General features: G+C 44.7%; 1 protein-coding gene and 1 long non-coding RNA gene across 4 annotated transcripts; one reads left to right on the top strand and one right to left on the bottom strand.

The window, feature by feature from the left end:
• Nucleotides 1-5,012: 5,012 nt before the first annotated feature.
• Nucleotides 5,013-52,888, top strand: tnrc18 (trinucleotide repeat containing 18). Of its 3 annotated transcripts, none has more exons than XM_019265086.2 (30): nt 5,013-5,286; nt 7,027-7,370; nt 21,860-22,000; nt 24,594-24,698; nt 24,972-26,858; nt 30,543-30,630; nt 31,373-31,587; nt 32,335-32,481; nt 32,921-33,105; nt 33,195-33,609; nt 33,694-34,680; nt 34,768-34,913; nt 35,009-35,142; nt 35,296-35,409; nt 35,492-35,678; nt 35,772-36,090; nt 37,275-37,487; nt 40,364-40,549; nt 40,954-41,429; nt 42,987-43,121; nt 43,660-43,801; nt 43,902-44,019; nt 44,923-44,998; nt 45,150-45,258; nt 45,602-45,718; nt 46,277-46,429; nt 47,635-49,451; nt 49,552-49,788; nt 49,903-49,977; nt 50,605-52,888. In XM_019265086.2, the coding sequence occupies exons 2-30, from the start codon at nt 7,163-7,165 to the stop codon at nt 50,809-50,811; spliced, it is 9,339 nt and encodes a 3,112-aa protein (XP_019120631.2). In that variant the 5' UTR covers nt 5,013-5,286; nt 7,027-7,162; the 3' UTR covers nt 50,812-52,888. The 3 variants fall into 3 exon arrangements, with proteins under 3 accessions (XP_019120631.2, XP_027141178.1, XP_019120632.2); XM_027285377.1 differs by having other exon boundaries at nt 7,111-7,370; XM_019265087.2 differs by lacking the exon at nt 42,987-43,121.
• LOC113747095 (uncharacterized) lies at nt 52,664-55,391 on the bottom strand. Its single transcript, XR_003463335.1, has 2 exons — nt 54,364-55,391; nt 52,664-54,236 (listed from the first exon to the last, which is right to left on the bottom strand). It is a non-coding gene; the product is annotated as an uncharacterized LOC113747095 (long non-coding RNA).
• Nucleotides 55,392-61,900: the final 6,509 nt, after the last annotated feature.

Here is a 61,900-nt window from a genome sequence, read left to right on the forward strand (position 1 = left end):
CACTGTACATTTACTCAGCAGGAGATGCGTCTGTTGCATCAATGTTTCCTTACGGGCTGTGGCGAGGCTTGGGTTTTTCTCTTTCTCGAGAAAAAGCCCACGAATTCTCAGAGCACTAACCGCTTGACTCAGGGACAGGCACCAAAAATACACACTCAGTGCATTGCAGGCTTGCTCAAGCACCCTGCATGCACAGTTGACAACCCCCCCCCCCCTCCTCCTGCCACACACACACACACACAAACCAACCATCCCCCATCTTGGTTTGAAGCGGTGGCAGATGGGAATCACTTTGCTTTGACTTCCATGCGTGTCCTTGCCTTGGTAGCATTTCCCCAGAATTAAACATTAGTTTATTTTGATTTGATTAGCGTAAAATTCAATCTGGAGACGTTTGGCTGTGTTCTAATGCTTTGTTTGACGATGACAACACACTTGAAGGCGGTAGAATTTAAACTACAGGTCTTGAACTTGGTTAGATGTTTTATAAATGTGGGTCAAAAATGAGTCCTGCTACTGAAGAAACTGTGGACAACCTATAAAATATATGGGAAAGCCTAATATATCTATAAAATTTTTTTTTTTTTTATATATATATATATGACCATTTATATACATACGTCTGTATTTTCACACACTTTAACATCCAGTCATCCAAACACAACTCCGTTTATGAATCTACCACCAACCAACGCCGCCATCTGACTACAAAAATCCTAAAAACTGCAAATATTTCTGGTGAAACATGACCAGTATCTGGTCGTATGAGCGCTACTGCTACAGTTGTATGACCGTCAGGGTGGAGTGCATGTGGCCGGCTGTTTGTCCTCCTCCTCCTCCTCCTTCCCCCCAACCCTCCAGTGGTCCACCATAAAAACCCTGCCAGGCACTGTCTGATGATTGGCAGGTACCCCATGAGAGCTGTATGTGCATGTGCTTCAAGTAGACAGAGAGGGAACAGGGGGGTGGGGGGGTTGGTTTAGTGTGTGTGGTGATGTCAGTCACCTCTAGTGGCATGTTTTATTGCACATGTATGTTTGTCTCTGTATGCATGTTTGTTTCATTCCATTAAGAAACATGACACTGCAATTAGTCTTCTTCACCGGCGTGTTTTGTGGATTTGTCTTGCTGCACTGCAGCAGCAGTAGCAGCAATAACAATACAGTAAGATGTGCAGAGACATGAGACAAGGTATGATGAATGATTTAGCCCTTTGGGCATGCAGGCGCTCTGTGTAAGCACGTGAGAGCAGATTGGGATTGGGAGGGGTCGCATAAAATATCCATACTGTTATTTATTATCCTGCTTGTCCATTTGTAGAAAAGGATGTTTAGTTGGGGGACATTGGGTCGGCTTTATTAGCTTTATTAGAAGTACTGTTGTTGAAGGGTTGAGTGCTTATGCACGAGGACATCTTCCTGTATTTATTTATTTATGTATTTATTTTCCAGAGAGGACTGAACCCTAACCCCAGCTGAATTAATCAATGCTGTGCTCAGTCTCTCCGTCCCCCTGTGGGGTTAAAGCAGCCACACGCCCGGGGAAAAATCAGATAAGTCTGGACGCCAAATCAAATCATTTACCTGATGCTTGAGCTGATAGGACAGATTTAACCCAAACCCCCACCATCTCTCAAACACTGATGATATTTGGAATTGAGTTTGATGCAAACCAAAAAAAAAGGGAGGTAGAAAGAAGCCTAAAACAAGAGTCTGGGATAACAGATGTTCTCATTCTGTAATCTTTGGTCTGCAGAATAAAAACAGTGTTACTGGAATGAAAAATTGGCTGTGGTATTATATTGACTCAGCAGTGCTTTGGGCCATAAATCATGGGTTGTTTTTTTTTTCAGTACTTTTCCACTGCGGCCCCAAATAGAGGACAGGCTTGGAGCTTTAAGTTGGAAGATTCTCAAAAGAACCCAGTTGGTGTATATAGGCTATAAAAAAACATCATCTACCAAATGGTCCCATCTGCTCCTGCAGTAAGGCATCATTGGGATGAGGCTAACCTAGAAATAAACACATTTAGATGTGTGTGTTATTACCATCAAATGAAGGCACACACATTAGCTGGTTGCTGGTTTGTAGGTGGAGAGTGCAATAAAGATTTTTTTGATGTGCTCTTTATTGGGGAAAAAGATGACAGACTGTACTAATTTACAGTCACACTGTCATGAATGACTTCAAAATGCATGTTTAATTAAACCCGTGCGTAAAACATGCGTAAATTTATGGATAGGAAATATAATGTGTGCCTTTTATTGTCTGAATGAATCATGACTAAACTATTATGTATGTCATAAAAGTGCACCACGAAGCCCCACGCAGCCGCCAAACCCACCTCAAAGTGGGGATAACCCCCCTCTCCAGCACCGCCGGCATTTGACAAGAAAAACAACAAGCAGAAGTTGAAACCTGCCTCCTGCTCGCAGGGGGGAAAGAAGGCAACAATGGGGCCCTAATCTAGAGGCATTGTCTGAATTCCCAGTCGGAGCGATTTGGAGAACAAAGAGCGGCTTGGTCCCCTTGGACGAGCCGGGACGGGACATCACTCTGATCTCCGCCTGGTAATTCCCTCCCCGGGTCCCATCAGGGGTGACAGGCGCTGTGAGCAGACGGGTTAGCGGGGTGAGGAGTGTCGCTGCAGCGGTCTCTTCTGTGCTTAGCCTCGGTGTTGTGGTTGTTGTCCGAATGGGCGAATAAAACACCACCAACACCACCACGGAGAGTATCGCGACCTCACCGGAAAGCACACAGCGGGTTTATTTCTCGTTATCTCGCACGGAGCTCCGCCGTCCTGCCTCCTCTCCGTGGAGCGGGTTTGCTCTCCGCCGTTTTACGCCTTTTACTTTCTCCGGACTGGAGGGGGTCGCCTTGAAACCGGCGCCGACGAGGAGGAGGAGGTGGTGTCGAAGGGGGCGGGGCTGGAGGGGGGGTTAGAGATTGGGGAGCTTGAAACCGTCTCAGATTTTTTTAATCAACATTTTTGCAGTGACGTAACGGGTATCGTTAAAAACCCGCGAGAGTCCTGTGCGCGAGGGCTTTTAGAACCCGGGTTCACGCCAACGGTCGAACACCCGCCGCCCCCCGCCATGTTTGAACGTTAGCATAATAAACACAAACTAAACGCCACTTTTACTCCCTCTTCTAATGCTAATCTGTTTGTCCCCGCCAAAGGCAGATTATTCCCAGCGTTGCTTCACCTATACAGCCTGGTTTTGTCCGTTTGCATACCGACAGAAGGGCATTATCCCTCAAATAAAAAAACAAAAATGTAGCGGTCAACAATGATAAGTCTTAGTGCTTCTCTAGTGGAATGTACCCGCATACCCACATAGCTGATATGGGCCTGTTTATACCCATACCTAATGGAGTACTATGCCTGTTCGTGCTTAATTGTAGACTATATCTGAATCAGAATCACTTTTATTGGCCAGTGTACACACACAAGGAATGTGACTCTGGTTTCACTTTGCACAGATAGAGACATTAATATAACTAAAACAAGGCCTGATAGGTAAACATTAACATTAAACTATGCACGGATCAAATATATATTTGTAATAACATTTGTAGATAGAATAAGATAATCAAATATATATTTGTAATAACATTTGTAGATAGAATAAGATAATACTGCGATGTCCAATATTGTTTGTGGACATTATAGTTGCACATGAAGTGCTAAAAAAAAAAAAAAAAGATTATTATACCATTTTTTCCCCCCCTCAGCTTTTATATTTGACTTGGGGCCATTTGTCAGGCCTAAACTTTGTGCTAATCTATGTTTTTGCCCTCGCTTTCTTCTTTCCTGTAACTGTATATCTGTAACGATTGGCCTATTGAGTTTGCCATTGGGGTAAACAATGCACACACTGTGGTTGCCCTAAATAAAATAATTCAATTAGAATTCACTTTGAAAAAGTCTTCATCCCTGAATGTAGACTATATCTGAATCAGAATCACTTTTATTGGCCAGTGTACAAAGAATGAGACTTAACTTTGTGTTCAGTCTACACAGGTACAGACATAAATACAGATTAAAACAATGACAACAAGCCTGACAGATAAAAAAAAAACTACTATGTACAAATAAATATATATATAATCACAGAACATTTGTAGGCAGAATAAGACAATAGTGTAATGTGCAATATTATATGTATGCATTATAAGTGCACATGATAATAAAACAACAACATCATTGTTATTATGTTTGACTTGGGGGCAGTTGTCAGGTCTAACTTTGTGCTAATCTATATTTTTGCACTAACTTGTCTTTTTTCTGTAACTATATATCGATAACACCTATTGTGGCCTATTGTGATTTATATTTGTGTGATACAAATTGAGTTTGCCCATGGGGAAAACAATGCCCACATTGTGATTGCCTTAGATAAAATAATTCAATTAAAATGAATTGTTATTTATTGATTACTATCTCAGTTTCTCACGATTTTATTCACTTTAGAAGAGGTTTAATGAAAAAGTAATTTACTGCTTACTGCTTTTTCCTAATGAGAAAAAAAAAACTAAGCTTGTCCACACTACATTTAAAAAACGAGTGCATTATTTTTGAGGATAACAACGCCCTCTTACTTTCCACTTCCCAGTGTTTGAGCTGCTCCCATTATGACCGGAGTGGAAATGGATGGAGGTGGTGCTGCTGGTGGTGGTAGGGTTGCCTTGAAACTGGCAACCCCACCTCCACCCCCATCGTCCCTACTAAAAAAAAAAAAAACAGAAACCCACTGCTTGTTTTGATCACTCAGTCTTGAAGGGGTGGGGGGGGAGAAGAGGGGACCTTGAAACGGCTCAACCTCCTTGCTCCATAATTGGTTTTATAGTGTTGGCGAGCGGCCAGAGAGCTCCTCTGTTTTTTATATATGTATATACAGAGAGAGAGAGAGAGAGAGAGAGCGAGAGAGAGAGGGAGGAGGGCTTGATTGACACGTCTTGTAGCCAATCAGGTGACAGCTGCGTGCTACGTAAAGGGCTGGGCTGGGGTTGGGTGGTAGCGATGGAGGTGGGCGGGGCTTGAAAAACAATGCTGTGTTTCATTGCTGAGGAGTTTACGGACGCGTCGGACAGGGGGCCGTCTCTCCCTCTCTTTCGCTCCCCCCTCTTTCTCTCTCTCGCTCGCTCTCTCGCTCTCTCACCCCCCTCCAGTCATCCCCCAGTTTAGCTTCGGACGAGCCTGTAATGGACTACTCCAGTTCTCCCAGCAACCTGGACGGATTTTGAGAAATGTTAGCATTTTTAGCTCCTTCCTCTCCACATTCAAGTAAGCGGTTGGCATGTTTTTTTTTTCTCCTCCTCCACCACCTCCTCCTCTCGGTCTCCTTCTTTTTTTTCGTCCTCCACCACCTCCTCCTCTCGGTCTCCTTCTTTTTTTTCGGTTTTTCCACCTCTAGTGTCAGAGTTTTTAAAAAAACATTTGTAAATGTGAGTTGTTGTTTTTTTTAAAAAAAGGGCGCGGATGTTACTGTCTATACGGCATTTGGCGTTTTTTTAAACCGTTGTTTGTGTCTTTTTAAAAAAAAAACAAAAAACAGCCGTTGGAGACGTTAGAAAGTTTGCTCCGCGAGCCGTTAATGGAACCGTGAAAAAGTTTGAAACGTGGCTGAAATGCCGAGCTGCTCCTCCGCCGTGCAGGCATGGATCACAACGGGGGGGGTGGGGTGGAAAGCGACCCCTTAAACTCACATTTAAAAGCGTTTAAAAGCAACATTTGTACCTTAAATGTGCTTTAAAATGGCTTTAAAAAAGGAGGTTTATTGTGATTTGTGAAGCTTTCTTCAGATCCCGCCCGCCTCGATATCACGAGTCACTGCTGTGATGTGTTCGCTTGCAGCCGTTTGAAGGTTAACTCGACTTTCGTGGTTGTTTTTAACTTAAATTCAGTGTTTTGTTTTAGTATATTTTAAGGTAATATATTTTTTTAAAACACTCGCTTTCTTATAAGGTCGCAACTGCTTGTTGTTATTCTCCGTTTAAAGTAACTTTTATCGTATTTTGTGCTTTTTAACATCACAAAAATGACTAAAATCGACCCGTTTTAGCAGATTTAAACGCGCCCCTACTCGAGGTCGACACCGATTTAACTGAATACAACCGTCCGTTTATCGAGGTCGACACCGATTTAACTGAATACAACCGTCCGTTTATGAGATAAAACATTAAAAAATATACTTGAACGCGACTTCTCACTTGGCTAAAATGTGTATTAAAATGCTGTTTTGGTGTTTAAACACCGGGCTCAGAGTGTTTACGGGTCCGGGTTTTGATTTCTCTCCCTGGGCAGGCAGGCAGGGCAGCACCCATGTCCAATTGCAAAGTAACCCGGGACTAAATTCGCATCAGCGGGGCAACAAAACACCGCTAACCCCGCTGATAAATCATGCAGGCTTTTGCAACCTTATTTATTTTTAACCCCGTTTGAAATTTATATTTGATGCGCCTCCAGTATTTATGGTGTATTGGTTTACATGGGCCTACATTGCTGGTTTACGGTTTAAGGAAAACAGCTGGGTAATCGGAAAATAAGGTGGTTATTATTAAAAATTTTGATCGTCATAGCGAGGACCGACGCGGGGTGTTTTCATAGCCGGGGCAGGAGCAGCTTAGCCCGGCCGCCCTCGCTCTCACCTCACTCCCCTCTCTCCGGTGTTGTGCTTCCCAGGGAAGCGGAGCTCCGGAGCGGCTTCGCTGTGCAGAGGAGCGGGGTGGTTGTGGTGGTGCTGGAGGAAGCAAGGAAGGGAGAGCTGCTAGTCTCCAGCATACCTTCATAATATTGTAGATTTAAGTTAAACCAGCGTTTTAAAAGCTGCAGGAGTAACTCGTGTGAGGTTTCTGTCGGGCAGATAATATTGAAGGTTTAGTTTTTGAAGTGGTTTTCCAAACTGCGTCATTGCACGTATGGACCGCTTGTTCGCTTGGAAAGAAGAGAAATCCGAAAACTACCACTTCCTAAACAGTTTTTTATGTTGTATTTGAAGCATTTGTTTCTCGTTGTATGTTATAGGTCAGCAGGATGGCTGAAAAGGAGCCTGGGAAACTAAAGACACTATTATAGCCACAATTGGCTTTTTTTTTTCTCGGAATAAAGGGGGCCTATCCGGACGGACCATTTCTTTTCACAACTTTCCCCTGTGTGGATAATGGATGGCAGAGATTTTGGACCTCCCCGATCCGTCCACGTACCACCTCCGTTGTTGGCGGGGCTCGCAATGGAGTCTCACCGACTCGGAGCAGCCGCTGCAGCCGGGAGGATCCCTCCCTCGCCCGGTCACTTGGGCGCGAGTCATCCGCCGCCTCTCCACTCCGGGAAATTCTTACCATCGGCCATTAACCTACATCCACACCACAGTAAGTACATGACGTTAGACTGTTTAAACACTGCATGTGACTGCGCCTCCACCTCCTGAAGCTAAATCAAATATTACCTTAATATGACGCTGCGCAAAAATGCGCACAGTTTTGTGGCATCACTTTGGATGATCGCTGTGTTGTATTTGGGGAGGTGAAAATGAACCCAGATGTAGATTTCATAAGGAGCAGGAGCAGCAGCAGGAGGAGGAGGAGTGGCTGACTCACTGTTATAAAGCTGTGGCAAGTTTGAGATATGAAAGTATGGGATCGTGTTAAGGATTCCCAGCCCTTTGCAATGGGCAACGCGTTAGCGGAAAATTACTTGGCAGTTTGCACACACACACACACATAGAGAGAGAGAGAGAGAGCGAGGGGTGAGTGTTGTTGCAGCAGTATGCAGGTCAGGGTGTAATGATCTTGGGTTGCATGTGCACCATTACACCAGTGCAGGTTATGTTTGACCTTAAAGGGATGCCAAAACATTTGGCTGATGCTGCTGGACATCCCCGCTGCTGCCCGGGGAATCAGTGTGAGGCATGCTGGGTGGTTTTGAAGGGGTTTTAAAGCAAAACCTCCCCTTCCTTATCGTGTTTGTTTACATCACATAGTGTTGCACTGTATCATCCACTCCGTAGATCATCTGCAGTATATGTTATTCCCTGCACAGTGACGTCTGCTTCTGCTGTTAGTAATGAAAGGCTTTAAATAACAATGTGCAACATGTTTGCATACAGACGGTGTCTTTTTTGGAAAATGGAAAGTCTGACAAACCCTCTCATCGAGTTACTTACATCCCCCCTGAAGTCATGTAGCTGCACACACAGATACGATTACAGTTCCTCTGGTTTCTTTTCCAGAGGTAAACCCCGGAGATGATGACAATATTCCAGTTTAGCCGTGTGTTTATCGGCCCAGGCGTGTGTTCAATGCAGCTCTTGTCATTTTGGAGGTCTCGTAAAGTGAGGCAGGGCTGTGTGATGATGATGATGATGAAGCGTTAATTTGACACACCGGCAGAGCCCACACACACACACACACACACATTTCATGCACATGAAAAGCTGTCAGAGATGAAATCAACTCGCAGCAGGGGAGTGTGAGGATGATTGATGGATGTATCGTGGAGAAGAGACGTGCCAGGGTGCAGTTTATTGCAGCTAGTTGAACTGATTTTTTGTAGGTGAAATGATCACACACACACAAACGTGTGTGTGGATACTATAAGCCGCTCGGATATCATAATTTCTGGGTAAAGTGTGTCTTTGTAGCAGCAGCAGCGCTCGTGTATTTCAGTTGGGATGGTGTCCCCTCCTGTGGTTCGGAAACGAGCTGAAAACTGCTTGCGGTGGAGCAACTCGATGTGTAGCCAGGAGGGTGGAGGGTTTCTGAACTGGCAGTTTAAACGCCCCCCCTCCCTTTTTTTTTTTTTAAACACGGGATGCATTTTATTCTGCCCACACACTGACCCTCCTCTCACTCGTTGACTCTTCGTCTCTCAGCCTCCACCCACTTAAAAGACACACCGCTGTGCTCTGCAGGTCGTTTTAGCTTTACGACACTCCTCTATCAAATCCCAACACGTCGCCCTTTTTAACCCGACCGGCATCTCAGCCCCGTGCTTGGAATAACACTGGTTACACGATAATTACCCGGTAATTACGAACGCTCATGATGATCCACTTTAATTGCAATAAACGACGTGAATCCGGCGCTGGAGGAGCCATCAGAGGAGCCCGAGGTCACTGTTTTAGTTTCCACGTGTTTCGTGGAATTTCTTTTGTTGTTTTTGGCCGACCTCGTGATATCAGTGTTGACTGTTTATAGCCACCAACGCGCCCTTATTTCCCAGGAGTTTCCCTGGTTTTTTATTCCAGCTTTAAAAGGGTTTCCACCTGACCTAATGGAGCACAGTTATGTCCACAACTCAACATTTGTTTTATTTGTGAAGCTCCGAATAGTTTGTTGATTTATTTATTTATTTTTTTTTGAGCTGCTTGTTTCCCATCTGCAAACCTGTTCCCATTCATTCGCACAGGTCACGTCTAAACACGATAAAGGGTCTTATAGATGCTGTTTATAGATGTAAAATGGCTGTAAATGGTCCTCTGTCTACTGGAGGTCTGCCGGAGCCTCCATCACCAGATTGAAGCCATCTGTCCTCTTCCCTCCCTCCTCGCAGGCAGGCAGGCAGAGGTACGACCTGCTGGAGTGTGACTGCACCGAGGAGACAATGCCGGACACAGAGACTCACCCTTTACTGTTAAAGGTTGACATGGCTGCAGATGGTTTTATTTTGAAGGGCGTGCATCGAGAACTAACTGTTTATTTTGGGTAATATGTTAAAAAAACATATGAAATCAGTGTTGCCTTCTTATGAAGGTGCAACTGCTTGTTGTTGTTCTTCTTAAAGTAACTTTTATTCTATTTTTCTGTCTAAAAATTACCTTTTTAACAGCCGATTCATGATTTAATATATTTAAACATGGCTCCAGGTTTAAGTGTTTAAAGACCGGACTCAAAGCACGTACAGGTTTTGATTTCTCAACTGTACTCAGCAGATCATCTGCAGTATGTTATTCCCCCAGTGAGCAGCACGGTGATGTCTGCTCCTGCTATTAGTAATGAAAGCCTTAAATAACGTTGTGCAACATGTTTGCACACAGATCCGAATCAAAATTATGCACATTTGTGCAGAAATCAAACAGTTCAGTACTTGTTTTTTTCTTGCTGCAGCCGTGTGAACCAGAGTCAGAAAGTGTAGACATGAATAAACTGGGCGTATGTTGGATCTTTGTTGTGTTTATATGAATTGTCCATTACTACGGATGATTGCTTTAACTGTATGGAATGACTTACAGGAGTCATTTGGAACAAATTCATGTCTTATATCGTTCAGGGCAGTGTCCCTCGTCTGAACCAGCAACTTCTTCTTGCTCTTGTCTTTTTCTTTTTTTTTTTTGTATTCAGCGTTCGCCGGGGAGTAAGCAGCAGATAGGAGTGAGACAGAGAGGTAAATGTAGATGTTGTAGCCGGGCGCAGAGAAGGGAAGTCGATAGACAGAGATGAAAACAGCTCAAGACAAATGGAAACGGAGAGCTAAATGGGCACAATCCCTAAAGGTGGAAAGCTTTAGTGTTTTCAAGGGATAAGAGCTGAGGTTGTTGTTTTGTTTTGTCGGTGTAGATGAGAGGATCGAGGTCTCGTGTATGGGAATGGGAGCATGTGATTGTGCTTAGTGCCGTTAGAGCCGGGGTTTCCCCCTGGGACTCTCTCTCTACAGAGAGAGAGAAAGGAAGAGATTTATCCAGACCACAAACACTCAAACACGGTTAGATAAATGTGGTAGCCCTTCAAATGTTCTCTCTCTTTCAGTCTCACATACACTGTAAGTATAATTCATGCAGCGTGCGGGGCAGGCTGGGGTCGTCTCAGCCGATACCAATTTGTCTTCCACGCCACTTGCTTAGTGTGTCTGTTTACGTTAAAATTAATGTGGTGAGTGTGTGTTTATATGTATTCAAGACACAGACCCCTGTGTGTGTGTGTGTGTGTGTGTGTGTGTGTGTGTGTGTGTGTGTGTGTGTGTGTGTGTGTGTGCGCGCGCGCGCACTCACTCGGACACATCCCCTCTCAGATTAATTGAATCCTTCAGGAGAGAAAACAGGCTTCTTAAGAGAAAGCACAAGGCACTGCTGCCCTGCTACAATAAACCTGTCAGAGGCAGACAAACGACATTAACACACACACACACACAGCTGTCAAACATGGGAGTGATAGGCCAGTGTGTGTGTGTGCATGTGTGAGAAAATGAGCGTGCCGTGGCATGTCGGAATACCCGAAGCATTAGCTAAGTCGCTTCTCTCTGCCAGAAACGCTCCCTTTAAGTCAAACAGCACACAAAAGGTCACACACTGTGTTGTGTCTGTCTGTTTGGCTGCACGTCGAGTCTCTACGTGTCCCGCGTTACATAAGGTCTTATAACATTCCTCCCGGCACATATTAGTTCAAATTTTAAAATGTGTAGTGACACGAAAGAGAGACGCGCGGAGCAGGTTTGACATGTGAGAAGTCAAATGTGACTGATTCTTAACGCCGTGCCGCACATTTAACCTGTGTGACCCGACGTTTTATTTTGAAAGCACACTAAAATTTGATTGCACCTCTGTCGCCTTACCTGATACATATTTATGGTTTAATATGATAAAACAGTGAAGGTGAAATGTATATTGTGCGTATACTTCAAGGGTGGAGAAGGCTGCTCCGCCTCGTCGTTAGCCACAACAACGTGATTGAGATTTAAATGTTGCAAAAAGTTATGCTAATGGCTGCTCTGTCCTCTCGTGGGGTCAGGCCAAAATATATCCCCAGGGATGCGCACACCTTCATAAATGTGTGTAAATATGTTTATTTATGTAAATTTGTCTTTCTTAACTACACACGCTGCACATTTAACCTGTTTGACCTGACGTTTTATTTTGAAAGCACCCTAAAATTTGGTTATGTAACACCAGAGCTAAAATGTAAATCTAACATATATTTGCACTTAAGGTTAAACAAGCACATGTGATATGTTAAAGAAACATTTATTGACTTATTGTGTGCATATCATTCACGTAGTGTATATTGCAAGGGTGGAGTTGCACAGCAGGGGCTGGTTTGCATACACAAACACACACAAACTTAATGTGTCGCTGAATATTGAAATTGAAAAGTTAAAGCTAATTAAACTAAGTATAAAATGCTACACTTACTGCTGCTCTGTCGCATCAAAAAAAGATTTCCTTTATACAAAGTTTCTTCTTAGTTATTCTTAGTTTCATGGCTAATTACACTAAATCATTAATGTGTTCGTAGATATTTACATAAATAATAATAAACTATAAATATTCACAAAAATGTCCAAATAAAATATAAACACCTGTTTACAAACTCGTATAATCTTAATAAACAACCAAAAATAAATGTATCATCTTATTAATAAACTGTGTTCACGTGTGCTGATTTACCTCTGTATGACAATATATGTTTGTTAAGAGTGTTCAATTAGATAATTTACTGTTCATATCAGTCCATAGAGAGATATAAGGTAACGGCGAGCTTGTCGCTACGATGGTATAATCTAATAAGTCATGTGACTCGGGAAATGTGGATATAAGGAAGGCAGGAACTAAGTGTTGGAGATTATTGGAGTTATTGGCTGGTTGGATTAGGACTGCGAGTGAATTATTAATATAGTAAGTGTTTGGATTTTATATATTCATAATAAACGCTCAGGCCAACGCTACCTTGGAAAATGTTTCTCCTCGATTTGCCTTCCCGGCACTCAGGCAAACGAACAAATCGATCCATCGTTAGCATCTAATATTTCATCATCATCAGGAGCAGTCTTCATTTAATCTGTTTCTGAGAAATGTCTCTTTTATAACTTCCACCATGTGTTTTATTTTTAAAGACCACATAATTTCCTGTCAGTCAGCACTTCTGTGTTTAAATTTAAAATAAATATTACACCAAGAGTCCGACCCGCCCTGTGCAGCAGGCGTAGATGTAGCTGTCACTTGTTTTTATTGCATCTGTGCTACCATGCAACTGTGCATGCCAGTCGGTCTGTGTGTGACACTGCGTGTGTGTGTGTGTGTGTGAGCCTGTTGCGAGTGCGTGTTTCCATTTGCTGGTATGGAGGAGTGTGTCAAAATAACACCTGCCATCTTCACAGGAGATTTGAGTGCACCGGCATGGCACAGCAAGGCTCAAACAAACACACACACATATATGAAGTGTGTTTCCACCCAACCACCTTGTTTTGCATGAAGTTTCCAAGAGTTGCACGAGGGGGAAAAATACACAAATCTTGTGGTTTTTCTGTCGTGTAATTGAGGTGAATAAATTGGCTTGGTGCGGTGCGTCGCTCTCATAACGTTCTGTAAGTCTTGAACACAGCGGAGCCGTCGTTAATGTTATTAGTAACACTTGTGCTTTTTCCTGCTGGCCTGTTATAGTTTCAGTTCAAGCTTTGAGTCAGTGCAGTGGGAGTTTTTTTTACTACAGTACACTTTCTAAGGCCACATTCTGCAGTCGGCTTTCTTAGTTTTGACTGAATGTTCAACAAGCAAGCAGGGAATTTTTTTCAGTCGTCTCCAGCATTTACTGTTAAATATAACACACACACAAACAGGCTTGTTTTGACTCTGTATCTTAAAAGCACCAGGTTGTTCTTAAGTTTCAACCATGTTCACTAAATTCACCTGTCATTAATAATAAGAATATAAATGCCTGAGTCCAGCTTTTAATATTATATGAAAAAATACATTCACTTCAATAACTAAAGAGCAGACATGACAGACTGATATGAAATCTATGCAAATGTCCTCAGTAGCAAACGTTGAGAAAAGTCAGGTTATGGTAACTAAGCTGTTGTTGGATAATTTGTTTTTTTGGCTGAATTTTATGTTTATTCTAAGAAGCTAATAAAGAAACATGGATTTCTGCACGTCATTACAGCCCTGATGTGTAGCTCATTTGTGGGAGGCAATATATATTTGATTTCCACTTAAGTCTTTATTGCAACAATGCAATCACGTTGATGTTTGCAAATTTCTTTTGATGTACTGAGTCTAGTATAATCTTTTTTTTTTGTTCCTTCAGTTCTTCTTGTGCTTCGTCAGTTTTTGCATTGATAAGATTTCTTCAACACATTGGTCCTGTGTTAGTGGTGACACCTTCCACAATTCTTTGTAAAAGCTTTTTAATTTCCTTTTATAATATTATCATTAACTAAATATTTCTTCCTTTTTATAGTACATTTGTTTAGAGCGTTTATAAACACTAGGATAAAATTAATTAATATGAGTGACTTACATCAACATACGTAACATCTTGTAACTCACAAACAAACAGATTTGAGGTATTCCTTTCTCGTTTGAAAGGGTGCATGTGTAGTATTTTGGAGCTCGGCACAGGAAGCAGTTTGTAATATACTTTTTTTTAGCAGATTTGATTTCATCTCCACGTCTCGTTATCAACAAACTATGTAAAGTTGTTGCAAACTGTTCTGTCAAGTTAGGCTGAGATGAAGAGCAATTAAATACAGGCCGAACATCTGTCTTCCAGAGATTTATTCAGTTCATGTTGCAAGGAAGAGCCTCCACGTTTGTCCTGTTTGTCAGTAACTTTGCAGCGTCTGCTTGAATCGCTCTTTGTCACACACAGGTGCATGTTTATCCACAAGGTCAGGACACATGATTCACTACAGCACAACCGGGTACCCGAGTCTCTCCGGGGTGCCGTTTTTCATAACACTCTCTGTGCTTAACTTCTCCGCCTCTCCTCTCTCCCGCCTTTACATGCTCGCAGTCCTTACCTGGCAACAGTTGTCATGCAGTTGATATACAAACTGGATACCTTCACACAGACACAGAGGGAGGCGTTTAATTTTCACACAAACACAGAAATGCAGAGAGAAAGGTGTGTTCAGACAAAACGAGCAGTAAATTATCGCCTCGGGTTACTCGCATGAATACGGCCACTGGAGAGTATTTTGCAATCCGCAATTATTCGCCCATAGCAGCCAATAGGAGTACTACAAACCCAGTTAGCTGAAATCAAGTAACAGTAACATATTTTCAAAACTTACCATGTGGTACTACAGTTATTTCCAAACCCTCTAATTTTTCATTCTGTCTCTGTACAGAGAAGATTTTTCATACCAAGACCGTACTTAGGGAGGAAAAAAAATTGTGGACTGTTGTTGATATGAGGCTGTTTTCTTAAAGAAATAAAAGCATATTAAATGTGAATATTCTTTAACATTGTTAAATAATTTTACACCTACATTGTAGATCAATTCTAGTTGACACAGCTGCTTCTTCTCTCTCACTCTGTGCTGCTTGCCACAGTATATTTCGTGGCAGTTCACGCTGTTTGATGAACTTTGCAGTGACACCAATAGATTACCACATTTTTTCCCCTTCATTATATACAAGGTGCAGGAGCCACTATCCATTCTAAAAAAGTAGCCTCTTGCTATGACTGGTTCAAAACCAAAAAACACCTTTTCTGAAATAATTTTTATCATTTATTTATAAGTAAGATATTGTATAAATATCAGCCTCATATGTAGTCACATTCATGTAGGCAGTGCACATTCATCCATGATTAGTTACAAGCTAAAATGAAATGCATATTTTTGGAAGAGAAGTATGGATCAGGAGTACGCCTTAACAAGCCAGCAACTTCCGTAACAGCTGACACACATCAGATATTAACACGTTGCATCACGGTTTCGACGTGTCGTAACTCGTTGCCAACATTTTTAAGTGAAGTTGAGAAACTGTGTTTGTGTTCGGCTTTGAAACACACAAACAAAACAGTTTCCTCTAAACACACCAACAACAGGAAAACCAGACACATACATGTTGAAATCATTACCCAGCACACACTTTAAAACCACATGCTCGCACTTTGCACAAACACTCGCACAAGAAAAGAGATGCGTGTTGCCAGACACGTATGCAAATCCTCGCTCATCCCATCGCTTGCTTTCCAGTCAGGATTAATGGTTACCAGTGTCAGCGCGCCAGTTAGCTGTGGCAGAGACGGATAACGCTGCAGTTTTTTGTTTTTCTTGCAGAGAATAAAAACCAGAGATCAATAGAGATCCCCTGCCTCCCCCCTTCTTCAGCTAACCCTGCTCTGAGTAACACTGATGGATAACAGATGGGTTCACAAAGTGAAGGAGATTTTTTTGTCGTTGTATTTCTGTGCTTTTGTACATGTTCCACTATCATTGTTTTTGGTCCATCTTAGATCGATTTGCAATATCAAGACCCCTCGAGTTTGATTTCAATGATTTCTTTTTTTTGTCACCATGTGGGCGTATGTGTGTGTGTCAGATTTGCAGCGGCGCCTCTATCAAAATTGATCTCCAGCCGGCCTCCTCCCTTCTGATATGAAGATACGCTTCTATGAGGATCTGAAAATGGAGGCTCACAACGCGTTGAGGGAGTCAGGGAGCATGTTTCTTGGCAACTTGCTTATCCCAATATGGCAAACTAACAGTCTTGTGAAGTGGGAGCCAAAGTGTTTATGTGTTTGGGGTGGGAAAGCGAGATGGAGAGAGCGGAAGGAAGGAAAGGGCTGAGAGAGAGACAAGAGAGAGAGGTAATGAAAGAGTAATTCCAAAACATTTAAAGAAACATTTCCCTCTCAGCTACCATTTGGATGTTGTTTCTGGAACAAGGAGCACAAATGTTTTCCCTCGTTCTGCCCCTCCTCCGTCTTCCTCTGCTCACACTGTTCAGGGAAGGGGAAAAGGGAATTTGTATTATTTTTTTCCCCCCTGATCGCTGGCACGAAGCGTAACTGTGGACTGTGCACACATGGATAAAGGGCCTGTAGGCGGCGGTTGTGATGCTGAGATTGATCCGTGCTCTAGTGGGGGCGTCTGTGCCTCTTGACGGGAGTGTGTGTTGAAGAGAGACCCTGGTGTTTGGCCTGAAGGAATGGAAACTGCTGAGATCCTACCAGGACCTTCACAGGTGGTGGTGGTGGTGGTGAATCTATTCTTTGTGTGTGTTCGTCAGGGGGGTCTGACTATGTTTTGTTCCTCACACACACCAGGTAACAATTAGAAAGTGGATTATAAAGTGAGGATAATTTGTTAGAATAACAATGTTGGCACGTATCCCGAGCGAGTGACGGAAAGGTGGCTGTGTAAATAGCATTTTTACCGTCTGTTTCTATTGTAGCTCACACGATCAGATTACATAGAGACGTCTAAACAGGCTTTATCTCGTGTTACACAAGCAACAAATAGCAAATCAGCTTTTCTTGTCACCCTGGAAAGAGAACAAAAAATATGACGGGAAACATAACTCACAGCTTAATAGTCAGTAAATGTCATGAGATGTTTGACTTTCTCTTTTGACGTCAGTAAAAGGGTATATATTCAACACATTTGGGTTTTTTTTTTGACAGCTTTACAGGTTATGACATGAAAACACTGTGCAGTAACATACAATACAAATCAGACGCAATCTACAGGCAGTAAAGCATCTACTCTCCCCATGCCAAACCACTAAGCCCCGCTCTTATTGTCTGCAGACAAACGGATCCTAAAGAGGCTGTAAATGGACCCCAGGCTTTGTGAAACTGAAAGTTTCTAACCACAAATAAAAGCTTCAGTCCTCAGTACAATGCTAGAGGACATTCGTATTAATAAAATACATATTCTAGCATGGAAAAACAGATTTTTAAGAAGTCTTACTGGGTAGTAGAAATATATTCAGAGGCCACTATGAAGGAGGAACGCTCAGTGTTTGACCCATTATGTTGTTGATTTGTTGTTTGGCAGTGGAAAAAAAAAAAAAAAGCCAGTGGCAAATATTTCAGTTCCTCAAACGTCCACTTGAGGCTGGCTACAGAACCCGAGTCCATAAGCCTGGAGTCAAAGACAGTTCTTTGACTTTTTCTAGTGGCATTTTAAAGCACTACTCATTCAACATATTTCCAGCCAGTAATTGCCTCTCATTATAGTTGTTGTTACTGTTAGTCCGCCCTGGATTCACATTGTCTTCTCATGCAAAGGATGTAGCGTGATAATCCGACATTATTGTGTGTAATTGTGTCTCGTTGGTATCAGCCTCATTCAGTCAAATCACAGCTGTATGAAGTCGTTCCTAATGCAAACCCAACATCTCCTCCTGCTGCTCGCTCACATCAAAAGCACTCAAAGGGCCAAACACAGGGTGGGCCCTTTTTTTTATTATGAAGCTGACTACTGCAGTCCAAAGTGCCCCTTCAAAATAAGTCACTTTTTGGTGTGTTTTCTCGTCAGTGGATGAGTTGTACATTTTGCAGCTGTTAGATGAAGAACGGGGGGAAATAACTCTGTGATTTCACATCGCGGTTTGCTCGTGACTCGACGGAGAATTCACTGATTTCTTTATGCAAACAGCATGAGTTTGTTTGGCTGCACTGTAAACACATCCACCAGTTGCTCTTCTGTTGTATTTCTGTGTGTTTTCACTGCAGTGTTAAACCACGCTGGCTTTTATCATCAGTAATCACGAGCGACAACAAACCAGGCAGCACTGAAATCATATTCCCAGCGCATAAAGGCAGGACATGGCAGTGAGGCAGGTGGCTAATAATCACGTGTGTGTGCGTGTCTGCTATAATGTATAATAGATGGGGACTATAAGTTGTCTCTTGTGGAGGTAAAACCTCATCGCTGTGCCGCTCTTCAGTGCTTCACACAGGACGGGGGGTGTGTGTTCCAGCAGAGTTAATGTACTGAGACTAACTGAAGGTTAATCACAGGCTGTGTGTGAGTATGAGTGTGCGGTTGGTTGTTGCACGTTTGAGTGTGTATTCCCAGGATCTGGCATGTTTTTGCACATGTGTATTTGCTCACACGTGTGCGTGTTTAAAGCTCCTGCTGCGTCTCTGACTCAAAGGGCATTGACTGCAAACCCACACAGAGCTGTTTGCACGTCAGTGACAAGCAGCAAACTCCAACGCTGTGAAGTGTCCAAAACCTGCAGTTCCTCAAACGTCCACTTGAGGCTGGCTCCAGAAGTGAGTCAGTTCCCATGTTCAAATGTCACAACTTCACAGCAGAAATAAACATGTTTACAGCCTGGTACAAAAAACAGTTTTGGTCTCTGAGTCTGCCGATGATCCACGTCTTTGCATATTTTTAGATTAGCCGTGACGTGTAAGAGGCAGGACTACCAACATGGCAGCAGCTACGGGCATCTAGCAGTGTTGCAAACCCGACGTCTCACCCTCTCCTTCCTGGCATAAAGGACAAACTACAGTGACTACGGCACACACGCAAAAACAAACTGTGGAAGTGAAACACTGAATCCGGAGCCGGTTCAGTTTGTCTGTTCTGGTTTACTGTAGAAACATGGTGAACATGGCACACTGTGAAAGACGACCTGCGATGTCTGTAGATATAAAAGGTACACTAATATATTCCACTTCCACAGCACCCTGAATGTTACACACTGGACCTTTTTTAATACGGTCTGTGGTAGTACGGCTATTCAGTGCAGCCACTTCAGCTACATACAGAGACCCCCTGAGTGTGTGCACACATGGAGAGCCTTGAAGAAATCTGTGTGATGAGGTTGGGTGTGGAAGCATCCACCTACACAGTATTTTCAGAGCCGGGAATAAAGGCACTGTGTGTGTGTGTGTGTGTGTGTGTGTGTGTGTGTGTGTGTACATGCCTCTGTTTTTGATTAATTGGAAAGCTGCATTTGCTATTGATTTAAAATGCTGTGTGTTTGTGTGTGTGTGTAGGCGCTGACGGACTGCGGTTTTAATGTACTGATTTAGATGCAGGGGAAACTCAGCGAGCACAGCATGTCTCTCAGATTCCCACAGGACTAATACAGAAACACACACTCAATCCCTCCCCCCCTCACTCGCCCATATATATACAGACGGCACCCTTTCCCCTACACACATGGTTAGTTTTATCAGAGTAATGGCTGTGTGCAGTGCGTTCAGTAATGGGCTGGGTGGGGGCAAACCTCAGCTAAGACATGAAACCTCTCACGGCTCTTAGGAGGCCGTGATTGGAAGAGGCAGTAATGGTTCAAAGGTTCAAAGTTTACTAATGGTTAGACTGCACATACGGTCGGAGCGGAGTCTAATAAAAACAAGTCTAATAAAAACAATCGATAACGGCATCACGCTGAGATATGAAATGTTTTTATGAGGATTTACTCTGTTGAGCTGGTTTCAGTGTAAGTGTGCAACGTCAATGGAGAGGGAGTGGCCACAGTCTCTTTGGTGGAAATATTTTTCGTGTCTCGTCATCACGATAAAATCAAACCCGTTTAAAAATACCAGTGCGATCTCTTCAGCAGCGAGCGATGTTGGTAACCGCTGAAAAAACTCCCGTCAAACACACTACAGATGGTGAATTAACAGAGTTTTCAGTTCAGTGTGTATCTGATCTTATTTTAGTGAGAAACCTAATTTTTGAAACGGTTCCCCTTCATAACGTCGTCTCCCTCTTAAATAATGTTGGTAGTGATTTTTTGAGTTGTTGAGGCAAAATCCAAAATGTGAAGATTATACAGAAGCACAGTCTATCTTATTAATATCTAAGATTATATTGATGACGACATGTCGACACGTGATGTCCTTTATTTTGGGTTTCTAGTGAATTCTTCAAGTTAGATTTCTTAAAGGGGGTTTGTTGTAGGACAAACGGCTAATATGTTTAACTGTAACTAATAAGGTGTGATATGGTTGTCTGACGTTGACTGCTGTTAGTTAATAGTTTGATTACTTGTTGTGTATCGATTGCTGACGGTGGCTGAGGTTTATTATCAGCTAATCATATTCAGCTTGTAACAGCAGTAAATGTTTAATCCTTGTGTGGCTCAAACAACATGTAACCTGTAAACATGTAGATTTCTGCTTCTTTGTAAAACTGAAAATATCTTTTGGATTTTATATGTTTGACTTTCAGACGTTTGGCTCTGAGCAGTTACGCCATTCTTTGATTGTGTTTTCACATTTTATGGACCGTAGGATTAATCAAGAAAATAATGGGCAGAGTGCTGAGGTCACAAATGGGACTGTACTCACCCTGGCTCTGGATCAGGAGTTAAATCAGATCCTAAGTGTTGGCACAGGATTTTATTACACCCATGACAGCTTTTTACAAAACACAAAACATGACCGCCAGGTGACTGTGACACAGTACAGATATCATCTGCATATAAGAAAATGCGATGATCTATTCCGCCAATTATTATGCTTGATAAGCTTGTAACAGCCATGGCTAGAGGTTCAATTGCTCCTGTGAACAATAGTTCAGATAGTTTCATCTTGGAAGTACTTTAAAAAGATAACTTCCTTTTATCCTATTTCCTATTTGACACACATCAACTGACAGCATTGCCGTGCCCTCTGCATCATGTTTCTCATGTAGTATATTCAAAACTCTTGAAATCAGCTGAGGGAGATATTTATCCAATCATTAATGTAATCTGATACCTGGTATGAACAGGTATGAAATGTGAACATTTTAAATCTAATCCCTCCGCGACAGATTTGACGATCTGTATCCGTCAAGAGAGTGAACGTGTCGATGTGATCCAGCTGTACACAACTCCCACAATGCCTCGTCCAATCACTGCTTCCCCCCGAAAGGGGGCGTACCCTCGTGACCGCCCCCAAATGGTTCACTCCTGCTGTGACTATTGTGGTTCCTTCAGTCGGCGGTTACATTAACTGTCCTTTTCTTCTTTGTGCAGTCTGTCTGTGGTTTGTCTTGTGGAAACAGAGTGCACGGTGGCTCAGTCCATAATGTGATTACAACAGGCTGCTCCAGCGTGTATCGATTGTGCACCACACACACACACACACCAAATGTACAGTATAAATCTCTGTTGTTTATTAGTTAGGTTCTGTGGTTTTTTTACGAGGGTGACCGACTCCTTTCTTCCTCTTCTCTCCAGGCGATGCCTACCCAGCAGGCTCCAGTCCCTTCCTGTCAGGTTATCCAGGCCCCTCCCCCTTGACCTCCGACCCTGCGTACAGATCAGCCAATCCCAGCGGTCTGCAGATGGCTCAGCTCTGGGCATCACACGCTCACGAAGGTAAATCGCCTCAGCAAACACCAAGCATCACTCTCTCTCTCTCTTTCTTTTTCCGGCTTCTCACCACCCTTCTCTGTCTGGGTGCATAATTCAGATGCTTGAAGACACAGGCGACGTCGTATTTTTATGACATTTGTCACAGCGAGCCTCCTGTCCAAAGCCCAGGAGGCTCGTTCCTCTTGTTTCTCATTGCTTACACCGGTGGGATCCTGTTCCATTTCTGTCTCTCTGCTGGTAGCTGTGCTCATGGCTCTGTCCTATATGCCTCTCGTTTTCTGTGTCCTCCACCTGTCTCTTACTTTCGCCTGTCAGGCGGTACTGTAATCTATCTTCCTCTCTCTTGTTCTTTTTTTGAGCTTCCTGTCCAATGTGCACTTTGTCTCTGTCTGTCTCTCTCTAGCTCTCCTGCCCTACTTTCCCAGAATCTGACCTAGCTTATGAACACAGTTTTAGACACACAGGTGTGTGTGTGTGTGTATATATCTTTGTATATATATCTGTGTGTGTTTTCGTCCTCTCCTTGGACCCGCCGTCCTTTGCGTCTCTTCTTAAAGCCTGTTCAGTAAGTGATTGAATCTCAGCTCCCTCCGCCCTCGTTCCCTTCCGTCCTTTTGTGTCTCCTTATCAAATCTCACTGGAGTGGAAGGTCAGATAGGAGGAAACGTATCCCACGGTGCATTTTGGCAAGGTAAAGCGAGAAGGGCGAATGGATTCTATTTAGGATTCATTTAAAAACTGATTGCATCGCCCGTGTGACACAGATCTTGTTCAGTGTTTTTCCAAACATGGCAAATCAGATTGTGTGTGATTTAGTTTTTAAGATTTTGTCTCGGTTTTTAGGTCTCTTCAGGGACGTTTAAGGGCGGCGAAACTTGCACATGATTGCACCTATGATTTATGGTAACCTATGGTTACTAACCGCCCGCCAGGCTAAAGACTCCACTCGCTCTCATATGAATAGAAATCTTCACGGCCTAGGAGAGATTCTTAATACCTGGTGGCTGGCTTCAGCAGCAGCTAAAGTTACTGAAAGCTGGACATGTTTTTTGGCTGGCAGCTAAAGAGGCAGAATTTGGATATGCTCAGGATGCACCGTAGCTGCTGTATCAAAGCTGGCAGAGATCAAGGTTAGCAGTTAGCTGTGGTTAAAGGAAGCTTTACAAGAAATCCATCCTGCATGCCTTTACTCTCGTCACATCATTCCTCTTATATTTCTGTCTTCTTATGCCTTCCTGTAACCGCTGACAACCCTCTCCACCCGCCTCTTCTGGCATTTATGCCACCTCAAAAAACGGAGCGAGGAGACAGATTTATACTTGGGCACTTCTCCCCGGCGCTTCATGCTGGAATGGCAGCGGCGTCTTTTGATATTTCTTGGAATGACCAGAGTGTGGGAACAGGGAATGTCTCACCCTCTCTGGGTGGCAGACTCTCTTTATTACATGTGGCCTAACGCACTGACACCAGCCGGCGATGCCAGCGCCACGGTTGCAGCCAGCTCAGCCCTAACACAGAAATCCAGAGCATTACACCAGACGCAAAAGCTTTGTCTATATTAAGATCCAGTCTCCGAGAGCAGCAGCTGGCTGTCGGGCAGACTCTCGCCCCAACATCAACATCAACCTCAAACTGACCTCGTGAACAAAACCAAACGTTGGCAGGTGATGCGTAGTCGACTTGAGTGGTCCAGCCTGGTTCACACAAGCTTAAATTTGTTTGACTAGAGTCTCTTTGTGGTCAGTTTGTGTGTCTTTGTAGTTATTACAATCATTTTTAAACCAAAAGTGGCATCTGATCTTCAGCCTTCTGTGATAGTAAAGTCAATATCTTTGGGTTTGCTGGTCGGATTAAACAAATTGAAGATGTCATTCTACAGACCAAACAATTAATCAGTTAATTGAGTCAATAGTCAGTAGATTTATTGATCTTCAGTTGCAGCCCTGAGTACTAAGAGTGATATGTCAGGAAGCGTCAGTCTAACATTGTTCTTATATTAAATGGGGTGAAAAGCCTCAAAATAATGCACAGAACCTTCATGAAGGGAGTTTTATTTACCACTTTGTAATTCAGGTTTTTTACATAGTTTTGGTTTGATGTATCGGTTACTCAACATGATGCAACTGTATGCAATCCAACCTCATCCACTGTTTATAGTCCTGTTAAAGTTACTCATTAACTTCAGGCGGATGTAATGAAAGAGTACCTTCATCATTGATTTACCAGTTTAATCTCGTATCTATCATTTATAAATGGATCTCAAAGGATCACCACAATGTCGCTTTGACCAGCACTCAGCCCAAGCCATGTATCGGCCAACTACAGCCCACCCGCTGCTTGTCTTGCCCCTCTCTTTACCTCTTTTCTAGTCTCTCTCAAGCTTACACTGTCTAAAAATGATATATTAAATATGCACAATAGAAAAAAAGCAGCAAATTCTCACATTTTTAAAGAAGTCGCCGGTTTTCCTGCAAAGTCAACAACCAGGGTTCTTCATTAGCTCCAAATAAAGTCCTGATATCGTCATGACTGAGCTGCAGAAGACGTTCTTGTATAATATTTTTCTGTGTGACATGTTTTGTGTGTGTGTCTTCAGGCTACCCTCCTCTGCCGAGCAGCCTCTACTCCAGCCCTTACCTGTCCCTGGGGCACCTGGATCCTCCCTCGCTCTCGCAGCACCCTCTCTACGACTCGCATAAAGGTCAGTCGCTGTCACCGCCAACGTTCATGGAGATAAGTGGCTGAATATAGCGTAGATATTCGCTGCTATGCTGTAAGGCAGGAGTTGGAAGTTAGTGGGAAGACTTGTGGTTTGTTCTGGACTGGAAGACCAATTTTAGCATACTGTATCGTGCCTCTGCAGGTCTACTGTAGGTTTGCAGTACCATGATGCAAATGTTATATTTTCTTGGCAAGTCAACATTTAAATATTTATCATTCTCACCTCTCACCATCTTTTTTTTGTGTCTTTTAGAGGGCTTTTACCTGCCAGCCTCCTTGAGCCAGTTGCCCCTCCATCCTCCTTCTGCACCTGCAAACACGCCGTCCAGCTCCACACCCCCGCAGAGAACGTCCCGGGACGGGGGCAGGGATCGGCATTACAGGGGGGAGAGGGACAGAGAGAGGGACAGAGAGCGAGAGCGTTCGAGAGAAGAGCAGAGGCCGCACAGCGTGGTCGACCTGACGCAGGACGGAAGGAGCGAGGAGGACCGCCGGGCGAGGAGCGGCGACCGGGAGAAAGAAAGAGACCGGGACACGGAGAGAGATATTTGGTCCTTTCATCCTCACCATCACCACCATCACCACCACCAGCAGCAGAAGTCGCACTCCCAACCCTCCACAGCAGAACCCAGATCCAGACCGTCGCCTCCTCGGCCCTCCTTCCCTTCAGGTGGAGGTGCGGGGAGGTTTCATGGACCAGAAACAGACAGAGGGGGTCGGGATGAAGAGTCTCGACCCCACCACACCCATAACTCTAACGCAAATAACTCAAACTCACACTCAGACAGACAAAGGAGGAGTGACTCTGTGGCGGCAGCGGCCGGAGCCCTCCACATCTCCTACGGCCATCCTCCTCCGCTTCAGCCCGCCGTCGCTGCTGGCCCACCCCACCCTTCCTCCTCCGCGTCTAGAGAGCCTATCAGAGAGCAGCGAGTCAGCGCACCGACATATGTGCCTTCTGTGGAGGTTTACGACGAGCGGGCCGGGCCCATCCAGATCGCCTCGCAGGCCCGCGACAAACACGGTGAAAAACACAGAGACAGAGAAAGAGAAAGGGAACGCGACCGAGAACGAGAGCGCGACAGAGACCGAGAACGAGAGCGCGACAGAAACAGGGAGAGGGAGAGCTACAGGTTTCCTGAGAGGAGCTTGATGGAGCATCCTCGACTCTCCCAGTCCAGCGATTCAGGCAATCAAAGAGAGGAAGGTTCTGTCATTTGTTCCAATGGCTCCATTGGCAAACGAGGACAGGACCCGTCGTATTCCTCCAGTCAATCAAGGTTCAGCCCGGAAACCAGGGACATCCCTAAGCACTCGCTCCGATTGGGCATAGAGCGGGCAGGGGCGGAGCCTAAGTGGAATACCATCAGCCCATTAGCTAACTATGCCACGAGTCACATGGCTGCCCTGGCGGCCCAACACGGACACACACTCTCCTCCCCCCATAGCCAGCAGACACACACACAAATATCCCATTCGCCTCACACGACCCACCGGCCCAGCAACAACCACCATTCACCCCAAACACACCCCTCCCCACACGGACATGGGCATGCAGGTGAGGAGGGGAGTCAAAGACGCTACCTGGACCCATCTGCACTCTACAGACCTGGGGCGTCGTTGGCAGGAGGGTCTGTTAGTGGTGGTGGAGAGCGAGGCGGGGGAGCGGGGTCGGATCCCACAGAGGTTTCAGCCATGCAGAGTCTGATTAAATACAGTGGGAACTTTGCCGCCGAGGGTTCCGGGTCATCCAGGCTAGCTGTTGATGGCCGAGGCCCCTTTGGTGGTCTGGGTAGCATCGTGACAGAAGCTGAAAGAGAGCGGGAGCGGGAAAAAGAGAGAGAACGCGAAAGAGAAAGAGAGAGGGAAAAGGAGAGAGAGCGGGAAAGGGAGAGGGAGCGAGACAGGGAAAGGGTATCCGTGGGATCGGGGGCGTTGAGGGTACCGCCACAGCTGAAGAGGGAGCAGGAGCGGCCGGACAGCGCCCGCTCATTTGGCCGGGAAGGCGAAGGGGAGGTGCGGCATCCTCCAGTTGGCATTGCTGTAGCTGTGGCACGACAGAGAGACAGCGGGAGCAGCAGTAAACAAACCAGTGGACCTTCAGACTCCCAGAGAACCCTGCTGCAAACAGTGATCAAAGGTAACTACATTGTACGAGTAAGGGTACATTCAGACAGAGTGATTTGAGTAGGGGTAGTCTGTTTTGGTGGCAGCGGTATGAATTGCAGGGGTGTCTAAACACAGCAACCAGACTAGAGTATCAGAGTTTAGATTAGTCTCAGTTTCAGAGACATTTCAGGCTGACCGGTCTGATCGTCTGATTGGCCGATTTTTTTTTTCTAAAAGTTGGAACCAGCTCAACTTCTCTGTCGCATCACTGCAGCCAAAACATACTACCCAAACTGAAATGAATGAAAAGTCCTGTGTTTTTGTTTGAATCTACCCTTTACGATGTAACGACAGACTGATCTGCTAATCGATCATTCTAATGCTTCATCATCACTTATTTCATTCTGCTAAATCTAATTTTCTTACTTCTGAATGAAACAAATGAAACGCGAGTTGTTTTTGGTGGATGTAGATCTTGAAGCACTTGCCAAAAAGTCTCTTGGTGGTGACGTTCACTCAATCACACAAGTCCAATTTTCTTTAGATTTTATAGTTTCTGGCAAGTTAAATGAAGTGCACTTCATTTATCGGAAACATTTTTCTAATGTATTTTCTGGCACATTTGCTTTCAACTCTCTCTCTCTTTCTCGCGAAGCTTGTGGCTTCTCTCCGAATCACACTGCGGGGAACGTAGATCCCCTTAGTTAAATGAACCGAGAGCAAATGATTCCTCATTTCGGTTCCCATGAATAATGGAGGATTCATTTTCTTTTGGATCAAAGTCATGTTTCCTCAGCCCCATTTGACTTTGAGGTGTTCATGCATGTAACGTGATTGGAATAGTAAAAACAACCCCCCACCCCCCCTTCCTTCTTCACTCTCTCTCAAATGACTAATTATGTCATGGGTTGTATTTTGTTGAAAGGCCCTTTTTTTTTTTCTTTTTTTTTGGCGAGTGTGTTGGCTGCATAGCAATTCTCGCCATACAGCGCTCTATTCTTGTACGTCAAGGTCATTCAGCTCTCCATCTCTTTCTGCTTGTTTCAGTTTCTCTCGCTGTCCTCCCACAGTTCCCTCTCTTGCTCTTTTCATTTCATTGAATGCCTTCCTCCCTCTCCACCCTTTTCCTTCCTCTCTTGAGAAGCCTCTCTCTTTTGTAGCGGCGCTCCCTCCTTGTCCCACCTCAGGCCCCCTTGCTCCTTTCTCCACTCTTTTCTTCATCACCACCTCCACCTCCACCCCTCTCTGCATTAAACATGTCATTACAGAGTGCAGCTAAAAGCTACAAACAAGCCTTGAATTACAATAAGAGCCATGGGTGCGTTGCTAAGCAATGGATCAGTCCTGAGAGTGATGGACTGTGCATGTGAGGGATTGTGTGTAAAAAATGCTGTTGATGTTTGTGTGTTTGCGTGTATGTGCACGTGTTTAGGGGGCGTTTATTCAACGCTTGAGCAGAGTAGAGCTCTAAATAAACAGCAGAGGATTTACACAGAAAACACAAATGGATGGAGGGGAGGAGGAGGATAGGCTAATGATGAGAGATGGATTGATAGTTTGATAGACGGGAAGAGAGAAGAGGTATGTCAGGAAGTAAAGAAATGCAGGTTTTTCATTCATTTGAGTGGTAGTAGTGTGTTTTGTATTTTCTCCAAAAATTAGAAACCTGCAACAGTGAAGTTTTGGAAAAATTCAGCCCGATGTCAGATGCTCAGATCAGTCAGACTCCTCCACAGTCAGCCTGAAATGTCTCTGAGCTAAACTCTGACACTCTACCTGTTGTGTTCTGATTCTGTTTATTTCATATACCCAGCTTCTGAGTCTGATTCCAATTTACGCTGCAAAATAGCGACATGGAGAAGTTTAATTTGGTTTGTGTCCGATGGTTTGAAAGAGAAAGACAGCAGTGGTTGAGTGACAAGCAGTGAATGAGAGTGAGGGAGCGCCGGCATTAATAAAGTCAGTTAATCAGAGAAACAAAAGATTATTTCCTGATTGTTTTTCATAGCTGTTACGTTCAGCACAAATAGACACACGCCCACTGTTGTGGAATTTTCTGAGGTCACGTGTGAGCCTTGTGGTCCTCGGCAGTATTAATTGTTTCTTTGACTGGGTGCCACCATATCTCAACACTGTGGTGGCCAGGGTTGAAGAGACCTGTTGCTGCCTTCCTAGACATAATAGATATCTTGTTATTGCCGTTCCAATCTGCGTAAACAGACATCTGTGTCCCCAGACTAGAATGTGTTGACAATAACACCTCCAAGAGTAAAGACATTCTCTTTGACTAATTCTGGGGCGTGTAGTATTTGGGGTGTGATCTTTGGGTTTAAAGTCTATCCACCATCACGAGTTCAGCAGAATGTGAGACCAACTCAGGCACTTCTGAGAGTGTCTCTAGTTCTCCTTGATCAAATGTCAATAAATAATACAGCATAAGACATCAGAGGCTCCTGAACACTTTCTTCCCTCCTGACCTCACCATTGACCTTTGACTTCAGCAATTTCTCCACAACACCCACAGCCCATTCCACCTTTATTTCACTGATTAACCGAGAGAGAGCTATGTCACTCAACCACTGCTGTCTCTCTCACCCTCAAACCATCGGACACAAATCAAGTCTTGAGAGTGGTGCGAGGGATCATGTGTAAAGTTCTGTTGACGTTTGTGTGTTTGCATGTTGGGGGGCATTAATTTATCTCCGTGCTTGAGCAGAGTGATTGGTCGCTCACACCGAGTAGAGCTCTAAATAAACAGCAGGGGATTTACACAGAAACATAAATAGATGAATGGATGGATGGAAGCAGGAAGGAGATGAAGAAGGATAGGCTAACGATAAGAGATGGATCGATAGGTTGATAGACGGGAACAGAGAAGAGGTATGTCGGGAAGTAAAGTGTGAGATGGCGGGAGGATTGGGGAGGTCGGCGTGCAGCGCTAATCGCTGGCTTTCTGATGCAGAGAGGATAGCATGTGGGACAGGCTCCCTGTAACCTTGGTAACAGTCTTGAAACCTTTCCTGCGGAGCATGTCAGGGTTTGTTAAAGTCTCTTGTCCGTTTACAGGCTCCCACTTTTTTTAGAGCAGAACTGAAGGGTTCAGCACACTTGTTTAAAAACCTTCCTGCTGCTCGGGGGACCTTCAGTCAGCGAGAAAGGGATGGAAGAGGGTTAAGGAGGAGGAGGAGGAGATCCTCATGTTTATTCTGGATTGCTCGGTTGAGTGCTGCCCTTTTTTTCTTCTTCTTCTTTTTTTCCTCTCTCCATCTCTGTCTTTTGCCATCGGCCTTCCATAGTAAGCAGGATAGCTTTAAGGCTCTGTGTGAGTGTGTGTGGTAAGGCAGTAGTGGTATGTTCACACGTCTCCTGAGGCACCAGACTAATAACTGATAAGAGCTGACACTCAGTGTGAGAGCTGTCACTCCATTTGTGTTTGTACTGTGTGTGTGTGTGTGTGCGTGCGTGCATGTGCGCGTTCAGGCTCTGGCTCAACATTATATTTTTAGCTTCTCCTTCTCGTTTTGACATGCCGTGTCGTGTCACCATTATATACCCAGTGTCACCTTCTCTCCTCTGCTGTCACCCTCTTCTCGCCACATATCTTTCCAGTATTGCTCGATCTTCTTACTGTATGTTATGCGAGTTTTAGAGCCTCAACAATGCAGCTACTGAACATCTTTATCTAATCTGTTTCCCTCCGTGTGTTTGAACCTAGATGAGGAGCGAGGGGAGGAGCGCTCTCGTCACCACGATGACCGACTTCTCGCCGGACGACTCGAGCGCGAGCAGGAGAAAGTGCTCAGGTAAAGGAAGAAAGCCAGTTTATCCAGACTAACCCAAACTTGAATGAGTTAGCGGTCAACTGTGACGAAAAATATGGACTTAATATTAAAACAACTCTGCTTAGAAATTTGTATTTTTGTGATTTAGTGCCCCCCAGTTGTAAGAGTGTAATGTCCCTGTGGTAAATATGGACAGCTGTACACGTGTACTTGTTATGATTATATTACTTATGATCAAAAACTAGCGAGCCTCCTCTGTCAAAGTCCTCTTCAGTCTTTTTACTTCTGAGTGCTGCTGAGCCTGCTTACTTTGCTTGCTTGCTGAGCTCCTGTTCTGGCACGACACCACTCCTCTTCTCTGTAGTCCAAAACTCCTGTGGTACAAACACTAACACTCCCCCAGTGCTCCGTGCTCACAGTCTGGCTAACAAACTGAGTTGGCAGCAGTTTACTTCACTGTCCATCAGGAAACTCTGTAATTCACAGAGAGTTGAGACGGAGCAGCCAGAGGACACCAGAGGGAAAACCAGAAAACATTTTCTCCATAAAATATGATCCAGTTTCACCAGAATCAGTGAAATAGTTGGTGGTGTGTGACTTAGTGCCGTAAAGCGTTACGTACTTCTCGTTGGTGGTCGTACCCGGAGCACAAAGTTACATAGTGTGAGGACAGACGTACGAATGAGACAGAGAGACACCATTCACTTGATTACAAGTCAGTGTGACATCAACATGATTTAAAATCTGTCTGGTTTTCTTCCAGAGAGTCGAAGGAGCTGGCAGACTTCACTCAGATGCACCCCACCCCGCTCTCTAGCAGCCTCACGCCCAGTTTGATGACGCCCAGCCTCATGACCCCGAACCTTATGGTGACAGGAGGGGCTGGGCGATGGCCTCCAGATCCCTCAACTCTGACCTCTCACCCTTGGATGCCCCGGCCTGGAGCTCCCCCAGTCTGGCTCTCCAGCTCACCATACAGTACGTTGGACACATGTTTGGATGTTCTCCAGATTCTTAACATTCTTTGTGGCACCTTTTATAAAACCACTAAAGTAAGATGTATTTAGTGACTTCAAGAATTTTACGACTCATATCAGAAGTGATTGAATGTACTTTGGAGAAGAAATGAGGAACAGCAGCGTGGAGCAACAGCTATTGCCCTTTTCAGTGAGCATTTACATCTTACTCTCTGTCATGAGAGTTATCCAACCTGGTGCTTAAGAGTCTAAATTAGTTCAACCCCACGTGACGTGCCTGAAAAATTCTACATGTGCCCGCGTAGCCTTTTCTGATTGGTGGAGGCGTAGCCTGTCCGTTGAGTGGTTCGGCTAGCAGCAGCCTCCAGGAGGTCAAGTTCCACAGACATTCCTGATCTTTGCAGGACATTCCTTCCTCCTCCGACGCTCGCTGTCCAGAAAAAACAGCATCAAGACACACATACTCACATACTTCTGTGAGTTTACACGCAACATCTGAAATTATGAAATCACGCATGTTTACACAGAGCTCCCCGAGGGGACGGCTCTGTCTAGACACAGAGGGCAAAACAACAAAATGTCTCGAAAGCGGCTAAATTCTGCTCCATTTTATCTTTAACATCATTCTAACTGCCGGGTGACGAACGAGGCTAAGTAAATGTTAGTTTTAACTTGGCAGTAAGTTTCTTTTCTCTTCATTTTTCTCACTTTTTCTTCCCATTTCTTCTCCCACCGTCTGCCCATTCAGGCCTGGGTCCTTCCTCGCTCCACCAGTCCCTCCCTCCAGGCTACCCACCTTCCCTGCCAGGCTCCATACCCCCTCCATACCAGTTTGCCAGGGACCCACAGTCTGGACAGCTCATAGTCATCCCCACTGAACACCTGCCACACTACGGTATGAAAGCCACCTTATATATGTATAAATATGAGCGTGTGATGTTGGTTTAAAATTTACAATTTGATGTATTTAAGCAAAAATTAACAATCATGTTTGAAACAGATGTTAGTATTAGTAATTACTACAAACAAACAAGTCCAAATCCAAGATCATTGACAGCCTCCATATGTTATTGTGGACTGTGCCAGAAGTTTTTGGTATCTGCTGCTTTACAGCACAAACAGGAGGAGAGTGATACACACTTCCTCTTAACGTGAGAGAAAACAAACTAATTTGAGGCGTCACAATAGAGCAGCGATTCATTTCTTAAAATTGAAGCAGTAACAATGCTGTCAAACATGCGTTCCTTCCTTTAACTTGGGTAAGAATGCTGCACAAACAGCCTCCAGTTTTCAAGTTTACAGTCTTCTTCATGTTCTCCTTTGTTGCTCTGCAGGAGGTGATGTACTAGAGCGTGGAGGCCCGGTGTGGTCCGGAGTTTACGGTACAGGCAGCTCGCTGCAGCATGCAGCCCAGCTCCAACTCCTCTCCCAGCAGCAGATGCTCCGACAACAGGAGCTCCTCATGATCCAGCAGCACACAGCGCAGGTCCTGGAGCTGCAGAGGAACGCACAGCTAGTCGTAAGTGGACTTTATGTTGTCGTCTGAATAACAAGACACAGTTCTGAGTGTTGAGTGAGTACGAAGCCGCCTCCTCTGCTGTGTTACAGGAGCGCTTAAAGGCCAGCGAGCACCGGCCGGAGATAGAAGAGAAAGCAGACAAGCGGAATGCCGACCCCAAACCTCGCCCCTCCTCGATATCCTCCCCGTCTCCTTCACCCATCCTGCATCCTCGCAAACCTCCCCCTCCCTCTCGCTCACCGACCCCGTCTACCTCCTCCCTCACCCCGCTGCCTCCGCTCCCGTCACCGGTGACCACCCTCAAGTCAGAGGATGGCGGGCAGAGAGTGTTGTCCCACCCACCGACACCCCTGCCTCACCTGCCCTCGCCTTGCTCAGCCTCTCCACCCCCGTCCTCGCCACGGCGGCCTAAACAGGAGGCTGCCGAGGAGGGGGAGGTGGGACGGAGGGAGCAGAGAGCAGGACAGAAGCCAGCCTCTGCAACTTTTCAAGGCATCTACTCAGGTGAGTCTGGAGAAACCGAACATTAAGCATCAGCTGCAGCTAAATTGTGATTCTAACTTTTCTATTTTTACTCTGTTACGGCAGATCTCCCTCCAGGTTACCCGTACCAGTCCATCACCGCTCCATTCGGCTCACCTTTCCCACCTTATCACATCCCAGCACCCACAGCGTCAAACACAGAAGTCGTCCCACCCCACCACTCCCGCTCTCCTGCCTCTGCTGCCCCTTTACCTTCAGTCCATCTCCATTCGAGGCTGCTGGATGCAGACATCAAGCCGCAGAAACTAGAGCCGTCAAAGGGATCCTGTCTCAAGCAGGAACCCGGCGTAGAGCAGCGTCCGCTTGACATGACACCAGAACCTCTAGGTCCTCTCCGGCGGAGCTGCAGCCCTTTACAAGCCAGACAGGACCGAGAGGGAGACCGGGAGGCCCCGAAGCTGAAGCCTCAACCGCTACCTCAGCACGTCCCCAGCCCTCCGCCACCGCCACAACAAGCTGAAAGACTGGAAGAAGTTCGGGAGAAGGAGAAGGAAGGAGGGCAAATCAAAATGGAGGTGTCATCTTACTCCTGTCAGGCAGCGTACCCTCTTCCTCCTCCGCTCATAGATGCAGAGCCTAAACCCGAGGCCATCAAGGATCCAGAGCGATACCCATCGTGCATCACTGCAGTGTCAGACAGTCAGGAATCGGCTCAGATGTGTGCGTCGCTCGAGCAAACCGCCAGCGTCGTATGTGAACAAAAACGTCCAGACACTCCAATCACACCCAGTCAGAAAGAAAGTGTCACCGAAACTCCCGTTTATCCTCCACCCACCTCCGACTCGCCGCTCCCGCTGGTCATCAGCCCACAGGATCCCATGGCAGGGATGCTCGCTCTGCTGACTGCCAGCGAGATCGCCCAGGCACGCCCCTGCACCCCTCCCGCCCCGATACTCGTCCCGCAGATAGAAAACCCTTCTCTGGATGCAGACTGCAGCAGCGCTGGTGCTCTGGAGATGGTCGCATTGGAGGGGATGGCACTGCTTAGCCAAATGGCCCAACAGGAGATGGAGCACATCAGCCAGGAGCAAGGTTAGTAAATATGAGAAAAGGTAGAAGAGAGAGGCGCTGACACTAATATCCCTCTTAATGTTTTAATATCCTCTTCTTCCCATCCAGATCTGACATTAGAGGGCCTGGACTGTCTTCTTGAAGCAAGCAGACAGATTTTGTTGGAGGCCATCGAAAAACAGTCCCACATCGATCTTCCGAGAACACTCGACCCCGACAAGAAGTACAGCTGGAGGCAGAGGAAGGAGGAGCCGGTGAGATGAAGACTAATGTCATCTGGTCACCCAATGATGTTAGAAAATGTGTCGGGGGTTTGGTAACACTTGTGACTTTTCTCTGTTCGCTGCAGTTGTACAGTAAAATGTCCGTGGACATGTTGGACGCAGTTGAAGTGGAGTACCGCGTTCGCCTGGCAGAGCTGCAGAAGACGTACAAGGAGAAGCAGAGAGATCTGAGCAAGCTGCAGAGACGCCGAGACAAACGGTGAGTCAAAAGATTGGACACACCTTCTCCTTTAATGGTTTCACATCTTCAGTGTTAATCACACTGCTGCTGTTGGATTGCACCTGTAAAAAATGTTCCCACACCTCCATCCCAGACAAACACTCACCTTTAACTCTTTTATACATATGTCAGTGAGCGGCAGCAGCAGGAGGACGAGAGGCGGAGTCTCACCAGACGTGGCAGAGGGCGACCAAGGAAGAGGAAACACTTGAGTACACCTCCCAAACTGGACAGCAGGCCTGGAAAGTGAGTGAGATCTACTACTCTGTTCAGCCAGTTTTACTAATTTATATGCAATACATGCAGTAAAAATACTCCGATGTCTTAGGGTGGGTAGGTCGGTGCAATACTCTGAGGACTCTGAAGCTGGGGATGGACAGAGGAAGAGGTTCAGGGTGTCCAGAGAAGAAGAGGAGGCCGAGGCGGGAAGTGGAGGGGTGAAGGTGAAGAAGAAGAAGAAAAAGAAGAAGAAGAGCTGGAACGACCAGGAGCCGTCCACCAGTCACGCTCTGGAGGTAGGAAGCAGCGTGTTTTTTTGACTTTGTCTGCAGTGTTGTGCCGTCGTTCAGATGAATTAATTTGTTGGGGGGGTTTTGTGGTGTTGTCAGGTGTTGAAGGCAAAGCGTGGTCACATGTGCGAGCAGGAGCAGCTGGCGTCAGACCTCGACAGAGCACTTTCGCTCTCGCAGCTCGGCTCGCTCGGCGCTTCTCGCAAACTTGCCTCCGGCTCCAAATTAGACAAGTCGAAGGGCAAGTCTGCGGAAAGTCGGATGAAGGAGCGTGGCGTCCACTCGTCTGCCAAAGGAGGGAAGCACAAGATAGCTGCCAAGGCTTCTGCTTCTTCGGATACCGTCCGCAAGATGAAAGGTCAGAAGAAGACTGCTTTGTTCTCTCCCATGAGATCAGAGCTCAGCAGCTGCTCCAACAGTGAGTACCTGAAGACGAGACATAACCGCTTTATGTGACTGATGCTGTCAGAGACGGACTAATAGAGTCTGAGTGATGTTTGCAGACACGGAGTCGCAGGTGATGCATGCCATGTAGTTTCAAAGTGATGAGGCTGGTTTACGATAGCAAAACTTTAACTTAATGTCCACTTACTGGTTTTCTCACTGTCAACAAATCCTGTAAAAAGGCCAAAACCAACAATGAACCGATCCTCCTGAGGGTACATTCAGACACAATCCAATTTTTCCATCCATTTGAGTGGAGATAGTTTGTTTTAGCAGCGACCTGTTGTGCAGAAGTTGAGCCAGATCCAACTTTTAGAAAAAACGCAACCCAACGTCACACTGCAGCCGCCAATCAGACCCGTCAAACCTCCACAGTCAATCCAGTTTATTGTCAAGGTGAACACAGGTATTTGTATGCTCCCACTATCTAGATACCCGATCCCTGGATGTTCACCAGTGTGGTCTGAGGTCCCTTCGTCTTGCTGGCGTTGATGTGAAGGTGGTTGAGATCACACCAGTAGAAGTAGTATCCCTGTACGTGTCTTCTGGAGGCGACGGCGTTGTCTGAAGCAGCCACTTAGCGGTCAACTCCAGCCCCTTCTAACTTATTCATCCACTGCTGAAAATAATGGGGATTATTTTCAGCAGTGGATGAATAAGTTAGTAACAAATGCTTTGTTCCAGTTTGAGTTGCCCCGATATTTGAGGAAATCATTTAGCACTGTTTGAAGAGTAGACGTAGAAGCAGTATCAGGCTACAGAAGTGGAAAAACATTGATAGAAGGACTCGTTAGTTTTGTTCTTTTCATTGGATTTGTTGACATTTAGAAAACTAATAACGGTGGATTATCCTTTTAAACACTGACTCACAGGTTATTTATACTCACAACACTCGTCGTATGGAGAACATTTCCTCATCTAGACTATGTACATGTGCTTCATCCTCCTGAGACCAGCATGCTGCATGGTCCTGGTGGTTTTATACAGTTACTTCATGGTAGCAGTAGTGGTCATCTGTTTAACGGGTCAAATGAAGTCCTGCTGGCCTCGCTTGAAGAGTCCTCAGGTCTTCTCAGGTTGTCATGTTGAGGTTTCGAGCACACATCTTCTTGTCTCTCTTCGCTTCATCAATCATTAACCGCACTTTCTCTGCACCAGACTCAGATTCAGAAGAGCACAATTCTGCTCGAGGGGGCTGGCCCCCTCTCTCAGGGACGCGTTCCCACGGCAACGTGACGAGGAAGAGGCGGTCCGCATCGTCGCCGACGTCCCTGCTGTCCAGTCAGTCCAAGTCTCAGAAGAAACACAAGCACTTATCCCTGCTGCTGGAGGAAGCGGGCCTCAGCTCCTCTGACGACTCCTTCGACCAAGGTTACTGACCAAATCTTACAGCTCCTCCTCGCCTCCTTCGCTGTTGAGTCAGACAGAAACAAAATGTGTCTTTGAGCCTCGTCACAGCTTGTGTCTTCGTTTGCGTTTCGCTACGGCAGCTGATTTTTCAAACTGTGCTTTAGCTCGACCATCCCTACCTCTCTTGCTGCTGGCTTCCCTGCAAAGTTGCCTTTTGTTTTTGTTTTGTTTTTTAAAAAGAGTTTTTCTATGGTGTTTTTTATTGCCTGGATTGCAAACCGTTTCTTTTTTTTGTTTGTTTGTTTTTGTAGCATTTGTACATTGAAAAATTGTGTGAATTGTGAGATTTTTTCATAAAGTTGTATTTGCAGTTTTTTGGTACCTATATAAGCTTTATTAAAGGTGTTGATTTGATTGGCACAGAAAGCGAAGCGCTGTGGTCCTTGTGTCTGCTTCATCTGTCTGTCCGTCTCGTCAGTCTGTCCAGCTGCCACTGCACCTCACACATCCTTTTTTTTTTTTTAGACCGCTCTGTTCGTCAAATATCCCTTCAGTTCTCCTGGCAAACGTTGGGAAATAAAAAAACGTTTAAGGTTTGGGAAACTGAAACATTCACAGTCACACAGAGCTGAATCTGGTAGAACAAGCTGACGTTGAATGATAGTTCATGTTTATTGATGACGTGGTCCAGTTTTTCGGTGATGTCGGTGAAATAAACATACTACACATTACATGTTGGGGGATATTTGGACAATAGAGCTCCTCCTCTGTCTACTAAACCTTCAAATAACCCTTTTCCCTTTACGTTGCTCTCTCCGACACCTTGCTTTGTCTTCTCACCTTTCCCTCCTTCCCGTACCTACCCATGATGCTTTGAGTGTCTCTCAGCCTGTTCCATGTGCTTGTGCTGCTGCTGCTGCTTCTGCGACATTACAGAAGCTTGGCAAAGGACTAGCGCAGCCTTGAGCCCTACGCTACCTCGCTACTGTGGCTAAAGCTTTGCTTGAGCTTGACTGTGCTAAGGCCAGGCCTACGCTACGGCGAGGCTGCGCTGTTGCCGCCGCTGCGCTGTTTCCGCCCTGCCCTGAGGCCACACCCCTGTTCACCTGCTCTGTAAGTAGGAAGTGCCCCTACCTCTATTCTTCTGAAATTGAACCACATACACAGAACATTATCTTTATTTTATTTCACGTTTGTTTTTTTTTAAATTTTTATTCACAAATTAAAGCTCATGAACGAGAGCCATGGTTACCCTCCACTCGCCCGACTTCAGGGTCTCCTGACGGCCTTGAAGGAAGGCTGGTTAGCGGCTGTAACCATGGCTGCTCAAACCTCATACCAACATTATACCAAAGGGGGCTCACAGGGCTGTCCTCTCAGTGCCTGCTTGTTGTTTCGTCTGCCAGCTACAGTTAACACATTGTGGATTCACAGTACCAACATATGAAGTCGATTTAGCTCCTAAATCAAGTCCAAACAACTTGAAATGAGCCACAATAAAAGTAAAAATTCAAATAAAGCCTCACAACTCTGAAGAATTAATGTTTTAGTTTTTTTAAAAATCTTGTTTTTGCTGACCTCTGTTGGTTTAAAGGGAATTTTTCAACTTGGGGAGCCTAGTTAAGTGTGTTTTTGTGTCTAAATTGGAACAACAGTTTTTGAAATTGGTCCAGTATTGAGTGAGAGTCTGTTCACTGCAGTGTGTTTAATCCTCCGGGGAAATTGCACACTGTCGATGTACGTCCACTAAACTCGACAGGCTCAGATTGTTATTGCAAGTGTCTGACACCATCCTCGATCGCTTAGTTTGTTTGTGCTGTTGTGTGACTTTGGTGTTTTTAAATGGTCTCTGAACTAATGTGGTAAAAGTTGGATGATAACAACAAACAAACTTAACCGATGGAGGCGCCGGCAGACCAGCAACTCTGTTTCTGGTTAAACAAAAACTTCTATCTTTAGCTTCATTTCCATAATATCAGACACTTAGAACAACAATTGGAGCCTGCCAAGCCTTTAACGTCGATGGTGACGCCTCAGAGGAATTGCAGTTTTGCCATCAACACTGGATTAACTTCAAAAATTGTCATCCTCTTTAGATACTTTGGAAAAGAAGGATCCAGGTTAAAAAGTTCTCCATCAACTTCTCACCTTGCTGTAGTGATGTACAGGTGTACTCCAGTACAGCGTGACATCACTGCTAGCTGTGGTTACAGGTGCAACACATTTGAAAGCCAGAGAGGGCAGCAAACACAAGACCGTAGCTGATTGATGAAGATAATGACAAAAATATGAAAGTATGACTTTGTACTGTGCATCCACCCTCAATGTTAACACTAACCCCTGAGGAGACGCTCCTCCTGCTCATCTGTTGCCAAGGATCTAACTGCTAACACACAGCTAACCAGCAGAGTGTGTGTGAATGTGTGTGTGCGCGCCTTTAGACTTGGAGGATTATGTGTTTTCACTTCTCTTTCTGTCTCTGAAGGTTTTTTTCAAATAATAAATTATGTCTGAGTCAGTTTTTCAGCTCACATGTTCTCAGCAGCTGTGTCTCTCATGCATGTATTTTCCTTTCTGTATCTTGCTTACACAGCGTTACAGTGTGAAGGCGGTGGAAGTCTATCTCCTCTCTTAGCTCTGTTGTCTCTGATCAGCCTACATGTTTAGTGTGTATTTGTGCAGACAGTGTGTTAATGTAAGGCCCAGGCTGCTGTTTACTGTCACACAGGGTTTTCTCGATCGTCATTCTTTGGTTAATTCATCATCTCGACGGTGTAGTCTTTGTGTTTGCAGTCCGTACAAACAGTAGGAAGTGATTTGACCTTTGGTCCAGCACCCACACCGCCACAGCCACATTCCATCTCTGAGTTTTAAAAAAAATCTTTTCTCTGAAACAGAAACCTCAGAGGACGACGACGAAGACAACGAGGATGAGTCCGATTCGGACGACGATGACGGTGGCTGTGAGGAGAGCGGGCTGGGTCTTCTGGCCAGGTTTGCGGCAAGCGCCCTCCCTGTCAGCTCCACCCCGCTGAGCAGCCTTCTCCATGATGGCAAACACCGCAGCCGGCAAAGCACTTTGGGTAACAAAACACAACCACAGCAACAGAAATAAAGGTTTTTCTTGTTATATCTGAATAAAATGTCGCCTGTCCTCTGTACAAACTCTGCTTTTACACATTGCTCAGGTCCCCCCGACAGCATTCGACACTTTAATTGTAATTTTTTGCGGTTGAGCAGCTTCAACGCCTGAGCGTTTCTTCAGGATTGTGCTATTGATCCATAGTTAAACATCCATTCATTTCTAATTGTCACATCAGGGTGCATGTAATGATTCAGCCTTGAATTATGTATTAGTTTCAAATTGATCAATAGTCCTATTCACAGAGTTATTGATTTCACCTGAGTTTATTACTGGCTGCATGTTTATGGGTGGAGCTGTACAGTGTGTTTATACATCATGTGACCCTCCCCTCTCCTCCATCAGGGTCTTCAGAGTGCGAGTGGTCCGACTCTGGCTCAGACTTGCGGTTGAGGAAGTTCCCCTCTCTGCTGCATGGCAAGCGCTCCGCCCCAGAGCTCCCCCTGTTGCCCCCAGCAACCCGCCGCATCGACCAGACCAGCCCCACCAAGCGAGACGAAGCTCTGCCAATAAAATGCAAGCCTTTGCCCAAACCACGCCCCTCGCCCAGGTCGCCGCGGCGATTCAGCTTCGACCTCCCCACCAGCTCCGGGGTCGGAGGCTTCAGCGAGGATGAGGGCTGGACCCGACGACGCAGCGAGAGGATTTTCCTCCACGATGCCACCACCTCGGCCAGTCAGACGTCTGTGCCAGTCTCTGTTTCCTCCAGTCAGAGCTCGTCCTCCTCCTCCTCCTCCAGCTCAGCTCCACCTCTCACCCCGAAGCCAGCCTCCAGGCCCAAACCTGCTCCGCCCACCAGAGAGGGGAAAGATGTGGTGAAAGTACGTCAATAATTCATCAGGGTGTTATGCACCAACTGAGCCTGAAAAACAAAGAGCTTCCAGTCTGTTTATTCTCTCCACCTCCTCCTCTCTTTGCTCCTCTTTTCTGTTACTGTGTCACTCCTCTCCTCCTCCTCCTCCAAACTCTGGTTGTCTCCCTTGACACCTCTGTGTGTGAGAGTGTGTGTCAGAGAGCCAGCAGGGTTTCCCAGTACTTCAGTCACTGCAGCACTCCCCTGCTGTCTGTGTCGTGTTGCTGACAAGAAAGGACAACGGCAGGCAGCCTGGCAGCGTCCCACCCTGTGTGTTTGTGTGTGTCTGTAAAGTTCAGCCTTCATGTTACAAAAAACATTTCGAAGAGGCTGTTTAGTTTAGATTTCTTTACTCATATTATATTGTTTTGAAATAATCTTACAGGTGACTTCATTAGAATGTCAGCGCCTATTTTAAACTGTACATGAAATATTTCTGACAACATTTATGGGATCTGTGATTCATACAGAAAGATAAAATACAATCATTTTTCTGTTCAAGATATAAAATAAAATGCATGGGATTTAAATACATAATTCATCAGGTCATAAACCAAGACCAACAACTACAAATATTATAGTTTATATCAGTGTTTCTCAAACTTTTTACTCCGTGTACCACCTCAGAAAATATCACAGTATCATCATCATGACCAACGTTAAAATACAGTCGACCTGGCTACAGACAGTTCACACAGGAGGTTTATTCTTAATAAGGAAATTATTTATTGTTGACTGTTCAGTCCTGAACAGAACAAGAGCTAATGGGGTTCTCCTGATCTTCCTAATATTTCCCATTTGGAGTTTTTGAACCATTAATTTTACCTCCACTCATTATGTTAGTCATATTTTAGCTCGTAACTACTCATGGATATATGTGCACTACCCTGCATGAGTCTGACTACATATCAATAATTCCGTTCACATAGATTACACATTTTTTTGATAGTATTGTGTGTTTTTAAGTTAATTTCATTATCAGAAATTATCACCACAAGGATTTTGAGAACCAGTGTTTTATTTGATTAAAGCCTAGATAAAGTAAATTTTGTTGCTGATACTGCAGTCCTTGATATAAGTGCATGCAGCCAAGTTACTTCTGATATGCAGCTAAAACGTTATTTATTCTTATTAAAAGTAGCCATCATTATTTTTGTAATATTTGAATTGCAGAGAAATATTTAAATATTGAAAACATTAAAGTTAAATTGTCCATGTTTTAAAGAAACAGAGAAAGTCTTTGCAGTAAACAGTTACTACACTGTAGTTATGGAGGTAGAAATTGATAAAGGCTGCACGTCCCCACTTGGCAAGTTCTTTAAAAAAGCACACTTGAAGTAATATTATCGTTAAAGGTAACATTTCTATTCTGTTTTGATTTATTTAAAATGACAAAAAAAACACTTGGTCCACACTTGATCAGTGTAGACTCACAGTCCACTGTTGGTCACGTAGTCATGTATGTGTGTGTGATGATAGATGCCATCATTCATATTCACATTGTATTGTGACTTTTTAAAACCAGAAAAAGAAGTCGAAGGACTCTCCTCTGCCTGTGAGCCCGTCCACTCTGTGCGGTCCAATCACAGACGGCCCCGTGCCTCTAAGCCTCAGCCCGACACGCAAGAGCCAACCAAAAGCCAAGACCAAGGCCAGAGAGGTCAGTCGGATGATGGATCAGCTCCAAAGTCATTATGGATGTGAACTTAATTATCCCGGCAAGGACAAAATCAGAGCCTTTCAGTTATTAGACCTCAACGTGCCAACATGTTCTAGCTCGCTGTGTCTCACACATGAAGAAATTAACTGATAGCTTCTGTTGCAGTAAACACTGTTTAGTTCTCTTGTATCATGTGATTTTCTGCCAAAGTGTTGCATTGCTCTCCATCTGCCACCAACCCCCCAAAAAACTCCAGAGTTTGTTTTGGAAACACGAAAGGCAGCTAAAGTGTTTGCGCAGAGCTCTTTGTGGCGGTGGAAACGGCCACAGAAGATTGTGTTTTCAACAGCATAAGTGTTGTAATATGTCACTGTTTGACTTTGAAAAGTTAATTTGTGGTGTGTCAGGCCTGGTAGTTTAGTGGGCTGCAGCAAATTAACCTGAAGTAGCAGTATCATCTCTTCATCATCATCATATTACTAATACATTTCAGGTATAATTATTGCTGTGAAATAAAGCCTCTGTGTGTTTCTTGCAGCCTTCCAGGGGAGCTGTAAGCCGGCTGATGGAGAGCATGGCGGCAGACGAAGACTTCGAGCCCAATCAGGACAGCAGCTTCAGCGAAGACGAACTCCTTCCACCGCGCAGCAACAGTGTATCCGAGAGGTCCTCCACACCTGGTGAGTCCGCAGAGACGCCATCTACTGCTGCTTCCAGCCAAACGTGTCTTACACTTTAAATAACGACATGCTTATTTATTACGCATGATGTCGTGTTCAGCCCCAGTGCAGTGCGTGTTGGATAAGGATTCCCTGGTGGACGGACTCCGAGTTTTGATCCCGATGGACGACCAACTGCTGTACGCAGGACACGTGAACACTGTACACTCCCCAGACATGTGAGTACACTCGAGAACTTTTAAACTTCAGAGGGTTAAAAAAAAAGGAGCACGGTGATTGATTTGCAGCCTTTAATAGTGGAAACACACACATCTGTTTGCACTATTAAAAGCTGCAAATCAATCAGTTTGCTCCAATTTTCTTGTTGTCCTTGATTTGGGAAGCACGTGATCCAGCTGCAGATGGTCGGAAGATGTGCGGAGTACTCCTACATATTTAGTCCATGAGATAAAATATTGTTTGGTGGGGAATGCATCTGCAGACCACAGAGACCTGTCAGAAAGTTTTGTCGATTTTCAACTGGTTACTCCATGTTTCATTGTGGGAAATACACTTATTTGCTTTCTTGCTGAGAGTTACACGAGAAGATTGACACCGCTTTCATGTCACCACACTAAATGTTTTTGTATTACTTAAACAAATTTGTGAGCTTTAGAGGTGCTGGTAGGCAGAGCCAGTCTGTATACGTTCCAATCCTCACCCATGAGCTTTGAGTAGTGACCGAAAGAATGAGATCGCGGATACAAGCGGCTGAAATGAGTTTCCTCCGCCGGGTGGTAGGATTTTGAACATCCAGATGGAGCTCGAAGTGAAGCCATTGCTCCTTCACCTCGAAATATCAAACTACTCCTTTAAAGATGCACCAACATGAAAACCTGTCATGTTACTTTTACATCTCACTTCAGGTGGAGTGGTATATTTAAAAGAAAACCGACATATTCCAGCAGGGGTTTGGGTATCAGCTGTGCTCCGCTCTGAATATGTTACCCTGAGCCACTGTAGCGGCAGTTAGTAAAAGAGGACACATTCCCGCGGCCTGCTACAAATCACAGCTGTCAAAGAATTAAGATAAAGATGGAGTGCCGTCTCCTTGACCCCTTTCTCACATTTCCTCCCTGCAGATACAGCGTGGTGGTGGAGGGCGAGCGAGGGAACCGACCACACATCTACTGCTTGGAACAACTGCTGCAGGAGGCTGTGAGTATCACACGTGGACGCGTTATGAACGTCTTGATGCTCCGCCGCTCTCTACAGCATTACGTGCAAAGTTTGTCCTATGCGTGCGAGGACTGGGCTCACACTGTTATGTCGACGCGTACAGTAAAAGTTCTTCATTCTGTTCGTGCAGATCATCGATGTGAAGCCTCCTTCTGTGCGCTACCTCCCAGAGGGCACCCGCATCGCTGCCTACTGGAGCCAGCAGTACCGCTGCCTTTACCCTGGCACAGTTGTCAACGGTACAGCAACAGCACGCAAACACACACACACACACACACACACACCACTTGGATGATTTTATTCATAATCCACTTACATGGACAATTTAATTGTAGCTGGCAGCACAAACAAATGTAAAAGATCTTAACAGAGCCTTCAGCGTACGATACAGCAAAGTTTATTACTTTGAAGAGCCGAGTGGTAATGGGAACATAACTGGTCTGGGTTCAATTCAATTCACTGAGCTCTACCACAATAAAACAAAAAGAAACAAGTCTTCTGACACCGTTAAACCACTCGTGTTATAACCGGTGTGTTAATGTGTTTTTAATTTAATAAAACTGTTTTTATTTCTCCAAACAGGAAGTTCAGATATCGACGAGAACGACGATCTCATCACGGTGGAGTTTGACGACGGCGACACAGGCCGAATCCCGCTATCCCACATCCGACTGCTGCCGCCAGACTACAAGATCCACTGTGAGCGCACACACACACACACACACATTTAGTGGTCTGTTGATCTCATTAGATTTTTCTGGTTGTCAGTCTTGAAACAGCACATGCAGTCACAGATTTCATTTTACCCTCACTGGTTTTAGCATAAGTGTTTTCCCAGTGGTGCTGCTATTCTGGTACATTGCTACTCTTCAGACTGAGTGTGTGTGTGTGTATTTAGTATGTATATGTATATATAGTTGTTCCTAAGTGGATGTGGTCTTTCCAAGACTAAAGCCTAGTTTGGGATTCATGAGTCCACATTGAATACAGTGAGGAGAGAAACACCATGAAGCACTTTTCTTACAAGCAGAAACATCAGAAACTGATATAAATATTTATCCTTTTGCAAGCAAGATGCTTCCAACCAAGTACGAGAGAGTACACACACTCAAAAACACACAGCGGTGTCCAAAATAGCCGATCGTCTTTGCTCAACTGAGAGTTTAAAACAGGGCAGGAAAGACCGCAGTCATGATGAAAGAGATTCTTCAGATAAATCCTAAAACCTGCTGGTTCTGATTCTGTGCCTCTGTCCAGGCGCTGAGCCGTCCCCTGCCCTGCTCGTGGCCAGCTGCTCCAGGAGGCGAGTCCGCAAATGCAGCAAAGAGGGCAAAGAGACGGGAACAAAGCCAGAGGACAGCACTCCCAAGATCAAAGGAAAACCTGGACGAAAACCCAAACCCAAACCAGGTGAGCTGATCAACCTGCGTCCTCAGGAATAATAATAATAAGTCCTTGAAACTATTCCACTATTACTTTTTACTTTTTCTTATTACCGACCTGCTGCTCAGAGTTGCTTAAAATAAAACTAGTACACAGTACATTAAGAGCCAAATTGTAAGTGAAGTCCTACTGTATGGTCCAAAATGACGGCCTGTATCTACAGTAATGATGAAGAGTTACAGAAGTTTTGAAAGGTCCAAAAAAGATTCAAAGAGGTGAAAAAAAGTTTGGGTGGTAGTTTATTATTTGGCAAGAGATAAACCCAAGATTTATTCCAGACACCATAATTTATAATCCCAGTCTCCACCCTCTGAGGCGGATTTCCTTCCACCGCTACATCCTTATATCAACACCATGTGGGCCTGATTCAGGACTATTTCAACACTTCTTAGGCCAGAGTTCAAGTTCACACAAAAGATTCGGCACTGAGCCTCTGCTTCAAAGGCTGACGCCTCAGCAGGTTTCAGACTGCATTTATTGTTTCCCAGGTTTCCAAATATTATAGTGAAATATGATTTTACAAACTAAGACTAAACACTGAGTTTGATTATGAAATATAATGGAGTTTGTAAAGTGATCTTTGATGTACTCCAATACATTTTAAAGCACACATTATAGTCTGGTGTTGATATGATTTGTAACACAGACAGATAATTTATGTTGATTATTGGGAATAATGAAATGAGTAGCATGCAGTTTGTTGTCTCTTATTTAATGTATTTATAGACACCATAGAGACCCATTAAAGGGCTAAAATCAAAAGTACTTTTCTCGTGTTCTTTCTGACTAAAATAGCTCAAGGCTCAGACAGATCTTTCATCAGACATCCCGTGTTTGACCACGGCTGTCATCTCCGATGTCACTTTAATGAATTTGCTCGAACAGCTTCGTTTTTTCTCTGTAAAGCTCAGAGTCTATTACTCTAGCTGTAATATATGGCATGTTGCTTGTCTGATTTGCTGACGCCGGCCTTGTTTCTTCTGGGTAAGCAGTTCTTAAAAGCAATGTTTTCATTTCAGACTTGTTTCCTGGCTGATTTGTCTGCCATTCTCAGCATGTGAGGCTGCAGACCACAAAAACCATGAAATGTCAGCATGTCCAGTGTAAACCCATTTATGGTTTAGTCTGCCTAAAACAGCAGAGTTAACTTTTTTTGTGTGTGTTGTTTTCAGAGACCTCCATGAACCCAGACGGCCGGGAGAAAGCTGATCCTCCATCTTCCTCCGCCCAACCCGCAGAGAGACCCCAAGCTCCAGCCAAGCCTTCCCAGGACCGGACCTCCTCTGCCCAGAAGGCGGCTCAGGAGAAGCCCCGGCCTGCATCCCGGCCGACAATGGGAACCCAGGCGAAACCGGGCCGCAAGAGCTCCACCACCTCCCCTGCAAGCAGCCCTACCCTTCCCAACCCGGTGCCCAGAAAGACCAGCTCATCTCAGCCTCCTGCTCCCAAACCCTCCCGCTCTCTGCCTCCTTCTCTATACCCGTCCACCTACGGTAAGGTCCTGACCGTGGATCTGTACAGCGAGCCCAACCTCAGCTCGTACAACAACCAGCGCAGAGAAAGAGAGAACACCAGCAGTGTCAGTCCCACCACCAACAGACCCATGTCCAGGCCCAGTATGGCAACATCATCCACTGCACCCAAGTCAAGTGCTTCCACGTCCACACCCAGGCCCACTTCTGCTTCCACACCCAAAACCAAATCCTCCTCAGACCATCACAGCAGCTCCAGAACCAGCCTGAGCTCTGGAATCATACAAAGTCCCATCTCCAGGATGTCAACAAGCAAACCGAGCTCTTCACTGGCTCCCAGACCTTCATCGTCTTCGTTGTCGTCGTCATCATCATCATCTACCCCTAGACCCAAACTGAAGATGCCGTCTGACCAGCTATCCTCCAGCTCGAGGCCCAGCCCCATCTCCAGACCGAAGCCCAGCTCTGGGCAAACTGACGTGGGCTCTGTAGTGAGGCGCAAGCCCCTGTCCGCGGAGCCCCTCGTGAAGCTCGACCATGAAGGTGTCACCTCCCCCAAAACCAAGAAGACCAAGGCTCTCATGTTGCTAGAGGGTCGGGGAGTCAGACGGGATCACACCCCCATCGCCACGGCTACAGCCAATCAGAAACCGCTAAAGGCTAAACCGAGAGCTCCAGACAGAGAGAGCGGCCTGCCGGAGAAGGAGTCCAACTACAAAGCACCGATGCTGGCTAAGGAGAAGTCCGAGAGTCGTGGAAGTGCTGGGAGAGGACAGGAGATGGATACGAGAGAGGAGAAAGGTAAAAAGGAGGAGCGAAAGGAGGTGGAGAAAAGAGAGGAGAGGAAGATGAAGGAGGAATCTCAGAGTAGCAGCAGCTCTGAGTCTGAGGAGGAAGGACAGAAAGGGAAGATGAAGAAAAAGAAGAAATGCACCTCGAGTTGTTCTTCCTCCTCTTCATCCTGCTCTGGTTCCTCTTCATCTTCTTCATCGTCGTCATCTTCATCGTCCTCCTCGTCCACTGACGACTCCTCCTGCAGCTCAGATGAAGAGAGAACCCCTACGCCTCCTCCACCAGGCCCCGTCTCCCCTCCTCCAGTTCAGGACAAAGTGAAAGAAAAAACTAAAGAAGAAGAAGAGGAGGAGGAAGAGGAGGAGGAGGAGGAGGAAGTAGAAGTGAAGAATGAGGTTGATGTAAAAGTGGAAGAAGAAGAGCTGTCTCCTCCTTCAGAGTCTCCCTCACCTCCTACCTCTCCAACTCCTGCTGCTTCTGCTCCTGCTAAACCCGCTAAACCAGCCACCGGGAAGGGCTCCGGGCAGAGGGGTCGTCCTCCGAAGCCAAAGCCCAGTGGAGGGGAGGGGAAGGTGGGGAGACCGAAGCGGCGAGAAGGGGTCCACCTGCCCACAACCAAGGAGCTGGCTAAGCGTCAGAGGCTTCCCAGTGTGGAGAACAGGCCCAAAATCTCAGCTTTCCTTCCAGCCAGGCAGCTCTGGAAGTGGTTTGGGAAACCCACTCAGGTGAGTTCAGAGTTCAGAGTTATGGTCAAATGTTTGAGAAACACCGACTGTATTTGTCAAAAAGAAATCACACTAAGACCTCTTCTGACTTCCACTTCAGAGACGAGGAATGAAAGGCAAAGCCAAGAAGCTCTTCTACAAGGCCATCGTGCGAGGCAGGGAGATGATCCGCATCGGTGACTGTGCCGTGTTTCTGTCCGCCGGCCGGCCTAACCTGCCCTTCATCGGACGCATCCAGAGCATGTGGGAGTCCTGGGGCAGCAACATGGTGGTCAGGGTCAACTGGTTCTACCATCCAGAGGAGACAAATCCTGGAAAGAAACTCACCGACAAGAAGGTAGGAGTGACTGATTAAATCAAGTCTGGTCTTGTTTTGAGAAGGTTTTTTTTAGTATCATATGCGTAAAAGAAACGCGTCGGACTGAAACAATTTAAACTCTTTCCTCTTCAGAATTGGGATCAGATGTGCGGTCAGTCTTTACCAGCAGCTCTGCACTCGTCTATCCAGAGGAAAGACTTCATGGAGGTGGGAAAAAGGATTATTTTACCTGTGTATTTCATATTCAGGCTTCAAATCCGCTGGTTTATTATAACGACGAAGAAGAGCTTAGACAATATGGAGCCTCCAGACTGACGAAATGTAGTCAAAGGTCATCAAACAAGTCGAAAAACATAACTGAATACATCAATGAATAATGCTGTTAGTTAAATAAGCAACAACACCCAACGATTCATCTCCAGGTCTTTAAAATGGATTTGAAAAAATTCAAATAAATCAGAGTTTTATAACTTTGAGTATTCCCAATATACCCAAATTCATTTAGCAACAGGTACCATATAAAAAAGTCCCTTAACAAGTACTGTACTGTCCATCACAAGTAGGAGAGAAAATGAGCATCTGTAATGTCTTGACCCAAATTATTTATAAAAATAGTGAAAAGAAGTGGGCCGAGCACAGATCCTGTGGGACACCCTTTCAAATAAAACAGTATCAATGTAGCCGTTTACTGTTTTGAGGTATTCAGTTATATTTTTTGACTCGTATGATACAGTTTTTATACATTTTATCAGTTTTGGGGCTCCACAGGTGAACACAGTCATCTGTCTAGTTGCGTTTCATAGATTAGAAATAAACTTCTGTTTTCTGTCACAGCGCGCCCTCTACCAGTCGTCTCACAGCGACGAGAATGATGTGCAGACGGTCAGCCACAAGTGCCTGGTGGTAAGTGTGGAGGAGTACGAGCAGATGACCCACACGCGCCGCTACGCCGACAGTGAAGACCTCTACTACCTGGCCGGCACCTACGAACCCACCACCGGCATGATCTTCAACACGGACGGAGTCCCGGTCATCTGCTGAACAAACAGAAACTCGCCACGAGTTGCTGAAACCAAATCATGGACCTCACCGAGGAGAAGTCGAACTCAACTGAAGTCTAATCACTGATCTTCAGTCGTGATGGATCTTTCACAGTGTGCGACTCGACCGCGCCGACACAACGATACACTTCAAACCAGACTGTCATGAACAGCGACTACGACAGAGACACTATGGACAGTATTAAAAGGAACAAGTCTCTTGACACTTTTGCACACACAGACTCCATCGACACAAACTGTTCTGCTTTGTCGTGTTCATAGGAAAACTTCAGAGCACACACAAGCACTTCAGTGTCCTTTTACATGTAAATATACCCGTCATAAACACACTTTACACTCACACATGCACAGACACGTGTAAATACTCACCTCCATGTAATACACACAGTTATATAGAGGAAAATATGTGTTTTATTTTCATGTAATAGATTTATGTCAGAGTACTTTTTTCTAAAGAGGTAAACAGCCGAGAAGCTTTAACGAACTGTGAATGATGATACAGGAGAGAGAGGCCCGACACACACACATACACACACACACACGCCGGTGATGTGACGTTGTGATTATGATGTTGCCGTGGTGATGTTACAGTCATGTTACAGTCATATAAATGTATCTACAGAACAGCAGGAGCGACAGACAAAGAGAAGAAAGAGACGCACAGAAAGAGAGAGGTTCAACAGAAAGCACTTAAAGAAAAAAAAAACACTCAACGCTCCTTTTGATTTAAACCTTCTGTTCCCCCCCTTGACAATCCTAACTCGGGCAGGCGAAACTGTCTGTGTGATACTAAAACTTCTGACTCCCTCAGAGACTCAGGCTTAAAGAGAGAGGAAGGAATCTTGTACTATTAAAAGCACTTCCCATTTTCATCTTTGAGTTCCTTAAAAAGAAAAGAAAAAAAATCCACCCTGAAAAACACTATGAAACAAAAACTGCAGTTCCTCAAACGTCCACTCGAGGCTGGCCTCCAGAAGTGAGTCAGTCTCCGTAAGTCCCCATGTGAAAAAGTCCCAACTTCACAGCAGAAATAAACATGTTTACAGCCTGGTACAAAAGACAGTCACCTGTTCAAATTACATTAAGGCTTCTGCAGAATTAAGAACGTGGACGTGACAAGTTGGTGCCGTTACAGTTGCCTTGTTTGAGCACCCTCAGGTCCACCGAGCTTCAAAACAGCTCTTCAGAAACCTACAAGTGATGTCACAGATACTACGTCCACTGTTTTATACAGTCTGTGGTATTTACATTGAATCTAAAGCTGCATCCAGTTAGCTTAGCTTTGCATGAAGATTAACACGATATATCTCGATATTATGATATATATAGTGTTAATTAGTGAGCTTTAGAGTTGCTAATTTGTGGATTTCATTACCTGAAGACAAAGTCAAGGTAGCTGTTCCCTCCCCAATGCCAGCTGTAGTCTTATATTTATAACCAGCACCCAGGCTTACTTCATCCTGATGCTCCATGCAGCCAGCACAGCAGATTTTGAGCTTCACACCGACTCTTCAGAAACATGTCACGGACACGCCGTCCATTCATTATACTGTCATTGACTTTGTCCAGTTTGGGGGATGTAGGACGCCCGACACATGATCACAAAGTGACTCCGCGAATGCACTGAACAAGCTGATGTATTAACAGTGTAAGGAGTCCCAGAGGGTGGATTTTTTTTTTTTTTAAAGGTGTTTTCAGGGTTGTAAACGTTGCAGTCAGCCCAAGAGATGCATCAAGGTCATGGCGCTGATATTCATACGTACACAGCTGCCAGCACTGATTAGATCATGAACATAATTCAATTTTAACAGTCATCTTCCACGGTTTGGCTGCAGCGTTTTTCAACCTCTAAATGTCCTGTGTTTGGTTTTCTTTTTCTTTTTGCTTCTGCTGTTTTATGGATGTTTATCTTGAACCCCACAAGTCTGAACACATTTCGCCCCCTTTCCAAGCAATCATATTTGACATGAGTGCACTTTGAATGAGCTCCGCCGCAAAGGAGACTCTGTGACTGGGAGTCTTGTACGTCTTCCTAGAGTATTTACTAACCCCCCACTTCCTGCGTTCGCCGCCTCTCCGCCGCATGATTCGCCCTGAAAACAGATAAAACAAACACACGTCCCTTTTTTCTTCTTTTCACCTCTTTTAGCTGCTTACGTGCCTCGTTTTAACCGTTTTTTAGGGTCAGACTTGTTGAATGTTGTGCTCAGGGTTGTGAGCGTTTTTTGGGCGGCATTTTACTCTCCCAGGCCTTATGATGATGACGATGATGATGATGATGATGATGATTCGCCAAAATCTCGCTTAGATCCCGCCTCCCCCGCCCCTCCTCCAGGAGTAATCAGATTTTCCCCTGACGTTCGGGGAACGCCTGACTTCTTTGTGATTTATCGTTTAAACAACCCTCCGTTCCTGAGCTCTTAACTCACTTAGCTACACTATTGTGTATAGAGTTTGTATCTATATACAGTATATAGTATACTGTATATATAGTATATATATCTGATTATCATGTTGATTTTCTCGTATGTTTCTTACCACGTTGCCCTCTCTCTGTGTCGCCGCAGAGACTGAAGATTGTCTTGTTGATATTCAATAGGTTTAATATTTTCTACTCTTTTGAGATCTTTTGGTTATGTCTGATTTTATTCTAGGATATATCTTATTTTTACTCACTCTGAGATGGCTGCAAGATGTCCCAATATGTTAATGTGACATTTGATAAATGATAAAAAAAGACGTCTGCCAGTATATTAGTAGCATTTCAGTACATATATAAATATATATATAAAATCCAGACATGATAGCCACCCGGTAAAAGAAACGTTTGTATGTGCTGCTAGTCTGTTAGTATTGAAAGTGGTTTAACCAGGTACAGAGTGACTACATGTGCTGTTTTTCTGAGATTACTCATTATCTTATCTGCTTAAAGCCCCACCTGCTCCTCAAGCTGCTGCTGCCTGAAACTCGCATTTCTGCAGACAGAGAGTTCAAAAAGTTTTTGAGTGACAAGTCGGCCCAAAATGGATCTCCGGCTGTATCTCAGCCGTGGGAGTGTAATGGGTACACAGGTCGAACCGGTTGTTTGTAGAGTGAACAAGTTAAAGTGCCCGTTATGAATGTTTGTTTACCCCTGGAGCTGCTAAAGCACTTTTTTTCTAAGTGTGTTTGTGTGTGATAAGACATCTTATTACACACACATGCACACACTTACACACTTTTATAACCCTTTAAGGTGTGTGTTATTGCCTTCCAATCTCTAAGTCTGTGAAGGTTCTCAGTCATCCAGGTTATCTTTCTTTGTGAAGAGTTCAATCTGGGGGAACTGGACTTGGTTAAAGATAAGTAAAGTTGTTTCACTTCTTAATCCAAGAGGCTTCTTAGTTTCCGACAGTCCTGAACGACCTGTGACATGTGACCTAACTACTGTCGTTCACACCTGACGACATGTGACCTAACGACTGTCGTTCACACCTGACGACATGTCACCTAATGACTGTCGTTCACACCTGACAACATGTGACCTAACGACTGTCGTTCACACCTGACGACATGTGACCTAACGACTGTCGTCCACACCTGACGACATGTGACCTAACGACTGTCGTTCCCCCATTATGCCAGATGTTCTTTAACGACTGACTGACCAGACTTCATGTGTCCTGAACGACTCTGACGACAGTCGTCACAACAACGAGCACTAACGAACCAAGTGAAACCTTGCCCACCTAAGCTATATACTTGGATTTTCTCCACCAGTCAGTCAGAGCTGAAGACCCTCTTAGCTGAGATCATGGAGAAAGTCTTCACAGATCTACAACCAAAGTCCATTGCCCCCGATTTGACCGTTCCAATCTCTATTCCCCCTCTATCTCCACCCAAAGCCCAGCCTTAGGCCTTCAAACAGGGTCCAAAACACACAAACACACACCGAATCGTATTGCCCACTTCGCCTTCATTTTCATTTGGTGTCATATGTTTTAAGAGCCTGACTTTGTGTATGTTCTTTTTATCACGTTTATGCTTGTCCTACAAAATTTTAGTTTTTGCTGTGATTCATGATTTTTTTTTTTTTTTTGCATGTTTCTGTCATTTATTTTTGCTTCCCCTCTCTGAACAATCGTCCACGCCTCTCAAGCAATACTGCTGACTGGCACTGGGAGCTAGCTGCTAGAGAGAGAGAGAGAGAAAGAGAGTAAGAGAGAAATGGGAGAGAAAGTAAAAGATTGAATGAGAGAGAGAGAGAGAGAGAGGTGGACTGGAGGCTGGTTCTTCGTCTGCTGTTCCTTCAGTATCGTTATCGTCCTGTTACAGAAAAATAATAAAAAAAAGATTATTTTGAAAATAAATAGAAAAATCATCTAAGTTTTGTAAATGATCCTTCACTGTCGAGGGGAGAAAAAAAGATATCAGAATATACTTTGTACACATGTCTAATCTTGTAAAAATGAAAAAAAAAAACACATTTTAGAGATAAATCTGAAACCAGATATATTCTGTCACCCTATACTGTACGTGTAAGGAACTGTTTCTTTTTTTTTTTTTTTTTTTTTTTTTTTTTTTTTACAGACAGCAACCACGTTTATCAGTGTTTCTTTTAAATCGTTTTAGTAACTCAATATTTTATAGTTAATCAATAAACAGATGGAACTGTACTTTTTGTGTTCTCTTTTCTGATATCATGTTCATGACATGACATGATATTTGTGTTCCCCCTTTAAAGCAACATTACTTTGAAACTGAAAAGTTTAATCCCACGGTGGTAAATATAGACAGCTGTACACGTGTATTTGTTATGATTACATTACAGAAACTTTGCTAACAGCCAAACATCAAGCAAGGTCAACAGCACAAGACAGCTAATGAGTCAAACTTTCACCATAGAGGCTGCTGGACTTGGTTGCATTGCCTTCTTGCCCAGCTCCTGTTCTGGCACGACACCTGCTGGTCAAAATTCGCTTAAAAAACCTTAAAAACTAACCCTGCCACTTACTTTGACCCGCTATCACTTTTTACCTCTTGAGTCTTGACTTCACAAAGTACCTGAAAGATCATGACTCTTACATCTTTTAATTACTTGCTGCAGCCAATTAAGACTGTAAACAAGGTAAACATCTATCCTGGCTCTATCTAGTGGTAACAAAATCCAAATACCAAACGCCTCTGAAGCTCTCTAACACATTATACCTGTTTTGTTTAATTAACAAGTATGTTTGGTTATGTACAGGATCTGGCAGCAGTTGCCAGGCAACCAGTGGATACTCCATGAAGTTAGTACTCCCGGCAGTCGACTGCAAATTTTCATTTTCACGCTTAAGTTTTTATTTTTTTTGGCAAATCAAACAAACAAGATGAAGCATGTTAATTAGTGAGCGTTGGAGGTGCTGCTAGCCGTTTATCCCCTTTGCTTCCAGTCTTTGTGCTAAGCTAACAGGCTCCATCACCTCCATCGCCTCCTCCTCCAGCTCCTCTGCTGTTGTTTTTGTACCCTGTTTTTTTTTTTTTTTTGGACTGCCCCTTTAATCAACAGTGGACTCCATCAGGCCTCCATTTTGGCAGCCCAGTAATGAAGCTGCTGGTTGTGATAAAATGGAGGAAAGTTCAGCTTCCTCTCTGCTGAGCTGCAAAGCTGACCACCAGAGACACATTTTCCACCGCTGACCGTTCATGACTCTGCCCTCAAAGAGCTGGCAAAGGTGTGTCTCTGTGTGTGTGTGTGTGTGTGTGTGTGTGTGTGTGTGTGTGTGTGTGTGTGTGTGTGTGGCTTCTGAATTCCTGTGTGTCCACGTGTAATTAAATCTTTGCTGACATGAAATGAGTGTGTGTTCCTGTTTCAGGATGAGAGCAGCAGTCAGGGGTTCAGCCGCCTCTCTGTTTCCCCCAAAGGATCAACATCAGCATAACATCAGACCTGCTGGGAGCTTCCTCCGACACACACACATACAGTACAGAAAGGTATACACACATCCTAACACACACACACACACACTCTCCATCCTACCTCAAACAGCACCCTACACACCCTCCTGTGGGAGTGTCAGCATGCAGGGTTCTGATTGGCTGGCATCACATGAACAGAGTCGTCCTATTGGCTGAGGTTTCATTGCAGCTTTAACATGGGGCGCAGAGGGAGCTGAGATGTAAGTGTGTGTGTGTGTGTGTGTGTGTGTGTGTGCACCTGTGTATATGTGAGTGTTTGAACTCATTACTGTTGAATCTCTCCACCTCTCTTTCTTTTCTTTACTGCTCAGCTCTTTCAGGCTGTGTCCGTGTGTTTGTGTGTGTGTGTGTGTGTGCGACCCACTTTGCACACACACACACCGGTTTCCCAGGAGACAGGTATCTAAGTGAGGGGGCGTTCAAACGCACACTGAGCACAAACAGTTTGAAAGGGTTGTTATTCAGACTGGAGTCTGCTCTCAGACTTTCAGAACAGTGTGTTTGTCCTTCAACTCAGTTTTTCTGTGTTTGTTTATTCACCAACTTTCTCCTCCGTCACTTCTTTCTACACGTCGTTCTCACATCTGTCCATCTTACGCCTGTTTTACTCTTATGCAGGTCTAAAAGGACACGACTGTTTGCTTATCAACCTGAAGACACTGTGCAGAAATCAGTCTTTTTGCGGTTTCAGTTTCAGAGTACAACAACACAAGACATAGCAGCCAGCTAATATTAATTACTAGTCCAACAGCAAGAAGCCCAGTTTGGCGTCAACGACTAAAAGTCAGTCATTTACTCTTTTCGCTCACTCTTCTTAGCTTGCTCTGTCAATGTCTTCTTCAGTCTTTAAGTCCATGGAGCTCAGTTGCATTGCCTGCTTGCCCAGCTCCTGTTCTGGCACAACACTGGCTCCACTCCCCATTAGCTTTCGGCCTGTAAAGCTCCTCTTCTTCTCTGTGTTTCACCAAAGTTTCACCAAAATCTGTGAAATAGTCGGTGGTGTGTCACTTAGTGTCGTAAAGCGTTACGTACTTCTCGTGGGTGATTGTACCTGGAGCACAAAGTTACATAGTGTGAGAACAGACGTACGAATGAGAGAGCCAGCATTTACCTGATTAGAAGTCAGTGTGACATCAACATGATTTAAAAACTGTTTATTGGTCAATTGCCCAAGTTACACAGTGTTGCTTCAAAGCTTCCTGTTATTGTCCCTCTGGTTCTCGGTTAAAAACATGAAGTTTCTGAGAACTTATTTTTCTTGTGTAGAATTAACTGATAAAATCAACACCGCTCTCATTTCTGTGTCAGCGCTGCTGTAATCAATATTTTCATAATAACAGCGGCTCAAATGACTATAATGTCAGGCGTTGCCCGTAGTGATGAACCCAACCAGAGTCTCCAGTTTCCCTCGGCTCTGCACTAGCTCAACAAGTGATTTAGTTTTGGTTAACTGTATTTAGTTGAATTTACTGATTAGTTTCTCAAGACCTGCAGAGATGGAGGACGTTAAAATGAGTTACAAAAGCGTCCAAAAGATAAATCATCATTCTACCTCCATCATATTATGGAGGTAGGAAGATACCCAGGTCAAACCATCCGTAACAACACCTACCTGTCAATCAAAGCAGCCACACTCTTAATTATTCATAACTTTAAGTCTTAATATAATTTGAAAAGTCACCCTGAGTACAGTTGTCGTGGACGAGGAAGCTTCCGTGTTGGCTTCACTTCCCGGTCATGGATGTTGACGCGTGATCAGCACTCATGGAACGTCTTTGTTATCCCGTTGGTCACCTCACCTCTTACATCTATCTCCTCAAACCTTTGTTACGATCTGCTGTAACAGTATATCTTCCCATGCAGAGTAACTTTACTCTTCAGTTCATGCTTTTATAAAAGTAGTCCAACCCACAAAAAAAAAAAGCTCCTCTGTTTCAGAGACAGGAGTAGTTTGTTATAATTTTCCACCCTCTGCATGTTTGCATTTTGTATATGTTCATACTGTGTTCGCTGTTTCGCTGGTGTTTGATCTCTGTCTGTCTCTCACCCCTCACTGTGTCTCTTGTTCTTGTTCCTGATGAATTTAAATGCGAAATGACAACTGAGCCTTACAAATATTAGTTCAGAGCCTGATCCCACATGGAAGTGAGTGTGTGTGTGCGTTTGTGTGTGATGTACTGCATATCAATTAGCTATCTATTATTCATACTGACAACATAATGAATGAAACATCACAGTCTTTGAATTTCAGGCATGTTTACTTGTCTCACACACACACATGGAGAGCTGCCGTTGTGGGTATTTAGACAGGAGTGACAGTGTGAATGAAATCCCACTGTAGCTGTGAAAACGAGGTGATGCCCACTGAATACCTGACAGCTGAATGCAGCCCAAGACTACCAGCTCTTCCTCGCTTACACTGAGGATGAGGTGATTGAGTCTCCCTCAGTGTTCAGCTGCCAAAATCCAGTTAAACGCTGATGGAAAATGTCCATACCCTCATCTGATCTTCCTTCATTTGTTGCCATGTGCTAACAGGTTTTGGAAGCTGCAGCTTTGTGCACAAATTTTCTGTTTCTCCTGCATCATCTTTAATTTTGTCGAGAGAGAGAATATTATTTTAGTCACCGGTCATAAGTTTAGAGACACCATCTTAATCAGAGCTTGTTATTTTCTACATTTAAATGAAGACATCAAAACCATGACATGACACAGTGAAGTCCACATACTTCAAACAAACCGGAATATGTTTTATATTTCAGACAGCGTCTCACACTCTTGGCTCTCCTCTCAGTCAGCTTGATGAGGCACCTGAAATGGTTTTCAGTTTTTAACAGGTGTGCCGTGTCAAATGTTTATTTGATGAATTTCTTATTTTCTTTCTTTCATTGCCTGCTGGCATCAAACAGCAACCTTTGTGAGAAGCAGAGAAGGTGAATGGATGTGTGTATCTGCATGTGTGGTTCCCACCGTGAAGCATGCAGGAGGTGTGATGACGCTTTGATCAGCCTTGGATAACGTTACATCGTCCATCTATTCCAGTCTACCTCTCTGTTATTGTTTTTTTCTGCCTTTGTGGCCAGTTTAGTCAAAGTTACAAACAGTTTGTCGTCTTCTTTTTACAGTATTACATTGTAAAGAGCTTGTCTTCGTCCTACATCATCTCCAACCTTCTTTGCGACTGCTGGTATTTAAAACACGCAGTGAAGTCTTCTCCAGCTCGAGGCTGCCATCTGTAGGACAGGACGACCGTTCACCACCCACCACGGAAGTTTTCTGTCATATTTCATTTTTATATCTCGCCATACAGGGACAAACTGTTTTTATCGTCCTCTATCCGTCCTTCTTATGAGACGTATCTGTGCATTGTGTCACTTATCAGGATGCTCTTCTCTCTTTCCTCTCGTCTCATCCATCACCTCTCCCTCCTTGGTGTTCTCATCCCTCCACACATATGGTGCTCCCTGTAGATCCTCAGTTTGACATCATAAAACATAGTTACATATTAAACTGATGTTTAGATAAAGATGGTGCAAGTTCACCTACATATAGAGAAATGTTTCTGACCAATCAGGACATTTCTAATTGATCCGACATTTGTTTTCTTTAAACTTTTGTGTGTCAATGAGCGGCAGAACAAGAGCAGGAGAGTTGTATCTTTTCACTTTTTACCCCCCTTACTGGAGAACAGGGGCGTCGGGAAAAACTTCGTCGACTGATACGATCACCTTCGCATCAACGCCATCAAGACGTAGGGATGGTGATTGACTTCAGGACCTCAGACCATGCCGGTGAGTATCCAGGGATTGGAAATCGACATGGTGGGAGGATACAAATACCTGGTGCTCACCTCAACAATAAATTGGACTGGTCGGACAACAGAGGTCTTGTACAAAAAGGGTCAAAGTCGTCTCCACTTGCTGAGAAGACTAAAGTCCTTTGGAGTGTGCAGGACTCTGTGCAGTCGTCTGCTGGAGATTCAATAAGACTGAACAAACTGGTCAAGAGGTCCAGCTCTGTCCTGGACTGCCCCCCAGACTCCATAAAGAAAGTGTTGGAGAGGACGATGTAGGCAAAGCTGACATCCATCATGAACTTCTCTCACCTTAAACACTCCCACCATGTAAGAAGGAGCTCTACCACAGGTCCTTCATTCCCACAGCTGTCAGACTCTTTAACACCAGCATGACTTTATGACTTTCTTCTATAGATTTCTTATTTATGAGTAACTTCTTATCAACCTTGTTTTATCTTTTTGCACAGATCTGTAGGCGAGAAACAAACCACGAATACAAATGCTCAGCGTGCTTGATGTCCTACTTTCTCCTGAATATCTGGGCAACATCAAAATATGAGGGCATGGCTGACGAGCACACTCCCTTCAGCAGGAGTACTGGGTCCTTGTTGAATTTGATTTATAGTTAGAAGTTATGAAAAATCAGACAACTAAAAACCGAGTTTGTTATATTTCCATATTTATCTCTGTGCCCCAATATAAACACAAAGACGTATCAGGGTCATTTGTGATAGATTTTCTGTGCCGTTTTACAAATATGATCTCCCATTGCGCTCACTTCCTTATTTAAACGGGTTTGATCCATGCCACACAGAAGCAGCGTAAAGAAGAGGAACAATTTTTAATCATGGGTTTGAGTTAGGCAACTTTCACATCAAAAAACGGCTTTTATTTATTCAAACAAACATGCTGAGGGCAGAGAATTACATCCTGCGTTGCTATATTGCCCAATTTGATACAGTTTTATCCATTAACATTATAAATGGAGGCGCTGAAGGGGACTGGAGCACACCGTGACGACCTTATTAGCAACCCAGATTAAGCCAGGACAAGTTGGCTCTTACATGTGAGCACGTTGAGGTGTTTTTTAGGGAGTTTCCCACTGAATCAAAGTGACTTAAGACGTCAGGACACATGGTCAGACAGACAGAGAGAGTTCAACTCAGCCAGCCACAGCTATGGTACAAAGTGTGACAGTGACATAAAGAGGCTGTTGGTACAACAGGATGTGAGATTCGGTTATATTTGGTGATTTTCTGAGGTTTAAAAGTTCTGCAGTCTCCCAGCCTTGATTCTCCGCTCACAGCTGTCACTCTGTGAACGTCAAACACTG

The sequence above is a fragment of the Larimichthys crocea genome, chromosome XII (assembly GCF_000972845.2).
Source record: "Larimichthys crocea isolate SSNF chromosome XII, L_crocea_2.0, whole genome shotgun sequence".
NCBI lineage: Eukaryota > Metazoa > Chordata > Actinopteri > Sciaenidae > Larimichthys > Larimichthys crocea.

Bases quoted from the DNA above. Each gene is read 5' to 3' on its own strand.
- tnrc18 (XM_019265086.2), top strand. From the start codon at position 7,163: ATGGATGGCAGAGATTTTGGACCTCCCCGATCCGTCCACGTACCACCT. The intron at 35,410-35,491 runs GTGAGTGAGATC...CCGATGTCTTAG, and splicing joins CTGGACAGCAGGCCTGGAAA to GGTGGGTAGGTCGGTGCAAT. The intron at 46,430-47,634 runs GTGAGCTGATCA...TGTTGTTTTCAG, and splicing joins AAAACCCAAACCCAAACCAG to AGACCTCCATGAACCCAGAC.